The following is a 66,079-nucleotide window of genomic DNA, read 5'->3' as shown; positions in this document are numbered from 1 at the left end:
AGTATTCTCACACATGACTTACCACTGGCTGGTTGAACTGAGTAGTTTTACTAGCTAAACCAGGTTTCCTCGCACTTGGGATGCAAGAAAGATACCCCATGTGGATTCTCTTGTGTCTAATAAGAATGAAATTCTGCCAAAGTCTTTCCTTTAGTGGAGACATAAGCAAAGTGTTCCCTCCTCACCCAGCTACCTACTTTCACTGAAGTAGTAAGAAATTAATTGTTGCACTCCATTTCATCAAACTTGATTAATTGGAATATTTGTAAAAGGGGACTGCCTGAGCGCAGAGTGACCACAGAAGCTGGGAAAACAGGTAATTACTTCATGTGAAAAACCAGAATTGTTTACTATTTCATAGAATCATAGAATGGCATAGGCTGGAAGGGACCTTAGAGATCACCTAATCTAACCTCCCTGTCATGGGCAGGGACGCCTCTCAACTAGATCAGGCTGGTCCAGGCTCCGTCCAACTTGGCCTTGAACATCTCCAGGGAGGGGGCAGCTAGAACATCTCTGGGCAATTTATTCCAACGTCTTGCCATCCTTGTACTGAAGAAGTTCTTCCTAAGATCTAATTTAAAATAGAATCATAGAATCATAGAAATCATAGAATTTCTGGCCACTGCTTTTTAGAAAACATATTGCTACAAATAAACCTGAAGTTTACATAGCAGTGGCATCAAAGGCTGGAGTGTACCTGGTCTGCTTGGAGAATTTTTAACTTTTTCCTTTTCACCTCTGAACCACAAACAAAGCTCTAGACAGAAAATTCTGCCCAGTAGCTTTACATGTTAACCCAAGGCTCAGGACATGCATGTTCAAGTCTCCATTTTACCGAAAAGTCTCCTGATTGATGATAGCCAAGTCAGTTAGGGCACCTGGCTGAAATGAACAATAGCTCAGTTTACTATTTGTAGCTATTACTGTACTCCTCCTCCAATGTCTTGGGGCTGAACACATAGAAAAAAAATGCTGTGGCACTCACAGACATGAACTCGGCATATGTACAGGGGGAGTAGCTTGGACAGGTGCTGGAGCAGTGAGGTGCATGTTGTCCCATTGCAATGAGGTGAGGAGTCTTTTCTGGATGGGCAGTGAAAAGCAATAGTTCAGGACTTACTGCCAGCCCTGTGGGACGTTCTGCCCCTCTGAAGCTCCAAGTCCATCAGGATCTCTCCAGCATACTGTCGCATCACCTGAGGTTTAGACCTCCCATTCAGAGCTGAGAAGGTGGTCACTGAACAGAAAATATATCCTTTCTTCATCCGTCTTTCATCTATCATGCAGGTCTCACCAGTCTGTGTTGGAAAACAGAAGCACAGCACAAAACAGAAATAAAATGCAAAACTAATTGGGGGTTTGGTTTGTTTTTTTTTAAAGAAAAAATAATAGTAATAGTTTGTGTTTGTCGTACATAAAGCTAGGGAGGATGCAGCTACAGCACAGGTCTGCCCTCCTCATCTTTCCTCTGTGGAGTAGTTTTTAAGGAGTCAGAGAGAGAAATAGGTGCTTAACACCTACTTAGAGCCCTTCAGTTCCTCTTTTGAACTTGCCGGGGCACAAGGAGCCCCGTTGTCCCACGGCTGGCCAGGGTGACCGTGCTAGAGCTCAGCTGGGACCTGGGACAATGCAGCCCCTGTTCTGGGCCCGGCTGTCGCAGAGAGACTATAATTATCTCCCTTCTAATGACCAGCCAGGCAAGATAACAGTTTTTATGCTATGTTTAGAAAACAATGTCTTACTACAAATTGACGGTTCATTCGCCTGTAAAAGAGCCTCTCTAACAGCCCTGGAGCAGCTGCCATTCTTTCCCATCCTGATTCCTTTATTTGCTGCATATTTTACACTTGGAGAACTTGGGTGAATGCTGCACAGCCTCCCCCAGCTACAGCAGAGGCTCGGAGGGGTGCAGAAGTGCCCAGAAAATCTGTAGCCATTTAGATTGTATCTCCATTAGTAAACTAAACTCTGACTTTCTGGCTCACAACAGCCTGCATCGCCCTTGTGAACTCTTTACAAGCCTCCCAGCCGAAGGGGCTGCAGGCACTGCTGCGAGCACTGCAGTGGGCAGTAGTAAGGCTGCCTTTTACTGACTCCTGATAATGCCTTGCCTTGCAGAAGTCAATCTGCCAAAAAAAGTGGGATGCGAAGGGACTTGCTGCAGATGGAACAGGGGCACGTATTACTGGTGAGCTTTTTCTTCCAGTCCTGTGGCCCATGGACAAGTTGGGGCTTGACTGAGATTATGCAGGCTCCTACGGCGCCTGTGGGATAGCTATACTGGCCAGCTGGGATTGCAGTCTGTGTGGATATATCTGACACCTGTAAACACTGGGAGGTATCAGAAGTGGGCAGCCCTGACAGCACGGCACTCATGGTTTCACTACCCCAGTATTTGCACCGGGCTCTGCAAACATTTTGCACCAAACCTTGTGCTGGGGCAGCTGTACATTTAGGGGTGTCTGAGGGCTGCTCGCATATCCTCTGCGGGTGCCCTGCCAGCAGAGGAGCAGAGCCCACTCCCTCCTTATGGAGCCTGCTCACTCTCACCTTGCTTGCCATCTTCTCTGAGCTGGCATCTCTGCTCTCCCCGGCACCAGGATGTGGTTGGATCACCTTAGGCTACCTTTCCTATGCAGGCTCATTTTTCAGCAAATAAGCCCTGGGAAAAAAAAACAACAAAACACTACCCACTCCACACACACACAAAAAAAAAAAACCACCCTCAAAAAACCCAGAAAGTGTTGATCAGAAAGAAAATCTCCCAATGACTTGGAACCAGCAATATTTCTCATTATAAATCCCCAAAAAATAACCACATCATCTGCAGCTTTTGCTTTCCTTTTTGAAGCAGAATGCTCAAATCAATAGCTCATATCCCAAACTAAAAACACATTTATATTCAGAAAAGTGTATTAACCACTCCTAATTCATTCACATCATCTAGGTTTAAGCAGTTCTTAACCTAAGCCTTACTGTCATGACCGAACCGGCTTTCTAGCACCCATTAAGCCCATCCTACCTTTGCTTTATCTCCAGAGCTTCAGAGTGTATTAAGAGGTCAGTGGCACATTAAGAACAGGATTTGTGTCAGTTGTCCTCAATGTGTCTTATCCTACAGGACATCCCATAGACATAAAAAGTACTTTCAAGATCAACTTAACATTTGCAAACTGTTTTTCAGCCTGTCACCTTATAAAATAGCTTTGTAAATGCAACACATATAATACAGCAGCCAACAGTCTCAGCTGGCAGCTGGTTTCATATGAAAAAAGTACATAATTGCCAAGTGACAGGTTTACATGCGCCAAAATTTCTGGGAAAATTCTGAATGATTTTGTGTAGCTTCATGCAGTCATTTAATGTCCCTACCAGGATGAGCTGGGGATTTCAAGCACCTCCAGGCTTGTACATAAAACTGTGGAAATTTTTACCTCTCCGAAATAGCTTGTTTACACAGAAGTTTGGACTTGGTCACCTCTGTGCCTCTCAATCTCCCTGCCAGGTTCCTGTAGGGATTCAGAAGGCTCCATTATTTTTATTTTCCCCAGATATATAGTTTACCGTTGAATCTTTAGAACAAAGGTGAGACATAGAGGAAAGTTGGCAGCAGGGCTGTGTATCCTGGCCCTGGTCACCTCCAATGAGTCAGTTACGAAAGGGTAACAACTCCATGGCTCCAGGGGCTATTTTCACAGCTGCCAGCCTGCTGAGGGTGGTGGGAGCCCATCCTGCTCACTTTGTTAGTGACCTATCTTTCCCACCTTTCCTGCAATGCATCTACAGCATGCCAGCATTTTGTTCTCTTGGGCTTGATGGAAGAAGTCTTGGGATATGAAGCATATGAAGAAAGAGAGGCCATTTGGAAATGAGGCTAAATGGGCAGGAGATGAGTGTCTAGAAGAGGGAGAAATTTTAGAGCAGTTGCAATGGAACAACTTGGTATAAATGGGATTGCTTGCAAGGTCAAATACAGGCATCAAAGTCAGGCAGGTCTTCTTTCACCCTGCTTTGGGGACAGTCTTTTTACCAAATTGCATCTCAAAATATGTGGAAATTCAGGACATAAATTCTCAGGCTTCCATGGTCTACGTATAATATTCTCAATGGTGAAATCTGTGTGCAGAAAGAAATACGTAAGTTAGGCAATAATTAGATTTGAAGTACAAGCTCATATGGTAATCTCCTAAAGCCTAAATTCAAAACAAAACTCCTGACCATAGAAGTGGATTATGCAATATTGAGGACTGCAGGCTTAGTTTTGTTTTAAAAACAAAAGACCATAAATTACAAATTTCTGCTCCCAGTCCATGTGACAAGCACAGCTTTCCTTTTTGATCTTGGAGTCTCAGAAACAGAATCCTGTGATTCATCTCTGTGCTGAAACAGAAGGTTTCAAAAGCTTCTAATATGCAATTTTAGTAAATCAGTGTCGGCCTGGTCCTGAGACACATTTCTCAACAATTTTTGGCTGCACCTACACTGTCGCAATATCCAGGACTGGACTCTGGAGGCCACTTCCTCTGCCACCATGTTTTTCTAGCTTTCCAAGTCCCCTCCAGGGCACTTAGATATTGATGGATGCAGTTTTGGAAGCAGAGCCATCCCTCATGTTGTCTCCATGACCCATGTGCCAGAGAGCCCACTCCTGCCAGTTGCCAAGGGCTGCCAACACACATGCCATAAGGCTGCACAGCTTAGCCTGTACTGTGTCAGGCCTCTCAGCAGCACCTCCACCCACAGCATGACTTCAGAAACCCATCACTACCCATAATAGCATCATTTATAATACTGGCAGCCATGCAAACCCATAGCTTACTTCCATCCCAAAATCAGCATGGAGTCCCGACATGTCTTGGGTAGTTATTAAAAAACGGAAACAGTATTCACAGGTCCACAGTTTTCAAATGGTTCCCCACCACAGCCATGTCTAGTGAGAGATCTCAGCTTGAAGGTGTCTGTTGGGTTACAGGTGGGTTCAGACCAGCAGCCAGGCGGAAGGGGTACAGCTGAAAGTGTCTGCAGCAAAGCCAGAGCAGCAATGGCCTAGTGGCTGGGGTGGTGAACCTGATGCAGTAACAATGCCTGAGGCTCCATCCTTGTTGCAGCCTTTCACCCTGAGACCCTGAGAAGCAGGACTCACCTCTGACTCAGGAGGAGGAGACATTGAAGGCTTCCAGATCCAAGCACATCTCTGGAGATGACAGCAGTGAAGCATCCAGCTTATCCACAGGAGTGATGGTAGACTGCCTAGATGCTGGACTACACTAAAGAGTAGGCTTTGATGTTCTCTGTGAGCAGTATGAGAAAACACTGATCTAGGGAGTGGTCTTAGGGGCCCCTCGTAGCTCAGACCAGCAAGACGTGACTGCCACCTTTAGAAGGAGATCCAGAGGTGCCTTTTGCACCTGGCTACCACAACATAGCATGGGTATCCCCCAGCATGCAGGTGGCACTTCTATATCCCATGTGGAAGGGAGGGGAGAGCCTGAGCTCCACCTGCAGGGTATGGGGTAGGGTGGCCACTCACCGTGTCCTAGGATGTGGGGTCAGGCACCCTGCCCCTTGGCAGCTGAATCTGAAAGGAGGCAAAGGATTTGGAAGTCCCAGAAAAGCAGCACTAGAAGGTGACTGAGGGCCATAAGGCATTTTTGGGATTGTTTTCTGATTTGTCCTATGTAGTAACTTCCTTTGTAGCATGAGTTGCTCTTCTCTAAACTAAAGGTATCAGCGAGATATCTAAGAGAGTAAGGAAAGCTTCCCAAGCAGGAGTAATGCAGTTAGTCAGGAAGAAATAATATATTTTGAAAAGTAAAAAATGCATAAGGGAAAATATCAAGCAGTGGAAGGAGCATGAAACGATCATTTTTATAGACAACAATAATGCAAAATTGAAACTCCTTTCTTAACTTTGCTTCATACTTTTCCACCACGGAAGTGGATTTCAGCTTACCTTTTCAAAATGCTTTCTATAGTTTTTCCAGTGCTTTCTGATTTGTTGAAGTTATTTTGTATAAGATGCTTCCTTAGTCAAGTTGTCATTACTAGATGATGGTGAATTTTAATACTTACTTCCCTATTTCAAAGCAGTGTCACGTGTCAGGGTAGTTCCTTTTTAAATTACATATATTTTTTGAATCCTTATACAACCAGCCCATGGCTTTGACACGAGGCATCGGTAACTCTAATGACCACAGGAGATGCTGAATTGATCAAGTTTTTTCTGTGGGAAGTTCTGTAAATTTACTAGCTTTTACTGTCTTAAGGATCAGTTTTGATTTTGACTTAGAAATATAAGTCACTTCTGTAGTATAAGTATACATATAGCTTTAATAAGCACAGCATAAACATTCTAAAGTTTCTCTAAATTTCTGCTGCTAAGCTTCTACCAAAAAAAAAAAAAAGATGGTGTCAGGTTTTGTTTGAACATGCTACAGAAATTCCAGAAACCATCCCCAGGGTGACGTGCAGTTTCTCCAGTGTCTTTAACACAAATTCTTCACTTTTAGACCAGATATGTACCTTCAGGGGAATTCTGACTACCTACAATAATTCTTGGTTTGTGGGCAGTACAACAACATGGTTTGTCAGTGCTCTTGTCATTGTTCATCCAGCCTGAGAAACCACGTATCGCACTTTAAAAAATCACTTTGACTTGTTAAAACAGTTTGTTGGAAATAGAAAACAGTGCGCTATTAAAAAAGTGAGAGAAATCTGGCCACAAATCTCATACCACAAAGCTAGCACAGCCCTCGGGGACTGCCGAAGTGCAGGTTCTTCCCTGTGCCCTCAGTTTCTTGGGGACATGGCAGTGCCAGCGACTGATGGTACCCAGCGGGAGTCTGACTGATGTTAAGCAAAAGTAGTTAAAAAAAAAAAAAGGGAAATAAAAAGGGAAATAAATTCTCTGCAACAGTGAGCAAGCTCCACGTGAAGAGGGAGGGTGGGCTCGAGCTTGGGAGTGAGAGGGGGCAGATACAAGAGCAGAAAAGAGCTGTAGTGGGGAGGAGGGTGGAGACAGTCGTCTGGACAGGGATTCACAGGTTTGAGGTAACAGCCATATGCAATGACCCCCAAAGGCTGCACATCAAAATGGTAAAAATGAATGTATACTACATTAACAGAAACCAGGAAAGTACAGTGTAATGACCCTCATAGAAATCATCATCTGGATAGTCCAAATTATATTTTCTCTGTGAGTGGGTGACATATTCTAAATGTATCTCTTCTTTTGCTGGAACGGGCAGGTCAGACCAGCGTAATTAGTGGTTCTCTTGCTGAGACAGATGGAAAAGTATAATCATTGCAGTTTTATTTAGGCTCTGAAAAAAAGTCCTGGAAGTTAAATCACACTGTAGTTTTAAATAAATTACTTTCTTCTGAAGGAGCTCTGTGGAAAGCAGAGAAATCATTCCTCACTGTTAGTTCAACCTTATGTTGGTTTAATTTCAGAGCATTACATGTACACAAAATGAGTAGTGCAGGGCTGCTTGGGTGTTTTTCTTTGACTCTAAATTGCTGGGTATAGAATCTCTTCACTACACCTGCCTGAATGGACCTATTTTGGACTAAACTCTTCTTGCAAATCTGTATATGAATGTCTCTTAAGGCAGCTCTGAAAAAAAGGACTTGGGTGCCAAAGAGCAACTTAGGTAGAATTTAGACATCTGAATCTACCTATATCTCACTTCAGAGACTTGGGAGTGACTTTATAGGTACCCCCTGAGAGGTCCTGGCTGCCATCAGTCCCCCTAGACCTCTTCTGAGTCAGGGACCTCACAGAGCAGAGCAGATACCAAACATGATGTGGCAGCCACAACCATCAAAGCTTTTATAAAAAGAAGCAAGCAGTGAGAATACTTAATCGGGGATAACTGTATCAGGGCTGTCTGTGGCCTCAGAGAGTTCGAACCCACGTTTCCTTCATCACCAAAGAGGTCTGTCATCATCGAACTCCAAGGCAAAAAGATTGTGAAACCCCCATTCTTCCCAATGAAGTAGGACCCCTGTGCATTTTTTTTGCCAAATGTCAGAACGAAAGAAAGAAAAGGGGCCTAATTTACTGCTTGCCTGGGAGCACAGCAGAGCAAAGCCAGGGTCTCTGGCTTTGTTCCTGTACAGAGCAGGCATTTCACAGTAGCTCACTACTTCACAAAGGGTAGAGTGAGTCCAGGGAGAGGGGAGCTCCTGAGACACTATGACCTCTTCCTCATCCGATTCTCCAAACCACAGGACTGCAGCAAGTATTTGTGGGCACCTCCACAGCTTTTAGGAACCTGGACATGCAGTGGACTAGTTTCAGTAGAGAGAGGAGAAGATGCCCAGGCATAGGGGGCCAGTTAGCTCAGTTAGTAGAGCGTAGCACTAACACCACCAAGGTTGCGGGTTCGATTCCTGTTCAGTCCCCATGTGTTGCCTGATCTAGTCAACAGGTGGCATCCCTGGCGGCAGGGAGGCTGGATTAAAATGATCTCTAAGGTCCCTTCCAGCTTAGGCCATTCTGTGATTCTATGACACTCAGTACCTTTGGGGATTGCATCTTCCCTCAAAAAAACCCAAAAAACAAATTTCTTCAATCACTTTGTAGAGGACCTGCAACAGGTGATTGAAGAGAGGCTCTGTTCTCTGGGGTCATTTTGAACTCTTCAGGCTTCTACCATCAGAAGCTCTAACCTCTGACCACCTCTGAGCTAACACTGCTGTGCAAGGTTACCCTGAGTCTTTCAGGCCACACAGGGAAACTGCCCATATTCTGTTTGGTGAGGTCAATGGGCCTATATCTATTTTAGGCAGCTCACAGCCCACCCAGTAGGCTGAACAGCCCAACCTACCTGTAGTTACCACAGCCTGGCACCAGTAAGGCAAGTCAGTCAGCTAAACTTATTCGAGAAACAGGGCCAACAGCAACATATACAGCAGCAAAATGGTGTAAACCAGCATGTGTTAGAGAAACAGAGCAGTCCAAGCCCTCAACACCCATCTCTGAAGCAAAAGGCCATAAAAGGCAAAGAAAAGCTGCAGCAGCCATCCCCCTGCTCTTGAAGGGGTCACTGTTGTGGGGGTGGAGGACCATGGCTGTGGGATTCACCTGGCCAGAGAAAGCAGCTGGCAAACAGTCCGTGGCTACTGCTTGGCTGGTAAAGTAAATTACTCAAAATGAAAAGCCCTGACTGTAATCCTAATGATAGCTGTGTATGTTAGTACAAAGACTCTTTAAGGCAAAAGCACAAGCTGTCCACAGGCTCACCAACTCATTTAGCAGTGGTTTGTTTGCTTTTTTATTAGACGCACAATTGCCATATGTGCAACGTATGATATTCCTTACAGCTCCTCCACCACAAAAGAAAGACCTGCAGCCATAAAAGCCTGAGTTTACTTGTTGTGTCTTTCTGAGGCACTGAATAATTAATCAGAGTGCACCACAGTGCTCTGAAGCTCAGCATCGCCTCCAGGAAGCATCTTTGTTTCTCGGTGCTAGTTCCACCTGTCTCCAGCTGTCTGGCCAAGATGTGTGGTTTGCAACCACAGCAGAGGCTCCACTGAAAGAGGAAGAAGATTGAAGAACACACATGGTACAGGAAACCTTGTTATTGACACTTCTCACAAGCAGTGTGGGCAATTAATTCCTTCTCTTTGATATAATAAAGTGTATCATGTCCTATCTTTGCAGATGGTGCTAGTACAGATAGTATCTTTCTCTTGTTTTGATTATAGCAAACCCCTTGCAATTTCCTTTGTAGATGAAGGAAAACAGGTGAGCATTAACTCACTTTTTTTTTATAGCAGAGGGTAGTAAGGTCTGTGATATTTTTCAGTTTCTGGATACTTACAATCTATTTCAGACCACTCAAAGTGTAAAGGCCAGCATCCCATGCAAACAAGCTCACCCTTGCAAAACAGCACCTTGTATCTCACCTTTTGCAACCTGGCCTGGGATACCAACATGTCAATCTAAGCATCTGAAATGAAATATAGTTATCACTTGGGCTTTTCTGGCCTATCAGAACCCTTTACTTGCATTTTTAAAAGAAATATCCACTTGGATTTTTATTTTATTTTAAAGTACAGACTTTCAGAGCAACTCAGGGCATTGAGGCTGTATAATTCCTTCCCCTTGACAAGAAAAGGGATGAAACGAAATCACATGACAAGTGCCAGCATTATTACCTAGTGTACATCAAAATGAACAGCTATTGTACTGTCAAGCAATGTATAAAACCATAGTGACAGAGTATAAGCATGAAGCATAGGAAGGGTTAAACAATACTTTTAAAGAGGAAAAAGAAAATAAAAAGAAATCTAAAATGTTTTATTCTGGAAGATGATGATCTGCTCTTATTTATCCAAACCAGTTTACACACACCTACACCAAGCCCACTTGATTTCCCCATAAAGGGCACATATTTAATTCAACCCACAGTTCTTGGAGAACACGTTAACTCCACAGTACTTTCTCAGATAGCTTTCAAACAGAGTCCACTTCTGTTTTTTTATGGTGCAAGTGCTGCTGCAATATTGCAACCACTTGAGAAGAGGAACAATAACACACACTATTGTGGTACAAAGAGAGTACACAAATGAATTTCTGTGACACAGGAGATTACAGGAGATAAACTGCTTACTCCTGCAGAGACAAAACACGTGGCACCAGTAAAGAATTTCGGTTTGCACGTGGAATGGACAGCAGTGCCTGACACCAAAAATCAAGGACTTAAAACCTACATTTCAGTCAGAAAATGTTATACAGTGACAATTTACATACATTTAAACCATCTGTTTGTTTGCAGCATGTAGCAGCTCTCACAGATCTTTATAAAAGTCAGTCTGCTAATAAAAGGTCAGAATAAAAAAAATCTTACTTTATATGCAGAAAGACTAGTTTGCTAACTGTCTCTTCCCTAACATTCAAGCTTTTTCAAGTATTTGTGGTAGGGAAAAAATAATCAACATTCCTTCAAATGGAAATTTGATTTTAAAAGGTAAAACAGGATCTGCAGTAGGAAACACTGAAGGAGGTGCTTCTTACATATGTACCTGATTTAGCTGAGATTTTAGCACATGTTAATGCAATGCATATACTTAACTGCTTTCCTGGCATAAGGTTAACTTCTATTATGGCAGACTGACGGAAAATGTACTCTGATAAAAAAAGATCCAGCAGGATTTAATACTGAATGGTCACTAGTCACCAGCACTGGCTGGGACTGCAAATACTGCATTAATGGAAATCTGATAAGGAGAAATCTTAGCAAAACTCATACTCTAGACTAACCCAAAGTGGAAATTTTTTGTTTCATTTTAACACGATCTGTTCATTTGGTAAAGGAACAATAGCGTTATGTTCAATAACAAAGTGTCATTCTTGATCTACACATAGAACATGACCAAAACTCCCATTGGATCTACATGGACTAAAAAGCCTGTCATATACATGGATTGGATTGTTTTCCCTTTCTTTTCCAGTGAAACAAAAAATCCCACAGTTTTATTCCAGGCTGACGTTCCCTTCACCAGTTTGAAGTAGGGGTTGCCATGCTAGTGCACATTATAGGAGACCTCGTACGGCTTACATCAGGTGACTCCCTCAGCCTCAAATACAATGAATTCACACAGACTTCGCACAGTGGAAAGCCTGGAGCCTCTAAGCCAGACATTTAGTGGTCAGCAGTGTAAATCCTCCTGCACTTTCCCCCATGTGACAGCCCAAGGTCTGAAGGCCAGGACCACCCTTGAGAGCGTTGCCAACAGAGCTGTGTCACAGGATGCCTGTGCATTTCTCCCGGCATACCAGTGCCTAATGCAGAAATTAATATAGTGGTAAAACCCTGTTTCTTTATTATTATAATTTAATTCCATTAGAGTACTAGTATAAACTGCATCAGCAAAAGTATAGAGTCCACAGTAGGATGCTTTTGTGTGTAGCTATGACAACCAATCTGTTAAGTAAATCTACTAGCCTTGTCTAAATGCTTCTGTTATGATAAAATACCTGTTATTGCAGACTAAGGGGTCTGCTGAAATCATTTGGTCTTGACAGGCTTTACATATGAGATTCTTTTAGATTTCTTAGCCTCTTTCTGCAATAATTTCATAAGAATTTAGGGGAAAAAGTGCACACTTTCTGTTGCCTTGAAAAACCATGCCACTAGCAGACTAGGTAGAGATTGCAATTGCAGCCAAGTCTGGGGCAGTGTCACCCAAGAGTACTGAGATGGCTCTTGGAGCAGCTGCCTTGGCTGGGGGACAGCAGGGCTTGGGGATGGCAGAGCCTTCAGAGAGCAATGAGAAGTCTTGCACAGCACTGATGGTACAGCTAAGTTACACGTTTGGTGAGGCAGGAAAAGTTGCATTGGACTCTCTCCACAAAGCACAGAGCAACACATCCATGAAGCTAGTTTTCACATGGATCCCTTACCATTTTAGACCTTTTCTACTCTAATTAAACTGGAGATGAAAATACCTCACCACTAAGCCAAATTCTGTCAGGACAAATTCTCACAACCGACTTTAAATAAAGATACAGCTGCTGAATATATTTGCTGCAGGTTTTGAGAATACTCATATTAAGATGCCTTTTCCAAACCTAAGTCAGTGCCGTAGAGTCTTTAATGGTGCATGGTGGCTCTACAGTTCTGCTTCTTCTTTTTCTGGGATCGACCTGAAGTGAGAACTCATTGCAGGGAGGGCAATTTTTTTAATAGCTCTGATGTGGTGATGGGTTGAAGCATATAATAGAAGAGAAGAGCATCCGCACTAAGTTCCTGTGAACTCTTTTCTACAGCTTGTTGCTATTTCTTTTAGCAGCTTCAATGTATTTCAGTTGAAAGACACTGTAATAAATGCTTAAAATGTATTTTTCTTCCAGGAGATAAGCAAAGTTTCTTCGTGGAAACTAACAGTGACAGCAGAATAGAAGCATCTAACTGCTCTTGCTGCTATGGCTTGTACAGTCTGGAGTCATGTCAACTGCACTCTCCTTCTATTTGCAGAAAGACACAGTCACCATGTTGAGCCACTTTCCAGCAGACACAGGACTACTAGGAAGTGATACTGTTAGTATGCCCTGGCATACTAACATGTGTCTGACTGTAGCACAGAAGCTAAAAACAGAGGTTTAGTTGGTCCACGTAAAAAGGGCTATAAATTATATAGGCCTAGAACTAGCAAAACTCAGTTGAGCCTAGCATACCATTTTAGCTATCTTGTGGCCTGCTTGGGGGAAAAAAAAAAAGTGCAATTAAATTAAAAAATGTGGAAATTACGTATATGAAAACAGATTGCAATTTTTTTTTTTCTCTCTCTCACTCTCCTGTATCTGCCTTGTCAGTCTAAATTTCTTTCTGGGGTGGCCAAAGCCCTGGTTTGGGGTAACAAATTGCTATGTGAAATCTGCTACTGCCACTTTTCCAGTGCAGAGATATGTTGCTTTTCCTGGACATTTACATGCAACGTATTTTCTTCCTTGATAGCACGCTTATTGTTATTTTAGTACAAGTCTTTCCACTTGTAAATATGTAATCAATTTCTCTGAAGACCAAGTTTATTTTAATCCTTGAGCTTTTTCTGTACAACAAAAATATTTTCTCCCTCTCACACTTTTAACTCTGATATTTGTCAAACACCTTGTAGTATTTTAATGACTGAGATTAATTACGAGTGCCCAATCCAGGATTCCCTCAACTATCACCAAATAACTGTAAAAGCAGCATGGGAGGTGATGGTCAGGAGGAGCTGAGAGGCATTATCTTTAACAGATTTGTGTTCTTGTAGCCTGACCAAGAGCTTCAGGGATGCCAGAGGTCAGGAACCACATATGCAGACCGAGAAAAAATTTTGTCCAGATGTTCTGACAGACTCCTCTTAATCTCACATGCTCACATGCACACACGTACATGTCTTCAGAAAAGGAAAAGAAACAGTAATTTGGCTTGCAAATGTTGACAAGATTGCAAGGTACTTTATACAGCACCCTTCAAGAGTGAACAGACTTATGTTCCCTGTATCTTTATGAGATTACATGGTGTGGTTTGATGTGCAGATAGTACAATTCTGTGATTACGTCTTAGGAGAGTAGTGAATGATCTTGAACAGCTGTCAGAGTATGTCTGTACCCATCACGCCTTCTCCTGCCACTAACTTCAGAAATAACTATTGGAATGACAACTTGGTTCCCTAAGACAAAAGGAAAATCTTAGACAGAAGTAAAAAATAAAATAAAAAAATCTGCCTATGGGAGTCCCACAGCCCGAACACTATCTTCTCTGGTGAGATCAGTGGCTCTACGAAGTGTAAGATGCAGCACGTGAGGACTGTGAAAGGCTGAAGAAATGTGCACATTCCCCTCCTCCCCCACCATTCCAGTGTCATCTGTGACACCACCAATGTAGTCTTATTTTCTTTTTCAGTGCTCCTTAGTGACACATCCAGCTTTTGCTTTACTCACCATGAAGACCACAGTCATTGCAACCTTCTTTGGTAAGTACAGTTGATGTGTGCCATCAGTAGTTTGTGGGTTTACAATCTCGTGTCCTGACTAACCAGTGACTGCTATCCTCTTCCCTTTGGACTCCATGGCTGCTGAAGCCCTACATGGCAGGTAGAGTGCCTTGGCACAGCTTTTCAGCTTTTTCGACCACCCAAACCTCTGAATTTTAGTATAGAAACAATATTAACAATTTGCAGAGATCTCCAAGTATCTGACCAGCTGTATGCAGTCCATATCAGATGGTACAACTAGGCCTGAAAAATATCTGTAATGTAAAGATTCCCTCCAAAGCAAACCCAGCTTTTTCTTACATGGAAACACCCCTTCCCAATTTTGCTCTGTGCTCTTGCTCTTTCCGAGAACATGAAAGTGCCAAAGGAAAAGGGCCATAAACGTGTCTTACTGTCTTTCCCCTGGCAGACAGGCAGGATCTTGGTGGGTTTGGAACATGCAGAGACTCTAGAATTTGTAATTCATCTTACATGAACACTCTAGTTGATCAAGTACAATTTCTTAGTGTATTTGATGTACATGTCTCCCTTTGGTGGAGATTCATCAACCACATAGCCTAATGGTCCTGTATGACTTTAATTGTGATATTCCCTGAAATGTTCCCTCTAGCTGGGATTCTCAAGTCTGGCAGGACAGCCATTCTTAATTCAAATTCAGAGTTATTTATCTAGTTGTTCTGTCTTCAATAAGAGACCAAATTACTTTCTCCACATTAAATTATGCCCCAACATTGCATGTTATTTAGATTTTGCACTTTATTTTCCACTGGCTTTCTCCTTTTTTAACTACAGTTGTGCCTTGGTTACACAAATGCACCAGTGACAGAAGGCCCCAGTACAGCATCTATACATTGTCACTTCAGACACTGAGAGACTGATTTTTCTTTTGAGAAAGTTCTAGGAGTGATTAAGTCTGCAAACTCTCTGAAACCAGTCTAGGGGCAGAAGAGCATAAGAGAAAGAAGTAAGTCTGCTACTGCATATTCTAAAAAGATTAATTTAACAAATGATGAGAGGATCAGACAACACATCATAGAGTTTCAATTCCCTCTGAAAGCTCAGAGAAGGGAAGGGTGAGTAGGAAAGTCAAGATATTAATTAACTACAATATAGTGCTTATAAAATAACCACAGAAAATGAAGAGGTTTTGTGCATCATTGTTGAGGTTTAAGGCTGGGCCAGCCACTAAACTTGGACAGATGCTCTCTGTGATCCCCCACGACCCTGCCAGGGGAAGATAACAGGGGAACCAGGGAGAGAGACTTTAAGGTTTAATGAAAAAGAAGAATACTAACAGTAACAACAAAGATGTCAAACTACATATATATATATAAATATGCTCAAAGATACAAAAGTATATGTTAATATGGGACCCACACCTTCTGGATGACAACTAGGTCCCAACCACAAAAAAAAAAAAAATGTCTTAGACAGGAGTCAGCAGCAGATGAGAGCACCCAAGCACAGAGTCCCAGTGATAGTCCAGAAGAAACAGAAAGTTGGGAGGGCAGGGGAACACAACGTGCTCTGTCAAAGAGAGCTCCTCTGCAGTGCGGGAACGGTAGGCAGGAACACTGGGAGCACAAGAAGAGGTGACAATCAGCAACCCTCCCAGCACAGCAGCACCAAAAGCCCCAGGGCTCTTCTCAGGGGCCCTTTTATACTGAGAACCATGGGAAGGAACACTGTGATTGGTCCATTTTGGCCACCTGACCCATCTTGCACTCCCCACAGGCACAGCTGCCCCCTGACACACACACACACACTATGATTGCCACCAGTGCCAAGAGCCCCAGAGAACTTTTGTCCTGGTGCTCTCAAACCAGCACAGTCATGCACTTAGCAAGGCAGACTATATTCATATACTGTGATGCATGTTTTACCATAACAGTGTATGTCTATTTTACCATTAGACTTTTCAAAACATAATTCTACATGCTGAAGAAAATCAGTGCCCTTGCCAGGGCAGGATACTGGGACATGCCACGCTAGAACTTCATCCAGTCTGTAATGCTGCCTAGTATCCCATACCCTCTACCACCAGTGAGTGAAATGCCAAAATGCATGATTACAGGATAATCCTCTCACCAGGCTCTTAAGTAGGATATTTCACTCCCCAACTTCCCGGTTGCTTTATGCACAGAACATATTGTTTCACTGATGTCTCTATCACCAATTACAAAGAATTTCCACCACTTGTGAAAGTGCCAGGCCCTTTCATTGTTTTCTGGACCACATGGACTCAATGGTATCTTTTGAGTGAGTTCCACAGATGAATGCGTGAGCTGAACTCATCTTTAATCCCCTTCAAAAAACTGCCCCATAGTAGCTGCCATCTTGGCTGCAAATTTAACCATGTAGAGACCTATTGTGACTCAGAATATTCCCATTTCATTTTTTCAACCTGTCAGTTCAAATTTGGGAAATCTCAGGAGCTTGTGGTGACTGATGTTGTTAGTCCCCTTTTTTCCTGACACAGTGTTTTCTTTGTTTTAGGTGTGCTTCTTATATGTACATATGCAGCTAAGGAAGCCACAAAGAAGATGAAAAAGGCTAAGCTATGTAAGTGGTTCCAATGCTTTACAGCAGGCATGTCTGATGCACAAAAAACCTGCAAAGTGAGGTTATATTCTTCACAATTGTCTTCAGAGTCAATGGAGACATATGTTAGATTCTTTCACTGAAATAAAATCAAATCACAGCGTGTATTACTGAACATGTGTGTTATAGAAGAGTCTGTGAAGACTCTCCTGCTGCATTGTGAGGTTCAAACTGGACCCTCTTGCTTTCTAAACTTCCTCATGGAGACGAGTCTAGGTGCAGCTGGATCCAGCCTTAGCCTCCAGCTGTAAAGAAGTTTGGACTCTAGGTTCTGCCACAGAGTCGATTTACTTCAGCTCAAGCTGGGACTCTCTGAGAGGGACACTGAAGAAAGAAATCCCTCAACAGTTACACCCTTACAATCCAAGTTCACCTACCCTCACATGATGGTTCAGTCCAAGAATAATATTTGGGTCTGGGGTCTTCTTGCTCCTCACTGGATCCTCTCTCTCTCTCTCAAGGTGGGCATTCTTTTCTTTGTCTCAAGGATGCAGTTTCTGTTGTTCTTATCTTTCTCAATTAGCATTGGTTTCAGGGTCTTTCTTAACCCTAAATTAATCAGTACTTAGGTAAAAGTCCACAGTCGGGGCCTAATGCTTCTGTAAATCTGGCTACTCATGCTAACGTCACTCATAAGACAAAACAAATTGCAATTCATTGTAATATTAAGCAATCCCACAATTAATTCTAATATTCTACAAGTAAGCTATTTTAATCTCCAGCAATGTGTAAAGGGGAAACTGTGTACTTCATTACCAGAATATGTCTTCACAGGTCATTAGGTACCACACAAGGATCTAAGCAAGCCCTAGGATTTTCACAGAGAGGCTTAAATAGGGGAAATGGACCTGCTGTAACACAAAGCATACGTAGCTGATTAGCATGAGACATGGCACATGTCCTACGTACTAGGATGTATAACTTTCAGCTACACTGCTGTAAGAGCATTTCTGCCCGCAGATTATTTGGCTCATTTAGTCGACAAACAAGCCTTCTACAAGGTCACGAACTCATGCTTAAACCTCTTGTTCAAAGCAAATTGTACCCAGCAAATAGTTTTAAAAATTAAGGACAAGATAATAGGCTGTGGCTGTAGCCTGGCATTACAGATGGCACAAAGCTACATGAGCACAGCGGGAGGCTTGGGAAGCATCCTGCCTCATGTGTGCACTGTCCTTCCCAGTCCTGACCCACAGCCACCTCTTCTCTACCCTCTTCTTTCCACCTGTGAACCACAGCCTGGGTGACTATATTTCATCCTCCCTCCAGCAAAGTGGCATAATAGATATTTCCTTCAGAGAAGCAAACACCAAAGGACAGAAATATCTTCAGGCAGGCTTCTTTACTCCATCCTTAGTTACATCTCTTGGTATAGGGGTTATTATGTGTTGTACTGTAGATGCAGAAGACATAGACATGTCTTGTAAAACCAAAACCATAGATATGAAAGCATGAGGAGTGCATCCCTGTCACTCAGTTACTCATTGTTTCATGACAAGATCACTCAGCTATGAAAACATGCAATCTGACTTGACTAAGATTTTGCACTCACAGATATACCCCAGATCAATTGTGATGTCAAGGCGGGGAAGATAATCAACCCAGAATTCATTGCAAAATGCCCTCCCGGATGTCAAGATGTAAAATACCGTGTTTATGGCACAGACATTTACGCTTCCTTTTCCAGTGTGTGCAATGCTGCAATTCACAGGTGAGTGACTCTAAATGAGCAAAGTGCTCAGACAAAACTCTCATTTCAGTGTAGGGAGCTCTCAGCTTTTCAAACCCTTTAAAGTTCCCCCTGCCTTGTGGATTTTGTTGCAGGCTTCTATTCCCATAGAAAACCTGTGAAAAAGACCACGTGTGATGCAACGGAGCCAGTCTTACAAAGTTCTGTCAGTTTGGTATTCCTACTGAAATCAGTTGTGTTTGAAGACGTTCCTCTACCTTTGGAGAAGTGTCTTGAGATTTGCAGATCTCTCATTCATGCATAGCAAATTACTCCTATAATGTTGTTATTCAAGTGGAAGATAGAGATGAAGCTGCTGTGACTAATAAAGCTTCAGAAAAAAAAATAGGCATATTGCCAGAGATGAATGCATATAGCTCTTGTACTTCTGGGATTGGTTTTGGTTCTCCGGATTTGAATTTAACTGTCCTTGACATCAAAGGCTGAGTAATGTGTTTCCTGCCACAGAAAAGGACACGGGACAAGAAAACATATAATAGAAATTTTGTAGCACAAATTTGGCCAGGTTTTATTAGCCATGCAAAAATACACATAAAATTTTAATGGAGAATAACTTACCAAAAGACACTGTAACAGTAGGCAGGATGCAGAGGCAGGATGCCTTCAGCTGAAAATGCTGTAAGAACTTATATAGCCTGATTTACAAATTGACTCCACCGGGAGTTGCTCAAGCTATTGCAGTGTTTCCAGTTCTGCGAAACAGCTGAGATTGTGAATAAGTCGAACAGTTAAAGGCCTTGGGACTTTAGCCCTTACCTCTGCAGTGAGCAGGGGAAGGTGCTTGTCTGCATAGAGCTGCCACCTTCTGGCTGCAGCTCCCTCTCTCAGCCCCTCACTGGGGTGATGACTGCTGGCTGACTGGCCTTCGAACAACAAATTCTTCCTTCAGATACTAGTGCACAATAGAAATTACTTGTCTCTGCACAGAGCTTGTCCCAAAGGGAAGTTACAAAATACGGATAGCCACTGCCACTTCCCCCATAGTTCAAATGCTGGCTGCCTGTATTGTTGCAGCAAAGGTTTCAGTTTTCCTTGTTTGCCAGCTGCGTTTTGTTTGCTTTGCTTATATACTGCATTTCTATGAAAAGTGAATTTCCTTTCCCCACAGTCATTTTACCAGCAGCTTCTTGCAATCATCAGAGAAAGCTACAGCTCTGCAGTTTTCCTGCAGTGGCATTACTGCCAGTCCCGCCACCACCCTAGAGGTGCAGTCACTTCCCAGTTTGCCTGCTTTCCTCATGGTGCCACCACAGGTTGCATACACTGAAGGTTTTCTCTTTGTCTTGAGATACATGTCATACGCCAAACACCATTTAATGTGCACCACACATGGAGCCCGACAGGTTTTCTACAGCTTCCAGCAGTGTCATGTGCAGTTTATTCCAGGCTGAGGTCAGAACCAGGCTTAGTTTTTTGCAGATAACATGTACTAGAACTCAAAGAAAAATGATTTTTTTACAAAAGTCAAGCAAGTGGAAGGTTTGCCTCAAATTTGTATTTCTGTCACATGGTTGGCTCGAAAATTCCCATGGGTACCTCTCTCTGTATCTTCAGTCATTCAATCAAGCTTGCAGGAATTTTAACGAAGGCAGTGGCTTGTTCGGGTGTGCAACTAGGTCAGCCTTAAACACAGGACCAGTAGATCAGTGGGAAGAGCAAACTGATCCCAACAGCACTTTGTAACAAACTGCTCTTCTCTATACGGAAGAAGCAGGAATATTTCTCAGCAATAGATTTAGTAGTAGTGTCACAGGTTCATTACAGCCCCTGGTTTAAAGGTAAAACTGAACACTTCATACCTCTTGTATGCTGAACACGTTCTAAATTTGGGGGATGAGGGGGGGGAAGAGAATTCCGACCTTCATACACCATGTTTTCCCCTTGCAGTGGTATAATCGACAACGCAGGCGGGAAGATCCTCGTCCAGAAAGTCGCCGGTCACTCCGGTTACCGCGGAAGCTTCTCCAACGGGGTCCGGTCCCTGTCACTGCCGCGTTGGAGGGAGTCCTTCCTTGTGTCAGGTACCGTGGTAGAGCCCCAGAGCCTCCTGCCCTCCCCAGCTGCTCTCCACCATCAGACCAGCCCGGCAGCAGCAGGCAGAGGAGGAAGTAGTGTTCTCATTTAAGACCTGGTTAGTCACCACAGGGCAACCCCATCTAGCTCTAGCATGAAGAATGCACTTGAGGTGGTTTTTACTTTGGGATTCCTATACAGCCTGCAGAGAGACACACATTCCAACAGCAGTGTGCTTGGTTCAGCCCAGCCTGGGTCCGAGCCCACCACAGAAGGTGACGGGGGGTCTGGACTGACTCTCTGAGAGCACCTTGACTCCTGCTATTGGTGTGTAAAATCTGACCCTCAGTATTGATGGGGAGGTCTTCCTATCGCACTTGCCCTGCACCCTGGTAAGTAGTGCTTGTAACGTAAATGAAGGACCTTTTGGCCATTTGAAGCATCCTTGTCCTGCACCTGAATTTGTATCTTCTGAGGTGACTTCTGACTTCTGTCAATCCATCTCAGGACATATACAGTCATATTGTATTTATGCAAACCCCATATTAAGCAATTCGGTTCGTCTATCCCAAGCATGTTATGAATTTGCCCGACATCTGTTAGCCAGTTTTTATATCTACTCAATGCAGGTAAGTCCATCTTAATTTAATGCTCATTCTTTTTTTTTCTCCCTATAGTATATACAGCAGCTCACTGACAAAATTTACAGATACTTTTTTTGTAATTTAGATCCCCTTTACACCAGCTTCAGATTATTTTAAACTTACTTGCACTCATTCTACCTGTGTGAACAGAGGGTCCAATTTACATCGTTTTACATACAATTTCTAAATCTAAGTTCTTGCTGCATCTACACAGTCAGTTCTTGCTGATCTGCACTTTTGGAGCTTTAGGATAGGTACAAGCAATTGATATTAATTAACTACATCATTCTTGGAAAAATCAACAGCTCAGGCAACCGAACAGCCACTAAAAATAAATAAAAATAAAAACCAAGCTCTTTTCATGAGAAAATCTGTGGACAGCAAAGAGGTCCTAGAAACTGACCAAAACTAACTGTTGTCTGGAGTTTGCATTAATATATTTGGATGCACTTTTTACAGCATTCTGCCATGGGTACACCACATTATGAGCAGGATTTATTTTGGATGAGTAGGAATTTCCTGGAATAGCTGAATTGCTACTTGTACTTGTTGCTGTTTTTTCCCCAACAAACAGCACATTGTAATTCAGGTACATAAATGGGAAATAAGATTTTATTTTTTTTTTACCTCAGCAGCTGCTCAGTTTTTATCCCATAAAACTGTAGGAATTTTTGATTTAGAGTAACAAATCTTTATCCTTAAATAATGAGACACTATAAAAGAAGATACAAAAGAAAATTACAAGCATATGTAAGAGGACATGATGAGGTATGTGTAGGCATGATGAGATTTGTCCCTCATGCACTTAACTTTATGCATGCTGAGTGCTCTCACTGATGTCAGTGCAACTATTTAGTTTATACTCTAGTTCAAGTGTAAATCTAACATATCACATAACATATATTGTATCATACTTCCCATATAAATAGAAAACTCTTAGTGTATCTACTGAAAATTTCGGAATTTTACAGAGAAATGTAGAAGACTAAAACCCCAGGGAAGCTGTGCTATTCGTCTCATCAGGCTGAGGCTGAATGCAGACAGATCTCACCCTCAAGAAGAGATGAGTCGGTTTGGGGTGGTTTGTTTTTTTTTACAATTATCAGTCATAAAAAAACAGAGCTGCATAAAGGATTGCCCAATAAAAATGCAAAGTCACCTAAGGCATTAATTTCAGGACAGCCTTAGAGCTTGAACTGAGTTCTCTGACCAAATTTCCTTTCAGCAGACCAGACCTGCATGCGATGCTGTACCCTGGAAACGTGCCAACAGTTTATTCCTAGTTAGGATATCGTCACCAAGAGTTTGTGATGTTTAAATTGTGAATGAGCATCTGCACAAAAGACTACAGAAGAGGAAACCTCGGGGGACCCTGGCGATGAAGTGGCGTGATTTAGGGGCAGTGGGGAATCAGGTCTGTCCTCTGGGATTAAAGCAGCCAGCACACCAGGAGGTATGCAAATGCCCTGGTATTCACTTTCTAGCACTGAAATGCCTTGGCACTCAGCTGAATAACTCCATTCAGTTTAGTGGGAGTTTTGCAGCTAGTGGCTTAAGAAAATAAGAGTCCTAAACCTCTGGGTTTGCTGGTCACAAATAATCATGAGAGGGTGAGCAGCCATCACCCCATAGCTTGTACTTCAATGGCCAAAAATGGAGGTTTTCAGCCCACAGGTAAACCCATTACTAAGTATGTTAAGAAAGCTCCGGCTAGTTGGAACATTCTTCAGACAGTGAACAAGACATATTACCATTGCTCCAGAAAGCAGGGCCACATTCAGGTCAGGCCTCTGACCTACTTCTTAATCACATATGGGAGGCAAGTTGCTGTCGATCAAAAACCCTAGTTACGGAGCAGTCAGCCTCTCCACACTAGCTAGTTTATTTGCACAGCAATAGGCTTCAGGCTTGCATTAGAAATCAGATTAGCACAGAAACATATGACTGCACTATTGCTGCACCCATGTACCAGCCACTCATACATGACAACTCTGCCTCTAGTGGAGACAAAGAAATGCATTTAGAGATCTTCTACAATTCTGTAACTTCTCCATCTTTATACCTAATTAGCGGAAAAGCTTCCTAGTCCTGCCTGGCTCCTCATTCCAGGTTTAGCTTGGGCAGAAGTGGATGTGAAGAGTGGTTGACCCTTCACTTAGGCCAGCTTCTGTAAGAGACCTGAGAACAAGAAGGAAGATCTTTCCAGCTTGTCCTTGCATGCCAGCTTGCCAGCTCTGGTCTTCAGTGAATCTGTGTTGACTTCAGTGGAGCTGCTCTGAGTTTATACCACTGCAAATGAGAAATGGAATGGCTTCTTACATCACTGCCTCATTAGTAACTCAAACTAACTTCTTCATCTAGGTTTTTTTTTAAGACTGAAATTTCAGAGAGGAGTAAAACAAAGGAGACAGAGACATGAAAAGGGACAAAGGACAGTGCCTTTCCAGCTCCATGTCCATCCCTGCACATAGAAGACCAGTTCCTCTGTCATATATACACCTCTTTGTGTGCCATCATGGGGAAAACAGCTCCCAGCTCCCAGGAGAAGCTCAGTCTGCAACAGCTAATTCTGTTCCATGCTGTCAGTCTCTAGACTAATTGCCCAGGATGACAAGTGGCATGCTTGCAGTGCCATATGCACTTCTTACAGAATACACCAAGGGAATAAAGGAAAGTAAACCCAGCATCACCGTCATGACTCAGGTTCTGCAGAGGTGGAGGCTGGTCTCACCTGAGGTGGTCCAGGTATCTGACACAGCGCAGCATCTTGTAGGGACAGTCACCGGAGTCTGGAAGCCCTACATCCACCAACTCCTAGAGGCCACAGCAGCCTCCCCTACACTGGGCTTCTCTGCACTTTTCCTTCAGTGGTATATAGGAGTATAAACACTACGCCAAGAGATGGAATGGCACAGCCACATGTACCAATAGAGATGGCATCTTCCGCGGCACTGAGAAGATTGGTGGTTAAAAGCTTAACTAGGAAATGTACCTCATTGTTTTAAGACAGGACTCTCATTTTAGATCTAAATATAGGTACCCTATGTTCCCACACACAAGCACAGCCTTCTCTCACTGTTATTACTGCAAAAGGCTGTTGCCAGAAATGGCATCTTGCAAAAGTGAGGTCAGAAAAGAATGCTGTGTCTGTGACGAAATGAATCCCACATTAGACATGTTTTCTAAGTCAGCTGCATAGTTGGGCACTGGAAAAGGCTGCCTAGGGAAGCTGTGGGTTTAAACACAGGTTACACAGATATCCTTCAGGAACGGTCCCCTTGTGCTTAATAGCGCTTGAGCGCAAAGGAGTTAACTAACTGACCTCTTCAAATTCTTCCCAGGACTGTATTTTCATGTTTTCTAACTTTTTTTTTATGATGCTGGATTTAGGCACTGCTATTTTTACTGGCATGGTTTCAAGATTCCACCATCAGATGAAAGAAATCAAGAAAATTACTTGGGCAGTAAAGAAGTGGGGTCTGATTCTGAAAGCATATGTTAGATGAGATTTTTATGGCAAGAAAAATTAGAATATTTTGCAATGTTTTCCAGTGATTTTTATTTTTTTTGCAGAGGGCAAGCCAAGAAAAGGTGTGACATATCCATCAACTCTTGAATATTCTTCTTCAAAAAGCACAGCTGTTAAATCAGGTAAGTAACTGTGACTGACTTTCCCTTACCTCCATTCACAATTATTTGTTGTAGCTTCTCAGTTGTATAATATGAAGATATAATTATTCAGAATCAGAAGTTCATGTATCCCTTAGTATCTCATCCAAATCCCTCACAATATATTTTGTTAAGCATATGGAAATTATCCCAGATGATTTCTATTTTTTGGTCATACCATGTTTCACAGACTTCTGTTTCCAAGTAGTTCCCCTCTTGCTTTAAATCTGTTAGTGAGCATGATGTTGTACTGATTATATGAAAGTGTTTGAGGTTATACATGTTGACCTTCTCCTAATGTTATTCATGTTATCCTTTGGCATATTCAGTGTTGAGACTATAATATTAAATAGTAACATAATACTAATGACACAGACGGCAATGCACAGCAGCTTTAGCTGAGGATGATATGATAAGGACAAACTCTGTACAAGCGTTTTAATCAGCATCCTACTCTGTAAGACTCAGTTTAAAAAGTTTGTTTTCAGAAGTCTTTGATCAAGTCTCACAGCAGGTGGTAGTTGATACTCAAGTGCACGTGAAGTGCCTCCATCGCTGAACTGGCACTTTTTTGTGCCCCCTGTAACAACTGTGTAATGTTCAGACTCTTCCTTGGGGGAATGAACAAAAACAAAACCAATGTCTCATACTACTACATACTTCCGTAACACAGCTCTTTTGCTGGAGCCTGAGCTTTCCTGAGTTTATTCACTGTGAGCCACGGTATAACAAATTGTGCTGGATCTTCTCCATAAACTCAATTGCCTGTTCCTGTATGCATCCATCCAAGGCCACACAGAGGTTTACGTGGAGCCTCGCTCTTCTCCTCTACGTTATTGGCTGGTCCTTGGAAGCAAAGTACAGAGCTCTTTCCTCATCTTTAGGCTTTTACTTGCACAAAGGCAAACATAAATCTGAAAGCTGTAGCTGATCAGACAGAATATGCCTCACTCAAAGCTGTGCCTTTAGTTTGTAATATGTTTGCGTTTAGCATCAAATAGGTACAGATTTCTATATAACCTGACTAGATACACAGAAATTACTGAACCAAACATTATGCACTGCTGGAAGGGAGGCGATAGCTTAGAAATTTTGGCTTTTTCTAAGAAATGTTTACTACAATCACCTCTCATCGTTCCCAGATATACTCACTCTTGAAGTATCAGTCCAAACATCTCACACCAGATCAAGGACAATTGCAGTCAGGGTAAAGCTCAGCAGGCTGCAAGCAACCAGCACTTAAACCCACAATATGTGAGAATCAGTGTAGAAATGGGAAACATCATCAGTTCACGTCTCAGTCATGCAAACAAAATACCAGGCGCCTGTTTCTGCAGCAAACCAAAGATGCAAGCAGCTTCCTTCACTTTGTTCTTACATCAAGCAGGGTGAATGAAAATGTTAGGATCTCAGCAACAAAGAGTGTGCGTTCACGACGAGAAAATCCAAGATGATCAAAGGAGCAAATAATAACCGTTATATCAAACCCAGTGCTCAGGGATGCCACTGCCTTGCTTTGGCCCAGCCTTGTCACACAAGTAGCAAAGAGATCTGATGCTCACAATCCATCTTCCCTAAGCCCCACCTGGCCCCATCTGCCCTTCTTAGCCTCTTTAGGCCCAGCCTTCTCAGTTGTGCTCCACTAGAAACAGCTTGTTCTTAAGATAAATCTCTCTGTAACATGGCACTGGGGCCATCTTGTGATAGAGGATTTCCTACTTCTTTTTGAATTTTAAAAAATCTACCTTTGTCTTCTGGTGTAAGCTATAGAGACCACAGTGTTTACTTGAATATTTAAATCCATTATCTGTAGGAGATAACAGCAGTCCTTTGAGGATTACACTCACTTGCTGCCAGATTAGCAAAAAATCCTGCTTCATACCTGATGAGCTGTCAGAGATGCAATTTTGGTCCTCATCCCAGGTCTGCCAGATATTCATAGTGCCAGACATTTCTTTAAATGCTACTGGTAGTTACAGTGCTTCCCAAATGCTGGGCACAGCAAGAAAAACCTTTCCAAAATTGTAACTATTCACAGTAGTTACACAAAAACAATCAAAAGGCATTGTTTTAAAAAAATGATACAAGTCTTTAGGAAACCATTAACCCTGGAGTAATTTCTCAAATAGGTCAATGCTGCCAAAATAGCTAGAGAAGAGAAAAAAATGTAAGATGAAAAACCTCCACTACTCAGACAGACATAAAAGCAGAGGCAGATTCTTTTGCAGGGTAGCAGTTATTGAACTGTAATAAATGTTCCAAGTACTTTGATGAATTTGAGTCTTAGAAGGAAAAAAGGACCAAAAAAATCTCTCTTTTCTTTCTAAGCCAGTGTGTGACATTCAGGATTTGGTCCAATGATGATCTGACAAGGTCAGGCAAGAGGGAAGGACATCTGAATGCGAATTAGTGACCAAAATATTGCATGTTAGCTGCTGTACCCCAAATACCATACACACACTGCGACTCTGATCCTCAGGACATATTGCTTCTCAGAGGAAAATTCAACAAGATGATCCATTAATCATATGAGTATTGGTTTATTAGTGGTAAACGCCCATATTTATTACTCACTTCAGAAATTCCATTGACATTTGCAGGAGCTTTTGGGCAGTAAAAATGCCTAAATCTAGTACTAAAAATATGGGGTGACTGCTCTCTAGAGAAACCTAGCCATGGCTTTTTCTCATTTGGTGAGAAAGCTCTGACTGACCTACCTAATGCCACACGATGGGATGCCTTCCTTTAGGGACTGATAATCTCTAAATGGGAGACGACTTAGAGAAGACTGCCTTTCCTAATTTGCTTAATTTTTCTTCAGAGCCTAAAAAGCAAGTGCAAGACCTGAAAGCTCTGAAGAGTGCAGACCCTGCTAGTGCCTCAGAAAAAGCATCACAACAAGGTATGAGTTGGGGATCTCCGTGCTCTTTTACAGTATCCATCCCAGTCCAAACTGTCTGCAGATTCTTGTAGGAAGCAGTTTGACACTGGTAACACGTACAGCTTTACCTCCACTGTCCAACCTCCTCTCTGTAGACTCCTTCCCAGCAAACCAACCCCATTACGTGAGTGCCTGCAATGGTGCTTGAAGGGCATGTGCCAAGTCAGAGAAGAGAGGTCACCCACACCATGTTTATGAGTTCAGGTGCCCTGAACTTCAAAAGCCTGCAGTACAGCTCTCAGCAATTTCCTATGCAGGGCACATGCCCTGAGAACCCTTTGAAGATACTGCAAGGGAGATGGCACCCTGCCTGCAGGGGCACTGGGAATGGCAAGCCCTTGGGAGCCCTCCTCTAGTGTTGAAGGCTCTGCCAGAAACCCAGCCAGCAGGCACCAAGGCAACGTCTTTTCTCTGCTCTTACTATGCTGCTTCCTTGGGTTTTCTGCTAATACTGTTAGCTCCCATCTTCCCTGCTCCTTGCAGCCTGGCATATAAAGCCAGCCCATGTGCCTGCTCCCTCCTCCAGCAGCACTAGATTGCAGGCTAACCCTCGCCATGCCCTCTGTTTTCTTTCCTTTAGCTCAGCAGCATGGAGCGGGGCAGTGTTCAGCCCAAAGAGAGCCATTCATAATGATTTTTTTCAGCTGAGTTGTTTTGTTTTTCTTCTGAGCCCTCTTTCAGCATTATCCCATTAAAACTGCCTGAGATCTGAGTTTTTCACTGGCTAGCATTAGATGGTAATTAATCCACCAGACAGTTTCATGATGATGCTTTCCAAAAGGAGGACATCCAGCAATAAAGCACAAGCTTGTGCTCTGCAGCCATGAACAGACTGCACACCGTTCCCTCTCAGTGCACACAGCGTGTCAGGCCGTCCCCAGGGAGGAGAGGAATAAGACTGAGGTGAACACGGAATATATTTTAAGGCAGCTTTTCTGCAGATAGATGGATAAGATAACAGCAAAGGATCTTTTTTGAGACGGTAACTTGAAAGAACTGTAAGCACGTTAACAATTTCGCATGAGGATATTTAGCATGCAAATTTTGCAAGTAGAATTGTCTCTCTTCTCACACCAGATGATACATTTTAAAAGTAGTAGCAACTGTGAGATGAGTCAAAGTTAGATAAAATCAGCGATTCCAGGGTGACGCTCTCCCCGACTCCCCTCAGCCAAAACCCTAACGCTCCTTGCTCTGGCTCTGACCTGCTCCCCAGATCATCGTTACCTAAAAGCTGTCTTTCTCCTGAAAGCATTTCAGTGGTGGGCAACACATTTTATTATGGTCTATGACTCAGAATCACCATCTTTTATTACTGGATGTCAGCCTGTAAACATCCTAAGGACAACACCACTCTCTGGGTTGCCTTAAGCAGTGAGCGCTACCTAACGATCCTTCCACACGTGTCACACACGGAACTGCAGTGATCTTTTCCACGTTCCTACAGGGGATGCGGTTCGCAAAGAGTATCAGACATCTCCGGTGCCCACGCCAGCTACACAAATGGCCACCACGACCCCAACACCAACGACCACAACAACAGATCCTTCCACCACAACACTGAAGCCAACCACAATGGCTGCAACGACCAGAACCACAACAGTTGCAGCTGCAGCCAAGACTAGACCTGGAGTGCACAGGATCAGGGATATGGGTCAGTAGCATGGATTTTTGCATTGCTTGTCTCCTGACCCACAGCTTTTCTAATATTTAAAGGACAAGATATGCAGCTGAACATACCATGATTTAGTGGATCATGAATTCAGTAATTCAGTGTAGAACTGTTAGGAATACATAAAAAAGTTAATTCCAGCAGATGGGCTGGAGTTAAAAGTTGTGCCTTTGAGATACATACAAAATTAGTGTGTCTCACATAAGCACAAGTGTGTAGATTCTCTGAGATGAGTTGATCTGCAGTAAAATTATGACTAATCTTTATTTTTACATATAACATACTGGCATATAAACTGATTAATGTGGGAATAACCTCTTCATCCTCAAATGCTGTCATAATTTTCAGGTATAGAAGTCAACAAATAGTTCATTGATTCATGTTATCTGGACTGAGTTCAACAAATAGGTCAAGACTCATTTTGGAATTAATTTTGTCATAACTCCCAATACATGAATGTTGTAATATATTCTTTGTAACAGCTTTTGGATTTTAAAAATTAAAACACTATGAAGGAAGACTTATATGATTTTTGCACACCTGGTTTTCTTAATATTTCTTTCTCTTATTCATTAACTTTGGGGGTTTTGGTTGAATAGCTGAAAATTAAAATCTCTTATTTTTAGGTTCTAGCAATGTCCACCCAGCATACTCATCTGTGGTAGCTGCAGCATCAAGTAAGTGTGCCACAAGGTGTGCAGTACTGTATGTTTTAAGGCAGCAATGATTCAATAACCTTTCAAGCCTCAGCAAACTCGAAGACTGAATCCAAGTCTGGATTTAAACCGAAAAACAAATGCTTGGCCTGAATGTCAGAGGCGCCTGTCACCCACAGCTTTCTGGTAGAAGAAATCTTCCTAGTGAATCTCTGCACATTTCAGCCTTGACAAATGTTGGGTTTTACAACACCTGAGGACAGAGTTTGTGCTGTTTGAATCATGCTTTCCTGTTGCTTCCTTCTGTCTTTCTCAAAGGAAGACTTGATTTATTTGTAAGATACACAACGCAGAGGGCTGCACAGCCATCTAAACTTGGGGCTGAGAGCTCTGAAATGCCGACGTACATTAAACCAATGCTCTTTCAAAAACCTCAGGCTGTGGTTCTGAGCTTGGCACAAATGTGATCTTATTCCTGGCATGCCACTCGTGTTATTGACAGCAGAGTGGCAGCTCCTCAGAGTTCTGCATCCCTATTCAGAAGCCTGCTCCCATTCCAGCCCACAGCCTGCAATGCCCCGCGCTCTGTGCCCAGCTCAGCTCAATGGCTGCATCTCTTTTCAGGCAAGGACCCTGAGGTGGGTGCTGCCTACTGCTGTAGACTACACTGCTTTCATCCCCAGCTGCAACTTACTATGGCAGTAAAAAGAAAAATAGAAAAAAAAAACAGACCGGGGATACGTAGTTTAAGTGCTAGAGAAAGCACTTCCAGCAGCTCCAGACCACCAGGGCTTTAGGAAGCACTGGGTAAGGGCTCCATCCTGGCGCTAGGGAGAACAGCTGGCATTTATTTTCAGATACTGCCTTTCCCCTCAAGTTCACCCTGTCTGCTTAGCCCATCAAAGGAAAAGGCACTGACCAAGTTGCAGAAGGCTGGGCTTATTTTGTGCACTAAGTAGCTGCTTGCCTTCTCAAATTAGTTGCCATCATTTGCAAGGGCCACTCCAAACTGCATTTCTCTTTGCCATTCTCATCCTTTACTCCACCATGCCTTCCTGCTCACTATTACACTTGCTCCCAACCAAGGTTTCTCTACTCCACTGCCTTCATTTGTCGGGATTCCCCTGGTGACTATCTGTCCTCAGTTTGTTACAGACTTCTCCTAGTCCTGCCTCTGTCTCCAGCTTCCACAGAGCTCTGCTGTAATGAATGCACACTCACATGCGCAGGCTCCCTAGCATCTCAGATTTCAAGGGAGAACAAGCCTGGCAGACTATGGAAGTGAGATTCCACCCTTTCCCCACCTACCACCACCACATTTGCCGCAGTCAGCAAAAACATGGCAGAAACCAGCTTACCTCAGGGATGGTGGTAGCAGGTCTGAGAAGTATAGCAAGAGGGAACAGTCCCAAGTCCCAGCACAGTCAAAAGGAGGATAGAGAGAAATACACATTGCTAACATGGGTGTGAAGCATAGAGTTAATTAATTTTAAAAGTGGCATAGAATACTTCTGATGCTGAGCTAATCTCTTTCTTTCCCTCTTGTACTCTCTTTCTGGTGACCTTGTAAAGAGTTCTGTACACATTTGGGCTCAGCTGTGGCAAACTCAAAACAAGGCGAGTCCTCAGGCTCAGAGTTAATTTTCATCTATCTCTTCGGGACGTCCTCATTAATGTTTATAAATATGTCAAGGGGGAGTGGCAGGACGACGGAGCCAGGCTCTTTTCAGTGATAACCCATGACAGGAGAAGGGCCGACAGGTGCAAGCTGGAGCATAGGAGGTTCCACAAAAACATTAGGAAAAACTTTTTCACTGTGAGGGTGACAGAGCACTGGCACAGGCTGCCCAGGGAGGTTGTGAAGTCTCCTTCTCCGGAGACATGCATGAACCCATCTGGATGCGTTCCTGTGTGACCTACTCTGGGTGATCCTGCTCTGGCAGAGGGGTTGGACTAGATGATCTTTCAAGGTCCCTTCCAACCCCGAACATTCTGTGATTCTATGTACCAAACTCCCGTATGGAAAGCATGTCCTGCATAACCCCATAGAACACTGCTGCACAGACAGACTTTTCCCTCCACAGCCTGAGAACTCAGCCTGGGCTAGCTCTGGTCCATCTGGAGCCAGAACTACAAGCTTACAGAGTTTAAAACCCTTGCTGGTTCTGGCAGATGAGCGTGTTAATTGCTTAAACAGGATCTCTTTGCTGTCTGGATTTTACAAGGTCCCTCAGAACAGCTCCTAGAAATCCCATCGAAGGGCTTCCAGTGGACTGTAAAGGTTCCAGTCTGGATCAAAGACAAGCTATTTGCTGTCACCTAATTTTGCAATATCAAGTTCCTAAGGAGAAGCAGTTCCTGCCTTCTGAGACAACCATTCAAAATGGTTTCATTTATGATCTATGATTTACAGTCTAGTCGAGAGGTGGCATCCCTGCCTGAAACAGGGAGGTTGGACTAGATGATCTCTAAGGTCCCTTCCAGCCTATGCCATTCTATGAACTTCTATGATAGTTCGCTGATAAAAGTATCTCACAAGCCCCTGCCCAGTGTTCACAGGAGTCAGCTAGAACACTCCCACTGATTTCAGGAGGCTTCTGAATTAATATTTCTGGGAAAACTAATGAATAAAGGCTTGTTAAAGGATAAGTTTGCTAACAAGCTTCCCAAGAATAATTAATGAATTGAAAGGCATGATTAAAGACATGGGTTTCGTCTGCAAATGCTTTGAGCCTTTAGTATTTCTGAACAACGGGAATTTAATAACCCAGTCACCTTAAAAAAAGTCTTTTGTGTAGACAGTGGTGAAGACATTTCAGACACATGAATTCTCCCACATTATTTTTGTCATTGTCTCATTATTTACAGTCTGCCTGCTTGCTTGTATCCACTCACTCTGTGCAGAAAGGCTGGTATCTGGTCTGGAGGGTTGTTTTGGGATTGGGGTTTTCCTTAACCTTCCTCACACAACTAGCACAATTGGATGGTACTGAAACAGGAATAAACATAGATATCCAGTGTGAGTGATAGAAGGAAAGTTATAAGGGAAAGCAAATCACAGCAGTAACTACAAATCTTTTAAATGCAGAGCAGAGACCTGTAGAAGTAACATTCATAACTGAAGGGAAAGTTAACCAGGCTACCCTGTGTTTGCATTGAGTAGTTGCTTGCCTCAGAGCAAGGCAATCCTTTTTTAAGTGGGCTCGACACACGTAGTTAACATCTGAGAAATCATATTAATGAAATCTCTCTGTATATGAATTATTAACTCTACAGCTACAGAATAAGACTCTATGAAAAAGCCAGGCAGCAGTAGTTCTGAACCAAATATGGTATAAATCACACTTTTCCATTTTGATGTCTGCTTAGGGCAAGTTCAGGCTGCACAAGGAAGAGGACAGAACAGAGGTATGTCTCAAATTAATAATAACTAGTAGATTTGTATTGCTAGAATGCTAGAAAACTTTGTATTTAAATTCCATGTACTAACTAATATAGTATTTTCAAAGCATTCAGGGGCACTTCCATCTCTACAAGTATCAGGAATATTTTACAACCCAACACAGGTAAAGGCATTACAATCTCTTCTCTAATTCCTCCCAGTAGCAAGTTCCACCACTCACATCTACTGAGTCATGTAGTAATGCACTATTTTTCATTCCTAATCACATTCACAGCAGGATGCAGTAAGAGCAGATATCACACTGGTTATTTCATGACAATAGTGTAACTTGTAGGAAAAATATGAAACAGGAATAATTAAAATAAACTTCTCAAAACAGTATTCTAAAACCATATATAAAGGTGGTTTACAAAACTTGCTGTTGCAAAATGAGAGGGGAATTTTGTTTCTGTCTAAGTTTGGGGGTGAAGACATGTGGAGGACACGTGGAGGTGACACGTGTTTTCAGTTTCCAGGCCCTGAGCATGATCAGTATTTTCACCAGTTGCTCCACAGTTGCACCAGTGAATAGCTGCACTGTGCAGCACCTACTAACATTTAAACTCTTCTGCTTTTGCCAACCTCTTTCAGCTTTTAAATTCTTTTTTCTTTTCTTTTTTTTTTTAATACATAGTTTCCATTTTCCCTTTCCATTTGGTTTGTAAATATGCAGAAAGACAGTTTGAGGCCACCTCATCCCTTGCAATCCTGCTTTTCTCTCCTTCCCTGCCAGCATCTAACCTCTTGCCTCTTTTTCCCATCACACAGGTATTCAGCGCCAAGAGCCTGTTGCCACCTTCCAGAGGGCTGCCAGCTCTCCAGCCCACCTGGGTAAGCAAGACTGCTAGCAGCAGATTTTCTGCTCTCTTTCATAGTTCTAGCATCCGCAAGCTAGCCCTCAGGAGTTACTGCAGACTGTTGCCACGTGTCCTGGAGGAGGACCAGGGGAAGCCTCGTGCACTGAGTACTAACCGGCAGCTTCCTGAATGCAAAAGGCAGAGAGGAGAGCTCAGTCAGTGGGAAGAGCCACTCGGATGGTCAGAGGGCTGGAGCACCTCTACTATGAAGACAGACTTGGGAGAGCTGGGGCTGTTCAGTCTGCAGAAAAGAAGGCTCCGAGGAGACCTTACTGTGGCCTCCCAGTATCTCAAGGGGTCCTACAAGAAAGCTGGTGAGGGGTTTTTTAGGATGTTGGGCAGTGATAGGACTAGGGGAATGGATTAAAACTAGAGATGGATTGGTTCAGATTGGATGTTAGGAAGAAGTTCTTCACCATGAGGGTGGTGAGACACTGGCACAGGTTGCCCAGAGAGGTGGTGGAAGCCCCATCCCTGGAAGTTTTTAAGGCAAGGCTGGATGGGGCTCTGAGCAACCTGATCTAGTGGGAGATGTCCCTTCCCATGGCAGGGGAGTTGGAACTAGATGATCTTTAAGGTCCCTTCCAACACTGACAATTCTAAGAATCTATGAACCATCATTTACTACAGTGTTTGCAACTTTCCTTATTTGTTAGTCAGAACGAGGGACAAAAAAAAATCAGTTCTGTGCAGCCTCTCACATCTGCGATCAAACTAAATCTTCTGCTCCTGTAGCTCCCAGGATCACTGATTGCCACCACAGAGGTTACCTTTAATACCAAGGGTATAAACATCACCAGTACTTTCCTCCCTCCCTGGCAGTGCAAGTCACCATCCTTCACTCACAAGCAATGGTGAGACAGGTCTGACCACCTGAGACAGGACACTAGACTGGCAAGGCAAGGTCAGGATCAGAACCAGGATAGCAAGGGACAAGAATAGGCACAGGTACAAGGAGAAAAGGTGAGGGTGTGCTTATGTGCTGCCCCTGAGCAGCATGGGCGGAGGACCCCAAAGATGCTTCCCACAGCCCTGTCTCACACACAGCCCTCACTCACAGCTCCACCGCTGCACCCAAGCCTGGGCCAAGGCAACAGGGCTGGGCTGTGGCAGGGCTGAGACCTGGCAGAGGCAACCAAATTCCCTCAGGAGGGAGAGGCTACAGCACAGATGATGGTGTCCCTGGGGCTCTGAGGGCTTTGGTGAGAGCTGAGAAGCACAGGAAAAGCGTTGCAACAGGGGAGAGAAAAGTGGGTTTTGACAATGATGTTAGAGGACATTATGCATTAGGACTTACTGTCTAACATTGGCCAAGTAAGTTCACCCAGCACCAATGCTCCTTGGCACTGCTCTTGTCCTAGCCAGCTGCTGTCCTAGTTTATCTGACTGTAACCCAGAGCAAAACATCACATTTTGGGAAAATTCTTGAGCAGGCTCCAAAAGCAAAGACACTTTGGGGTTTATTTATGAAAGCAGCAATTCTGATGAAGTTTTCCATGCCTGATAGGCTGCATGCAAAATTTAGACAACGTCTTTGGATGGGCTGAGGTAGTAGAGAAATCTGTGCCTGAGAGGTACTTGCAGATTTTCAGTAGAAATAATCTAAACCAAGTAAAAGTATACTGAAGTCAGTGTATTTGCCTCAGTACCAATGCAGTTTAGAGGAACAATACCAAAATGGATCTAAAGAGGCATATGTAAAATCATAAAAAAGATTAGTGCTCTGGAGGCAGTGATATGAGCCTCCTAAATATAGTTTGAAATGTGCACATAAAAGTTTCCAAGTTTACTGATTTCCTTAGCTCTTATTTGTTAATGATAATTTACTGTATGATTTGACCCTTCTAAATTGAGTCAGGATTTTGTAATCTCTAGTAATTCCATTATTTTCAGTAATAATTTTTCTTCTCTTTCATGTGTGAAAGCAATGGAAACAGACTCGTGGAAACTTGGATTGAGCCTTTTTGACACAGGTAAATACTTAAAGCCTCCTGTAACCAGTCTGGGATTAATTGGTTTCCATCACACATGGAAAAAGCTGAATCTACTCCTCAGGCTCATGACACTGCTGATAACAATTTCATTTTAAGGAGTAATTACTGTATTTAAAATGATAAATGAGGTATGTCATTTACATAGTAGTAGTTAAAATCATTCTGTGCTCACATCAGTCTCAAGTTCCTGCCTGAAGCAGGACCAGAACAGATGAGGTCTGGAAAGAGTTGCCAGCTACGCTGCAGGAAAGGAGTTCTAGCTACTGAAATCCATTTGTAAATAAGAGGGTATTTTTGGAATGCCACATTTGGGATTGCAATGTAGAGCTGCAATTGGTGAAGAAGTTGACAGATTATTCTGATGTCACTGTACTTAGGAAAGACATTCAGATAACAAAAGGAGGGTTCAAACTGGGCATGAAGAATAATGACCATCACTGAAATTTTCTGATATTTTAGCCTTAAAACCTGACAATATGGAGATGACAACATTTTTGTAATTTCTGGTGAGTGAGGGGCAAAACCCTCTGTATTTATATATGTATTTGTATACATGTAGTAGTCTCAGGCAGCAGCAAGACCAAGACTTGTTTCTTCATCAGGAGCAGTTACCAACAGTAGATTCTACATGTTCAATATTTAAGGCATCTCTTTCTTTGGGAACACTTAAAGCAGACTGCACAAACTACAGGCCAGTTTGTGACAGGGTACTGCTCTCTCTCTTACGAGGGGCTGGACTTTTCAATATGTCTTTTCCACCAGCAGCTTTGTTGCTGGAGAGGGCTGTGGTGGTGGCCCTTGTAAAGACCATTATCTTGAACACTCTGCTTCAAAGCTGAGGCATGACTAATCCTTGTACTGGCTGTGACTGAGCTGCAGAGCCCATAGGCATTAACTTGCAAATCCAGTGTCAGCAGCAGTGGCTGTTGAGTCAAAATTTACATCATCCCAAACGTGAACTGCTGCTTCCCCAGCAGCAGCCACCTCAACCAGAGAAAGAAAGTGTTTGTACCCTCTGTAGCTTAAGCCATCAGTGTGCTTATTTAGAAAAAGCTATGGCACTAGAGCCAGGCGTGCAGAGGGGTATTTTGAGGCAGAAAATGCCAGATTGCATTAAATGCAATGAGAAGTTGGGCATGGAGGAAGGGATGTTGTTATTAATAGTTTCTCAGCAACTGAAGCGCCTGCATAGACTAGTGTGATAAAGTTTGATGAATTCAGATTGTCACTTCAAAGGAAGGGTTTCTGACGTAGATATAGTCACTGCTGTGTTACTTAAATGAATGGGAATTTTAATCAGCATGGACAGCTGTGACAATCAGTGAAAGGAACTTTAATTAGCATGGAGTAGAGTGCCCATGCAGTGAGTTGAGATTCCCATGGCAATAACAACATTAAATTGGACTGGCAGAAGGGGGAGGCCCATAGAGACTGACCACCTCCCCAATTAGTTGGGGATGATTATTTGGTGGGTGACCTTATTGTTACACTAAGCACAAATCAGCCAGCTGACCCACAACCTTCAAGAACTGGCAATTGCACTGCCAAATAAAAATGAAAAGCACCATATTGCCTACACTTGGGTTTTCTATACCAACAAAGCTAATGCTAGCTGTATGTCTGGGTAGGGAACACGGATTTTATCAGAGGCAGAAAAATGCATGAGGCAGATAACTATGAATTATCTTCCCTATAAAATTTGGTTGCTAAAATGAATGGCACGTGTTAATATCTAATTTCACTATAGCATTAAATCCACGTACCTTCTGTCCTGCAAATAAGGCAAGCGGGGGAAATTGCACATACAGGATACCAAGCTGGCACATGCGAGGTATGTGGTGCGCATGCTGCAGGATGTACTGTGGCTTTGGTTTACTGTTCATGAACTGTTATGTGCCCATGTAATTAAAGCCTGTACCAGAACATACATAGTCAGGAGGTGAAGCTGCTATTTCATGTTTTAAAGAAAAAACCTGCAATCATTCCCATCCACTGCTTGACAAAAAGAGGCGATGTACAGGTCTTAGTCACTGCTTCCTTTCTCTCTCTCTCGTGCTACCCATAACTTCTGTGTTAGATTCACCCATTAAAAGCCAGCCTTGCCAGCAAAAACAGCCAGAGAGTGAGCTGCATCAGGGAGCTGGTCCAGCCCATCATTAACTTTTCCTTTCTTCCCAGTTTAACTCTGCTCTTGCCCTCTTCTCCTTGTGTCCCACCAACACCAGGCAGGCACAGACTCCACAGGTGGTGGGGCAGGAGCAGGCAGGAAGGTGTCTGGTGAGAGGCTCTGCCTTTGGGCAGTGGGGCTGGTTTGCACCACCTGAAGGTCTCTGTGGAACTGTGCCTCTAGGCATTTACAAACAGGCAAAGCAAGGGCGGAGAGAGGCCATTGCCAAATCACACTGTGGAGCTTTTTCTCTCCTGTGTTTGGGAGGTTATGGCTGCTCATGTAGCAGCAAGTTGCACAGCACAGCCTCAGCCTGCAAGAAACATTTGGCCCTGTGGTCACTTCCTTTAAAGTGCTCTCCTGTGGCTCCTGAGGCTTTGCTTTACTTTGCCGGGCTGCTGACCCGCCCCGCTTTGCATTTATCCAAGGAGCAGCCACGGACACACACCACCCCAAAATGCACTCTCCTCCTCTAGTGCTCCGTTTCCCCTCCCCAGCCACTGCTGCTATGGCAGAGGCTACAGGCACGGCCTGGGCAGCGGCAAAAAAGCCACAGCAGCCCTGGAGCTGCCCTAACCCAGCCAGTCACAGGCAGGGAAATTCTGAAGCGAAACAAAAGATATCACTAGGTCTGCCATAAACAAAGCAGGGTTAATCTTTGTGCCCTTTACCTGTTACACCTGACTACCCGTGCTCCCGAACAAGGCTGAGCCCAGTGTTTCAGTTAGCTTAGTGTCCTGTCTCTGGTGACAGGCAACAGCAGATGCCTGGGAACAAGCAAAGCAGAGGGAAATCAGACAGCGCTGCATGTAGCAGGTCTGTTTAGTCCCCGCAGTAGAAGCTTTCTTCACTGGCAGCTGAATTTAAAAATGAGAAGCCAAAGTAACCTTTCTGTCCGATAAAGACGCTGGAGTGTGCTATAGCCTCCCGGCAGGGGATCAGGCATCAGGTCAGCTTTACATTAGGCACTACATACTCAGACTTAATACAAACTTGGCCCCTGAACCAAGCTTTCAGCATGCAGGTGGAAGGACTCAAACTAGCTGCATTTGCCCCTTATGAAGAATGGAATGGAAATAGGAGGGGTGATGGAGGGAGCTGGAGCTGGTGTTTTCCCCCATTTTCTTGGCTGCTTTTTGCATAATGATGGCTTAGTCATTAATATCTTCAGCAACCAGTTTAGGCTGTGCAGGTACTCAGAGCTGTCACACCTCCCATCATATTTAGGTGGTGACCTTCACTTATGTCCCTTTGCCACCTGCTTTCTTTACATACACTGATGCTGTCATGCTTGGTTTACTCGTGGTTGGCTGATGTGAAGAGACAAACTCTGTGGCACCTAGTAATTTATCATATTTTTCCTATATTAAGCTCACACTCTCTAAAAGCTACCTTTTTACTGTCTCTCTGAAGTCTGGAGTCTTTCCCTGACTTATCCGGCGATGAAGATTCAAAGAAGTCTTCCTCCTCCCTTTTTTTGTATAAGAATTATTATGCAGTTTTCAAAAATAATAAGCCATTCTTTTCTTTTGACCAACGGCTTCCTTAGTGAGTTTTCAGTTTGGGGGTTTTCTGATCATTGCTTTCTCTTCTGAGGATTATCCCAGCTAAATCCCCTTAATCTTGTCATGTTGTAGTGAAAAGAACAGCTCCTTGCCCTTGCTTGGGAGGGAGATGCTGAATTGTAAGAGACTCTCACCAGACATTCAAGTCATGAGCATTCATTTCAGCATTCATTTCCCACATTTTCAAACCTTCTGACACCAGCCTGATGATGCCCTGTGAGTCAGTGCATCTCACAAGGGCATAAACTCATGTTCTCAAGGCTACTACCATCAAAATATCTCAGCCAGAGCCTCAGATAAAATCCGCTAGTGACCCATGAGACTGTTTCCAATGGCTTGATCGCAGTTCTCTGCCATTATTTCCCCTGTTTCTTTCACACTTTCCAAAATAACCCCATCCTCTAGGACCACCTGAGGAGCTGTGGCTCGCATTGCTTCCCCAGGTGTAACACGGCGAGGTGAGTTTCTGCCTGTGCCTTCCTCTCCAGATAGAAAAGCAAAGTGCTAAACCTGTTGCTCGAGTGCTGTGCAGCTTGTCATAAAGCACAGGAGAAGCATGGCGAGCCACTAGGGTGGCAGCACCAGTTCTTCCAGGGGCAAAGTGCTGGGAGGTCACCACTCTGCACCACGGCCACCAGTCTCTGCACCTGAGGAACCTTGTACTAGGGCATGTTGCTCTAAGCCCTTGCAGCACGGCGACTGACTCACAAAGGGGAGTCAAAGCTGATGCCTGGAGAGATTTTGGTGGCACTTCTAGAAATGCCTCCGCTCTTGTTTTATCCTAGAAGCGACACATCCAAGGATGTGCTCCCCCATCCTGGTTTCCCTCCCCCATCAATCTTCAGGCCCCAGGGGACACTGCAGCCACCTCGCTGCCTGCTTCCTTCCAGAGCAAGGGCAGCCACCCAACACACACCAACGGAGCCTTTCCTCCCTCTCTCTAGGCTTCAATTCAAAGGAAGAATTGAATCCAAAGCCGCTGGAGTCCATCTCCCAGGGGAACCCAAGTATGTACTTCAGAATTAATTTTATAATTAAGCAATGCCATTTTAACAGTCACGTGTTTCTAGAAGACATTCAAATTAAATAGCAAAAGGTAAGTTTGCAAGAAAGCCTAAGGGGAGAAATGCTTTTTTCCCTTGCAGAGAAACAGTGGGCGCTCTCCTCCAACCCCTTTCATCCACTTGTTTCTTGTTTCTACAGGAAAGGAAATGAGAGCAAAGATTTAGCTTACCTGAGCAGGGAGATGGTGGCTGCTCACTGCTACCTCTTCCCGGGCAGTGTCAGCTTCACGTTCCTGCAGTGCAGAGCTTCACGCGGGGACTTCGATGGTGGAGGGCAGCAAACCAATGCGTTGCAGCCAGGGTTAGATGAGCAAGCCCTGCTGACCAGAGCAGGCTCCTGTGGCTTGGCTGAGTGTGAGCACCCTTCCCACAGCAGTGGGTGGGAGGGAAGGAGACCACCTAAGAAAGGGAGATGACGCCTGCCACAACAAGGAGAAACAGGATGCAGAGGGAGCATCAAGGAGCACTCAAGTCCAGGGATGGGGAGGTGTAGAAAAGGAAATCTTCTACAGCCCTTCACAATTGGCCCATTAACTCATCTTAAGATGGGGCCCAGAGCTGAAGGAGGAAAAGAAAGAAAGCTCTGAGTGGAGAGGTGGGGTCATCTGCTGCCTCCTCAGGGAAAACCGCCCTGGAGAGGGGGCTTCACCCTCCCACCAGCGCCTGGGTCCTTTCTTGCCCATCCTCCAGCAGCTGAATGCCACTTCTCGCAGAAGTAGCATTTCAAGGACTCTTTACATTAACTACTGAACTAAGTGTCGATATACTCCCAGGAGATCCACCTAATACTTAAAAGTATTTTTCTCCCTAGCAGAGATGTCAAATACACCTAAAGGTGATACAGAAATGAGGGAAAGAAGAAGAAAAGGGATCGATCTGCCCTACAGTCGCACTGCAGAAAAACAAAGCTCAGTCTAGCAGAGATGCAGGCAAGCACAGCTGCATTTCCAGCAGTTGAATCGAGATAAGGCACACCGGAATCAAAACTCTGAACTCAATAACACTTCCAGGACCATAAAACCTATGAATTCAGATCTTGCCTCCCAGAAAATCAGAAAGTGCTTAGCTCCCTATAAAGCACCTTTAGCTCTTGCAGAATCCCACTAATGTCTCAGTACCAAAATACTGCTGCTGTCTGAATCCTTCCCAGAAATTAAGTCCGTATATAAGCATATGTAAATCACTGCATGCCTGGACCCTGTTGGCTAACAAACTCTCCACTTTCCACATATAGACCACATGGTGTGGCTCCCTTTGAAGGACAGGAAATTCAGGAAAACTTGGCCGTTAATTGAGGTACTATTTGTTGTGGGTTTCTGGCCTTGCCTCATGATCTGTTGTGAATGAACGCGGTTCTCAGTCACGCTTCTATAATCCAGCATTATTAAAACTAGAAAAACAGACAGCTACAGGAGAAAAAAATTGAAGGTAATGAGATGGGAGGCAGTTGCATAAGCCAGTAAGAACAATTGGCGCTTTGTAGCCTTTGGGCTACCTAATGATTAAAATACACTATTTTGGACGGTCTTATTGAGGCATCATCAGAGAAAAATCAAGAGATGGGGATGACCCGGACACCGGAGGGGTAAAATGTTAATTAGCGCTCTAGTTAAGCCAAATTCTGCTCCTGCTCCTGATTGCAGTCCAACTGATGAATGTTTTACCACTGACTCACAGAGATGTAAAAGCAGGCTGGCAGCAATGTAGAGAGCATTCGCAGAAGCAAAAAGACAAGGTTAATCTGTGTGATTAGAGGGAAGAATTTGTGTGCCAACGTAGCTTTTCTAAAGCATCGCTTTCAGCCCAAAGAGGCAACACACTGCTGCTGCTGCACACACAGGTACAAGCCTACAGCTACATGCAAAAAGAGCCCCTGCTCAGTCTGAGCATACCAAGCAAAATCATCACCCCTGATGGTAGCTCCAGTTGACAATGAACCTGCCAAACGATTTTCATTTGGAAGTGCACAGTTGCCAAGACTGCAGTCACCTGCTCCTTGAGGAGACCCCACGATGCCCTTTGTCCCAAGGCACATCCTGAGCATCATACATTTAGGGAACTGGGTCTTCCCTCCCGTCTAAGCAGCATCAATATAGTATATGAAGAACTGTTTCTATTACATCTTTTATACCACTTCAGCCCACAAACGTGTAAACAAGGAAATCCCTGTAGTCTCTGCTCTGCAGGTGGCCAGACCACAAAATCCAAGGGTCATATCTGACTTTACAAACTCTCATCACCTCAGGACTGTGAATAAAATGGGCTGAACCCAAGCCATGGTTCTGAGGGCATAGGACACGAGCCAGCTTGTTTCTGCGTGACTGACCTCTCCTCTTTCGCCCCCAAACACAACACTCCCAGAAGGACCCATGGGGACACCTTCTTGCCCTTTCGTCACCCAGACAGGCTTGGATATAGTATGGCAGAAAATCATGCCCATGGGTTTACCAATGAACAGGACAGACTTGAGCCCCCAGCTGTGATTTATCCTTGACAGAAGTGTTTTGGTAGAGCTTGCACAGCAGGACAAGCCACTGGATGCAGAATTTTCAGGCCTTTGCTCCTCTCTGATAGCTGTGCTTCGGGTAAGGACTAAAAATATTTTCCACGTTTTCATATATCTCCTCAGATTGCAAGGTTGATTTGTCCTTCTTGATGGATGGGAGCTGGAGCATCGGTAAACGCCGCTTTCAGCTCCAGAAGCAGTTCCTCAGTAACATGGCTCAAGCCCTTGGCATCAGCAGCACTGGTCCTCTGATGGGCGTTGTTCAGTACGGGTAAGAACTTCTTGTGCAGCTGCTCCCATTGCCATGGGGCACAACCACACATTCTGGCAGCTGTAGCTCTGCGGCTGATATATGCTAAAGGTCTCACTCCAGCTCACACTCAGGAGCCAGATAGCACAGACGGGTTCCTACAGCTTTTGTATTGTTGCATGTGAAACAAAAAAAATGACAGTTGCTCTCATTTCTTCTTTCAGTGATGATCCTTCCACAGAATTTAACTTAAAAACTTATGCCAACTCCAAGGACCTAAGAAGTGCCATTGAGAAAATCCCACAGAAAGGTGGACTTTCCAATGTTGGTAGGTGATGGGGCTGCTTGCACATCCCTCAGCTTTGAGGAGGGCTCCAGAGATCTCACAGCTCCTCCCTGGGTACAGAGGCTGTGACCAAAATGTGCTCAACGCTAGGGCAGGGCTGGCAAGGGGGTATTGCTCCCACCATGACTTGCCTGTGTTGGTCCAGGGCACTGCGAGTCCATCACAAGTGGACAGGATTTGCCTTTCTCCTTGTGCACAGGTCCCACCAACACGTTGGGGACCCTTGCTAACACAGCTTGTCACCTCCAGCCCCTCTGGGGCACAAGGAGGGAGTAGACGGGGTTCAGTGCAGAAGGGCTCAGAAGGCACTTGCACTGACAGCAGTGACCTCCCCTCCTGCTCACACAGCCTCAGAAATTGCTTTTCCGAGCTCTTGGCAAGGCTCCAATCCTTGAATCAGCCCTTTGCCTACCTTTTAATGAGATATTATCAAGCAGGTGCTTCCAGACCTGCGATTCATCCTCATCTCCTCTTTTATTCCAGGGAAGGCACTTTCATTTGTTAACAAAAACTTCTTTTTGGATGCAAATGGAAACCGAGGTGGAGCACCAAACGTGGTTGTAGTGATGGTGGATGGGTGGCCAACCGACCGAGTGGAGGAAGCCTCCAGGCTGGCCAGAGAATCAGGGATCAATATTTTCTTTGTCACTATTGAAGCAGCTGCTGAAAACGAGAAGCAGAACATTGTCGAACCAAACTTTGTGGATAAGGTACTTAACTGGGTTGGGATCTTGACTCGACTGCATTTTCCATGCTGTTTCATTCAGGACATTTTCTTTTCCTTCATACTGCTTATGGTTGTCCTTCTTATGCTGCCTTGAGGTCTCCTGTACAAAGAGCCAGGCAGCTATGCTGAAGTCAGAAAGGGGATGAAGTCAGTAAAGTTTTGGGTTGAGCTGCACCATGGATCAAATGGGTTTTTACAGTCCACATATTGGCACAAACCTGCAGTCATACAGAGACAAAAGGATTTCCAAATATACAGTAGTACGACAAAGCAAAATTGCAACCTGAGCCTCCTGCTGTGCATCACCCACTTGGGAAAGGCTGAGGAGCCCTGTCAAACTAATGTCAGGATTGCATTTGCAACCAGGTCCCATACATGCAAATGTTAGGACATTCCTAACACAGGCATGTCCCAGTTGTTAAGCTGGACTAGATAACTCAGTTTGCGTCCACTGTTTGTCTGATGTGGGTTATTTTTCTGTTGTTTCTGCTGATCTGTTGTGGGTTATTTTTCTGTTACTTGTTTCTGCTGTTCTGGACTTCATGGTTGCTTTTGGGAAAAAGACTGAATCCCTGCCACATGCAGCAAAAAAACAAAAAACAAAGAGAGAAGAGAATCCTTGAAAAACTTGTATTTAGCACCAATGGTAGCTGCCTGCTCAACAGTGCTTCAGGGCAAGCAGGCACCACTTAGGTAGAAGGTATCTACCAAGTTAGGTAGAAAGTATCTACCAAGTTAGGTAGAAAGTATGTACCAAGTGCCAGACCAGGCACCAGGGCTCAGGAAGCAGGGCTGAGTTATCTAGTATTTTCAGAAAACAGATTCCCATCTGAGCCGTGTTGTTCTGCCATGAAATAACCTTCCATGAGTTTCAGAGCTGCTCCAGAGAGCTGCGCTGTCTCCGGTCAGCGCTTAGTTGGGTTGGAGTCTCATTTACATTTACTGTTTTTAAAAGGGCAAAGCTACCATGCGTCTCTGTAAACCTGCCAGGGACACGGCAGAAGTGGGAGTGGGCTCAGGATAGGAAGGTAAAGAGGGAACAGTGACTTGATACTGCTGCACAGTAGCACTAAAATAACAGCAAGACAGTATAAGCAAACGAGAGCGGGACATGGTGAGGAGGCTGGGCTGGTGGCAACTGTAACTCCCTTGGAGCTGTTGGACTTTATGCATGTCAAAACCAGGCACCAAGAAAACAATTTCAGTCTTTTAAAACCCAGACACACATAAGCTTCACAGATAAAGCCTGGCTTAACAAGATACTACCCTAAGACCTGAAACGTTAGCATTTGAAAGGTGCGACAGCCAAGGACGACTTGATCCAGCCTGCTCCCCTCCACACACTCCTCCCTCCTGCTTGATTTCTCCCACTCCCTCCTCTGTGACATCCTTTATAAAAATTAATGACTTTTTTTACTTTTTGGCAGAGGCAGCACAACAAGGAATCTGTATGGGCTTCTTGCATTTTCACCAACACTGCCCGTTGGGGTTTTTTTTTCTGCTTAGAAGGGTATGAGCCAAGGATAATTCAACTCCAGTCCCAGATTTCAGTTGAAGGTGGCAGGGTCTATCAGGAGGCAAAACTTTCCCTGTTGCCCTGAACGATGGGAGCTGAAGTCACCACCTGGCCAGCACACAGGCTCCCATAGTGCCCACCGGAGCCAGGCTAACAGCAGCTTTGTGATTTGGATGCTTTTTCTGCAAACAATGTAACATCTAAAAAACCTTAACAGGTGCCAAATTTGCTTATTACATTTTTTTCACTACTATAATACCAGCTCCAACCCACAGCTTTTTTGCTTTCTTTTTTTTTTAAAAAAAAGGACAGGAAAAACTGTCTCGTTACGCACATATCTGTGATGTTACATTGACATCATTTCCCAGGGAAGCAGATGGTGACTGGGGAAGAGGCCACTTCAGATTCCAGCACTGCTCTTTCTGGGAGCCTATATTTACCATTCAGCTACATACCCCAGCTGAAACAGGTGGACTGAATTTCCATCGCTGTCATCCTTCTGTTGCCTTGCAGGCAGTCTGCAGGACAAATGGTTACTATTCCATCAATGTGCCCAGCTGGTTCAGCCTACACAAGGTGGTCCAGCCCCTGGTGAAGCGTGTCTGCGACACCGATCAGCTCGCTTGCAGCAAGACGTGCCTCAACTCAGCTGACATCGGTTTCGTCATCGACGGCTCCAGCAGCGTAGGCACCAGCAACTTCCGCACGGTCCTCCAGTTTGTAGCCAACATCAGCAAGGAGTTCGAGATTTCGGACACCGACACCCGCATCGGAGCCGTTCAATACACCTATGAGCAAAGGCTCGAGTTCAGCTTTGACAAGTACAGCACGAAGCAGGACGTGCTTAACGCTATCAAAAGGATCAGCTACTGGAGTGGTGGGACCAGCACGGGAGCAGCCATCAGCTACGCCTCGGAGCAGCTGTTCAGCAAATCCAAACCCAACAAAAGAAAGATCATGATCCTCATTACAGATGGCAGGTCTTACGATGATGTCAGCGTGCCAGCCATGGCAGCTCACCAAAACGGTAAGCTCTCCTATCGGTACCTGCTCTCCCTACGTGCTTCAGCATTTGTCTAGGCCAGAGAAAAGCAGTTTGCTGTGATTTGAAGGCACTGGATGAAACTTTATGAAGGAAGAGTAGCCCCTCACCCTGGGGTCTCATTGTGCACTAACTAAAGACCGGCATCTGTTTAGTATCTGAATGATAGACTTAAAAAAAAATAAATTAAAAAAATCCCATAAATCTATAAAAATGCTGCTATGCCTAGGAGATCTCAGGGGATTTCTACTGTCCTAGTAACAAATGAAGCCTGCTTTGGCTTTCCAGTCCAGACAGTCATACATTTTCCAACACAGTTCTAAGACATCTGCATTGGAACAAGAACCTGCTGTTCAGACCCAAAGCAGAAGTTTTACTATCATTTAACCCTTTTTGCTGTTGGCAAAAGGTATTTCAAAGCAAAAACTAGATCTTTCCTCCAACTTGAAAATACCCTTTTTACAGAGAGAGAGAGCGAGAGCGAGAGAGAGAGAGAGCACTGCAAGTCACTACCCACATTTTTGTGGCCTGGCAACTATGTTTGCAGCATTGGTCTTAAATTTAATGCAATGACAGCTTTTATGCTCATTCTAAACTCTGGGTTTCTTTCCAGGGGTTATAGCTTACTCTGTCGGAGTTGCTTGGGCAGCCCAAGATGAACTGGAAGCCATCGCAACTGATCCTGATCAGGAGCATTCCTTCTTTGTGGATGAATTTGACAACCTCTACCGCTTTGTTAATCAGCTCATCCAAAACATTTGCACAGAATTTAATTCCCAACCACGGAACTGATGGACTCGAGCAAGGCGGGACCCTCGTGTGCCATGCTGAAGGCACACCAAGTGCCACAGGAGTAATCCCAGCCCTCAGTTCAAGAACTACTGGAGGTGTTTTTCTATAGCACTCTCCAGTCAACGAGGTTGATTGCAGTTCTGTTCCTATGCATGATAACGCTCTGTGTAGACTGCTGATTTTTTTTTTTTTTTTTCCTTGCAGGCTTCAGAAACTCTGATTTGGATGGATAACAAAAGAGGCAGTTAGCATGGAGGAAGTAACTGGAGCTGCCTGAAAAACTGCTTCCAGTATAGAGCCCCAGCTTGCCTGATTCCTACCTTTGGGCATGCAAGAGCTCCTTAAAATGTGCCACCTGCTCTCTGAAGAGGCCAGGGCCCTTCATGGAGCAGTCACCCTGCACAGCTGCTGTGGCAGAGGCACCTCCTGTGGCACTGCTCACCAGATGACACCCAGATCAGGGCTGAAACACCAGACACTTTTGGGGGTGGGACACAACTCAAGTTCAAGTACTTTGCTAAAAGAGGCACTCTCTCCATTCAGCTGCCTTGCCAGCAAGTTAGGCTTCAGCTAGTTTAAACTCAAGCATTGAGATTTATCCTAACCCAGAGACTGGAAAGCAAGTGAGAGGAAAGAGTCAAGCCGTGGAACCCTACAACTGTTTGTCAAGCCCAATAAAGCCCCAACAAAAAGCCTCTCAGAGCAGCCAACATGCAGGAATTGGAATCAGGGTCTAGTCCCCTACAGCACCGCATTAATATTTGTTTTTGAGAAGTGTCTTGTCCCCTCAGCTCTCTTGCTCCACTCTTGTGCAGCTCAAGGCCTGCAGGACCATAGGAGAGCTGCTAGGACAGAGGAGACTCTCAGAAAAATCATGGGCTCAACTTGCCTGCAATTGGAAGAGCATTTGAGATGCACCAGTCTATCATTAAACCACAGCTCAGAACAGCCTACAACAGCCTCTAGTGTGAGGAGAGCTATTCAAGAGCCATTAACAGGATTTAAGAGGGAATTACCTGAAGTTCTGTATTACACACTAGGAAAAGCAGTATTCCGAGCATTTACAGACACCCCCTCCCAAATCTGGGATTTTATGGATTGATTTCAACATGAACCTACTACAGCCCTGAATTATTCAAAACACATGGCTGTTTCTTAAGTGAAGAACTAGTCCTATCACTAAGTCAGCAGGGGAGGAATAATACATTAAGAGGACAAAAAGAACTGCAATTTAATTAGGAAGCAGCAGTTGCTGGCTGTGTTTCCATCCAGTATAATTTAAGAAAACGTGTTCAATAAGCAAAGCTGTCAGAGGAAAGGGCTGGAGTTACAGAGCCAATAAAAATGTACATGTTCATGCACATTATGGCAACTAGGCTTATGGAACTAATAGGAAATGGGAAGAAATTAAAACTCTAATTTCACATCTTACAAACCATGCTTTTAATAGCATTTATAGTTCTAATAACTATGACCCAGGACGTTTATTATTCACATAGAAATATTACTTGAAGCAAATTGCCATAAAGGAGACTCCTTTTTGCCACCAAAAGTAGCACAATCTTTTAAATTGATATGTTTGGAAATATGACTGAAGTAGCTCTAAAATTACCAATTAAGTAAGCGTAATGCAAACTAATGAGAACGGCAGATTCTGCATAATTTCCCTTGTGTGGTAACATAAGCCAGGCTGAGGTCCTCTCAACAGGTTAACAGAATCAGTCCTGGATAAAACAGCAGTTTTACACAGGGAAGGTTCAGATCTTCCTCTTGGGAGAAAAATTCTGTTCCAGCTTCAACTGAACATCAGTCCAATAATGCTACCCAGTCAGAAGACCCTAGGTACTGCCAGCTTCTAAAAAAACCCAGCAAAACAAAGACATAAAATATATTTGTATGCAGAGTTTTAAGCACTAACCTGTGCTGCTGCACTTCTGCAGCAATAACCTCGTGGCTTGAAAAAGGTAAAGACTGAGGATAGGGAGTTAGAAGAGCAACCCCAGATATCCCCCATCTCCTGACTGACCTTCCTCCCTACCACTCTGCTGAAAGCATTCTTCTCTGTTAACAAAGGACATTACATGGGCTGGACAAAACTCAAAGGTATAAACTGAATTTTCTGGGGACTTCAGTTCAGACACCAGTTTCATTGACTGAAAACCTGTTTGCTTGAGGTTTAATTTGGCGCTAGCTGAGAAAAAGGTCTAAATCTTAACTTTTTGCTACTCATAATATTGTGATTTATTTTTTAATGCAACAGCTTACCACCGCATATTGTTTTCTATACTGGCTGTACTCTTCCAGCATGGAAGACTTGTACTCTGCAGAGACTCCCCAATGTTTCGCTGAAAGCACAGCACAGACAGCCGAGACATTAGGGATAGTTCGAGCCACACATGCTCTTCAGCATGCGCATTTTAATTTCTTCTGAAAGCTTAAATTCAAGCAATGACAGCAAGCTTCCAAATGCTCTTGCACAGCGATCTTCTATTTCAAGCATTTATACAGGGCCCTTCAGAGTTTGTTGCTGTTTAAAAGGTTTATCTTAAAGTTCATAGAACTACTATGGCACTCTGTTGCCAATGTGCGTTTTTATTAACTTTTCTGGATTACCTTAAAATTGTTTTCTGGATTACCTTAAAATCTCAAAGTGTGAAAGTGGTTTAATGTTTAACCCAAGTGTCATCTAAACTTAGGTGTCCTATTCGTAAACACTGCAATCTTAAATGCAAGCCTCAGAACTACTAAGAATACACCATTCCATTAACAAAAGTGGATCAGCAGGGAATACACTTCTCTTAACCTTTACCTTTCATAGCAATCAAAATACTTGCCATCTACTAAAGTCTTTAAATACTGTTTTATTAAAAAACAAGATAACATATGTATAAATCTTCATAAATGTTCAAGGGGGTATATTTGTTTAAAGAAAGCAGCAGAACTCCTTCTGTAACATATACAAGCTATTTTGAGCTTATCAATTCAAGTTGCTTTATCTTTTGCAATAAAATTGTCCCAAAGGCATATGCAGTACGTATTGTCTTTTATGTGGTTAAAAAACAAGCACCAAATATGGTCCATGCCATTTTAGCTTTTGAAAAGTAGATGAGGTTCTTGCTAGATTATAGAAGACCTAGCAAGGTCGGTAAAAGCCTCAGCTGTTTCAATGTCATCATTTCACACGCACAGCTGGAAAAAAGCCCAAGAGTGAGCTTGTAGAGGAAGGATCACCAAATTACCTATCAGAGGAATTAGACATTGAAACAGAGTCTAATGGCTGAAAGGCATTAAAATTGTGTGTACTTTCTCAAGTCTACAAAATCACGTCTTATTTGGAAGCAGACTTCTCTTGGAAGATGGAAAAATCAACAGTCTCTACACACTTGCTGAATGCAGGGCTGAATCAAAAGAGGGCCTAGATGTCCAGATGCTTGATGCTTGGCCACTTAGCTTCAGATGCGTGACTGGTTTGGTGGAACCTGCTATCTGGATGAGGTATCCAAAAGAGAAAGGCACCAGAGGGTTGGACGTGGAGGCAGGCAGGCAGCCATGGCTGGGAACTGCCTGAACTAGTTGCTGGATACACAGCCAAAAGGAAGTCATCTGACCTCCCTCTCCCTCATGGAAATGAGCATCCTTGCACTTAGCAACTGAGCTGGTGGCTTATCAGTGCTCAGCAACCACAGTGCAGAACACACACCAGGAAAAAAATGCTGATATCCCCCAACAAATAAATAAATTCTGATGTCCCTCAAGCCTTGGAGGAGCTCAGTACCACCTCTTGCTTCTAACTCCAGTATTACTGTCCTGGTTTGAGGACAATCAGCAGCTACTCACAGTCTGAGTGAAAAGCAAATTCAGTTCAAAGTTCAACCACCTCTTCTGAGAGAGGTAACTTAAACTCCCGTTTCCCAGCAGTATCTTACCTTGCTGGTCCAGAGGTGGGACACTCAGCAGCCCTGCATCACCGTGTCACCCTGCACAGAAGGCGTCGCCTGCCATCTGCTCCCTTCAGCTCCTCAGCTGTGGCCACTTTGCTGGTTTAGCAAGAGGAGGTTTCCCCCATGGCAGCTGCTGAATTTTGTATTTCTGACTAGCGGACAGACAAGTTGCCCCTTCTTCCTCACATTCCTCCTCCCACAGGTCTCCAGCACATGAGGTGAATCATTCCAGCAACCAGGAAAAGTTCTGGGGTTAGAGCATCCAGACACAACCGAGTCTAAATGTCCAGAGTGGATTTAACACCCTACCTGTAAACTTCACATAAAATTATCCATGTTACCCAGGGTAAGTCAAAGCAAGCAGTAAATATCAGAAATATCACCTAGACACCAAACATGAAGTCTTCTGTGGTATACATACCTTAAATAACTTCAGGGTTGAACAAAGTCTCTCTCTCATTCTTCTAGTTATTTTTCTCTGTCTATGAGCAACATTATGGAAACAACTTAATCTCTTTTCTTTTCCATTCCCATCTGAGTGTGAGGCATCTTAGACAGTGCCAGGTCATCTACATTTGCTAAATCACCTACATATTGAAAACATTGCAAGTGGACATCTATATAGCCAAGTGCCTCAGATTTCTCAAAGCAGTCTTTGTTTTCCTTGCTGGAAACTTAAACCAGGAGGTATTACAGGTTTTATTAACACCTGCTTCAGCTACATCACTCACAGCTGTCATACTGAATAGCAAGACACACAGTTGTTGTTTTTCTTAATGCCAGTTTAGCCCTTTCTGATTTTTAATAAAAACTCTGATAAGACAGTCCAAGAACTCCAACACTCACTCACAGAAATGACTAGTTAAAAATTTCACCATATGGCCAAAGAGAATATGCTTGCTTTTCTCACACCCAAGTCATTATGGGGGCATGTCCTGTTCACAGGCAAACCCCATTAGGATGTTAGGAAGGCCTCCCATGTGGGAGGGTCACTCCTATGTTGTTTGTGAAATCTTCTTTCTCCCTACCTCAGGAATCTTCTACTGACCCTCTCTCTGGAGGCTGAACACTGGGGTGAATGTAACTGCGTTGTCATTTCATATAGCAATTCCTCCCTATGAGGATGGAAAGATGAATAGGGCTAAACCCAGAAGCGTTATTTTACCTACCAATAAGAGGAGACAAGAACTTTGCTTATCCCACCTACAAGCTTAGAAAAAACAGGATGGACCCACTAACAAGTTGTTCTGCTCAGTTCTGTGTAGGTTCCCATGCCACCCCCTCAACAGCGCTGTTCCGACTATCTTCCCGTAGCAACATGACAACCATCTGTGATGTGTGGTTCACTCTCCTTCATCCTCTCCCCAAGGGCAGAAAAATGCATGTATTTTTAAGTTAAATCAATATTCTCCCCAGGAATCCTATCAGGCCTTGCTGCAACAAACACATCGCTGACCAAGGGGCTCCTGCACAGCGGCACCGTGCTGCTCCGCGTGTCTGCTCACCCCAGGAAGATCCCAGGGACTGCGCATGCCAAGAAACATGTAGGTTGGCAACAGCGTCAAGATGGCAGATACATGGAGAACAGAAAAACGGAGACACCGCTGAGAATGGTAACACCACTGAAAATGGCAGCACACGTCAAAAGGAAGTTCATCTGAAGTTACCTCGTGCCCCTCCAAAAGCAAGTCTACTCACCCCAGCCCAAGTGCACCCCCCCAACACACTCCAAGACCCCACAGAACTTGAGATAAAGTGCAGAACACAATGCAAAATGTTGAAAAATAGTATTTATTAGCACCCAATTTACATAATTACATGGTACAAATGACACTTACTTGCTGCTGTAACATTAAATAAAGCTGCTCTTAAAAACCATTGCTTATTTCTGGAAGTCCATGTGATTTTGCTGAGCACAGAATGCGGGTACAGTATACAGCTACCCCACTTCACTACTGTTATACCAATATAAATACCTGCATGGTTACTTAGATGTGGGCTCATTTTAAACGGCACACTAACATAAGCAGATCTATATAATTTTAATGACAAAATATTTACTTGGCTTACTCAGGCAAGTGAACCTAGCTTTAAATATAACCTATCCAAGAAGCTTCACAAAATATGAATTGCAGTGAAAAAGAGAAAATTCAGGGCTGCAACTGAGAAGCTCAAAAATATATTGGCATATTTCAAAATAATCCCTCTGAATTTTCTATCTTTGCCATTTTATACATTTATCCAGGATTTTGAGCTACTGAATTTTAGTAAGAAGTTTAAGTGTTTGAAGAAGCATTTAAAGAAAAAATCATACCTTTTATAAAAAATGCTTCTCAAATCTTTGGAGAACAAATCACTTCTTCACTTTTCACGTCTCATGATTAAGAGCCTTTCTGAAATCATGAAACACATTAAATTTATGGATGCTTACTCCCAAGAGAACTATTTCCTTCACAAGTTAGAATACAGAATTTCTCACCTCAAGTAACATTCGCTTTTGTACAACAGTAGCGTTTAAACAGGTTAAGTTGGTGGTACTGAAATTCTGACACAGCCTTGTTCTGAGCCACACACAAAAACGGACAAGACGACCATTACTCAGTGAGTAAGTATTTCTCTTTTGGATCCACCACTTTGCAAGACACTTTAAGTCCAAGATTGCTTCAAAGTAGTCATTCAAACTGCAAAATCATAGCTTCGGCATGATTCTGAAGGGGAGTCTTAATTTCCTTTTGCTGTTTATACATTACTCATAGTAGCCTTTTCATATCACCTATTTGTCATGAAAGTGACCCAAACCAGAAGAGGAGCAACTGTATTTACTAACATTTAAGTGGTTATCACCTGTGGTATTTTCCCCAAAAGAGATGTGTCAGGGAACTCTAAGTTCAATAGTTATTCTTGTAGAGAGGGAAAAAAAAAGAAATTTATTAGTATAAGCAACAACAACAAAAAATCCAAACTACAGTTCATAAGGCAAAAAAAAAAATAAATCTTTTTAACCCGACAGTTTCTTTTAAAAGAAACTGATTGAAGATACAGACACAAAATACAGTGCAGGTAGTCAATATGCTGACAAATGTCAACAGAAAAGATCTTACAGCAACAATAGTCTTCTCATCACGGATTTTCTTCTACAAACTTTTTCAGATATATGATTCAAGGAAAACATAGCACAAGACTGCTTTCCAGTCTGTTTGTGCTATAAAGTACAGGAAATTATTAGCTGACATGTTCGGTTTGCATTTCTAGAAAAAGGGCTAACACATGTCAGACAGTTTTCAAAACCTATGCATGTTTGTAAATGTCTGACTGCAAGGAAACAACTCTAGGAGCCACATATCTGAAAACAAGCTATATTCAACAAGCACTTTACCTTGATGACAGGAAGAATAAAAAAATAAATTCTTAATGGAAAAATATTAGCTTGAAGTTCATAATTTATCCCTTATACAATGTTTTTGGCTGCTTTTAGTAAGTAATCCAAAAATAATGGAAATATTTGGCTTGGCAACAAGTTATACCTTCCCTTTCACAATAGCACAAATCCAGCTGCATAAATCTTTTCTCGGTGTCCCAGTCTAATACTCTGGTGTGAGCACCAAGGGTTTCTTGAAGGAACAAGAAAGTAATTTTGGGAGCCTGCAGTTCAAACTGAGGGAATGCAAGTAGACTGGGCTCAAAGACCGTTTCCACACAAGGCTTGGAGCAGCTTAAAAAAACATGTGCAGGTGTGGTGTAAACATGGTGTGATCTCTCAGGACCACGGCATGTCTCGGCAGCACGAGCAGGGCACACAATACCACAGCCCAGATGTAATCAGGAAGAAAGCTGGTCTAAAAAGCACGTATTATTATTAACTGCCTTTTCAGCTCAGCCACAGCTTGGATTTTGTCATCTAGTGACAAATCTCTCCTGACAATGAACCAGTTGAGACTCATAAATTGTTCTATTCAACTGGGTGTACGCTTTCTGTAGTGGAATTCAGATTCTCAAAAACAAATGATAACAGCACTTCCTAAGTTTTCACAACAGACCACAGAGCAGCAAAATTAAGTCAGCAGGTAGGGTTAGAGACAACCCAGTAGAATTAAATGAACAGGGAATAAGGAGGTACGAATCAGCCTTTTTTGGTGGTGGAAAGGACAGGGCTAAAGCTGAAACACCACCACCTTTTAAAACCACATTAAGAGAAAAGCAATAGTCCTTTACGAAATTTACCCTGCAGCGAAACTCCACTGCAGATGAGATTTAAAGTTTCTCAGAAAATATAGCCTAAGGGAAGATTCAAGTGGGAATACAAAAAGCAGATATCAAAAGGACAGATAACCTCTACAACACGTATGTTTATTAGCACAGGCAGTGAAACAATTTTAAAGGTCTTATTTCCCACCATCCTCCCTCCTGGGATTAGTCCCACCAGCTGAACAAGATCGCTTGCCTGAGCAAGGACAACTTGCACAAAGGTCACCCGAGTCCATCCGTGTCATCCCTTCCCCCTTGGCCCTAGGTGTCTGTCTATTTGCTTTGTTGTATGCAATACCACCTTTTACAATAGGGGTTACTTCCTGTAAAACATCTCCTATGTAAAACTGGATGGAGTAACACCGTGTTTTTCACCAGTTTCTCTGCTGCGCAGTAGGAACATTGCGCAGGTTCTGACTAGCGGTGCACAGGTCACTCGTTTCAGTAAGGGTCTGCATCTCTGAGCTTAGGGAGATACTGATGAGCCCAGACTGCTCACCTATTGTAACCCTCTTTAACTAAAGGCATTATCAGATTTAGATAAGATATTCTCAACGCCTTCACTTCTTTATAGGAAAAGGGAGCTTCCTGACACACCTGAGAAGTTTTTTCAGGGAAATTTTTGCTTCTTCTCTTGTCAGTCAATACTAAACAGCTATGCTGAGCATTCCTACAATGCTCAGCAACAGCAGATACCCAAGAAAATTCAAATCACCACATCCAAGATTGTAGCTTCTTATACTAAAAAATTTACTCTAAGTGGCTTACTATCATATTCTGATATCATCATTCATAACAGTGTAGTCCAAAACAATTTCCGTGAAACAGCCACAAAATTCAGAAAGTTTTAAAAAGCTCTATTACAAGCAGCATCATGTCTTCACAGTTATTTCCGTGAATCTGAGCTAATAGCTCACCTATTAGAAAATTGAAAGAAAGACATTCTAAGTGAGTCACAAATTACCTGGAAACACTAGTCCTATTCACACTTCATTTGTATGAGAAAGTACTGAAGGTGTATTTTTTTACAGAATGGACTATTTAATGTGAAGTGAGTCATATAGGTGACACTGTATGCAATATATATTTAATACATAGATTATGACTGAAATAAAAATAAATTAAAAAAAAAAAGAAACAAGCCTAAAATTCTACTCTGCTTTCCAAATTTTGTGGCTTTGGTTCAGTACTAACAGACATCATGAGACAAAGTCTTAGCCCTGTAGTTTTGTTTCTAAATAAATGTTTATTCAGAAGCAAAGGAGTAGTCCCACTCCAGTGTCTGAAGAACTTATCTCTGCATAACTGGGTCCCCAGCATGAAGACTATGCTAGCAGAAAAGTTCTGTTCTTGGAATTTAAGTAATAAGCTATTACAAATACCTTGCCATCTCCTCATCTAAAGTGACGCTGTTTTGAAATCTGAACAATCTCCAGCTTTTAATTTGACATGGGAGCGTCTAATTTGGAAATCGGATATATACTAGACTTTATCCTTCACACAACCTGCAACCGAAGGACAAATGAATAAAACTGAGGAAACATTACGGGACAGCCTTGCTAAACTTGTTACTCTGATCTTTTAATGTTCTCCTTTGCGATACTGTCGGGCTAAACTCTGCACTGCTCCCCAGCTGATTTCTCCCGTGATGACACCGCTTGAGTGGAAGGCACATCGGTTCTGGCCATTTCACCTGCCCATCTAGCCCCTAGAACGTTCAGCAGATGGTCTCCGTGCTTCCCTTGCTCTTCATCGCACTGCTGCCTACAGATCTTCAAAGTAAAACCACGAATAATCTCATTTGCAGATACTTCCACTCGGGTTAGATTACAAACCCGATGCTGCCGCAAAGAGGACTCCTCTCTAGCAGGAGAACCCTGCTAGAGTCTCCCGTGCAGGCACAGGAACACCAACAGCGGCTGCATTTGCTTCTTTAACCCACGTTACCAGGTTGTACCGGGTATCTCTCACAGGTGTCACGTAGGCTCCCTACAGCAGTCTGCAAAGACACGGCCAAACCCAGCCTGCAACCCAAACACTGATCTTGAAAAGCATCTGATGGTTACGCCTGCTTCTGAACTTTTTAATAAAAAGCTTAAAAAGTTCATCCTTTGGGATGGCACTAACACTTCTACCAGTCAAACGCTGCTCAAATGACACATCGGTTTATGGAAATTGCTGCTCCCCAAAATTACATTGTTAAAACACGAGGAAGGAGATGGGGAAAGGGGACATACCTGTGATCAAACAGGCGTACGGACAAAAGTGGTGTAACTACTTCCTTTCTCTCTTTCACGTTTATTCTAAAGGACGCGTTTCTGGCTATGCTAAATTCACAACTGCAAAATGGTGTTGTATGACCTAATTACAAAGCTGTAAGGTGAGTATCACATACTTTCTCAAACACATTACATATCAGACTGCTTTGAAAACTTATGGTCTAAAACAATAACCTATGACATGTGGCACATGGTATGTCAAAAGTTTTCTCTTTCAGGCACAAAAATAAACACAGACTCTAGGATTTTGTAAGAGTGAAGACAGTGTTTTCCACTATATAATTTTATCTAGAGCTTCTTCCAGGCTACTTCAAAACATTCTGTGCATGCATTTTGATAAATGAATCAAATATGTGAAAGCAAACAGCATAGTCAAGTAAATAAAAAATAAAAATGAGAGTATTTAAATCTAGCAGGCCAATTTTCAACAGATGGAAAGACTGAAAATTCTCTCATTAGTTAGTAAACCCCAAATCAGTAGCACAGGTTAACATACACACACACAAAAAAATCATACGAGTTAACCATTAAAAAATTGGACCATGTAAATTAGATACGGGAAAAACAGCAAAGGTAAAACGTCACATACTGATGTTGCACAAAAATGCTTTTGTGCAAAAATAAGCCTTAGGTCCAGTTTTGTTAACATCTTCAATAGCTATATGTCTCACATCCATGAAAATTAACAATTACATTGAACCAGGAAGAACTGCACATAAAAGGAAAAAAAATAAAATCTAGTGCCCTCAGAGATTCAAATCTTATAAAACCCAGGATAATCACGAAACAGGAATTAAGTATCTAGCGGCAAAAGAACAATAACAACATACTGAAAGTGAAGAAGAAACTGGAGAAGTCACAATGCTCAAAGTTATTTAAAACAGCTCTCAGAAATAAAGCAATACAATTTGGGTTTGTGAGACACTAGGACAAAAGACCAGAAATTTGGTCTTCCTATAGAAAAGTGTTGTGTTACAGAAGAAAAACAAACAAACAAACAAAAAGTACGCTTAAGAGATTACCTTTAGATCAAGTTCAACAAATCATGCATGTGGAATGGGGTTGTGGGCACTAAGATATGGACAACTAAGCCAAAATGTTGAAAACAAGAAAAAGTTGCATAAAAAGAGCAGACTGAAAAACAGCTGGAAGAAAGTGCAAAGGAATGGAAATATACAGCTAGAACAGGTGCACGCATGCAGGTTCCAAATTATAAAGACAGTGAGGAATATATAAACATGGCACAAAATATGGCTTGGAACACTGGCATGAACTTCCAAAAAAGAACTACTAAACATCACATAAATCCTCCTGTCAGTGAGACGTAATCATTGAAATAATCTTTGAAAAGAAGCCTAATTGTTTAGAACATACATAAAACCTCACTGGCCAAGACAATATTAAAATGTGCATGTCTACAACTCTGCTTTAGCAAGCAGATGGACTAGATAACCTAAATAGCTTTTTCACCCCTAACTCCTATGATGATGTTCAGAAGATCTGACAGGCTCATGCACAATACCCTGCAGTCCTACAAGTATGTGAGCAAGTACAGTAAAAAGACATTGACATCAATTATGAAGACCAGCACAAAAATATATATACTCCACAACCTCTTTGTAAGGCTACATTTGTTTTGTTTTTTTTAAAGGCACCTCATCCTCTAGCTATTGCCAGCTTTTTTTTTAAAAAAAAAAATCACTTTTCAGTTTGAGCAAGAGCTCAACAGTGAGAAGGAAACATCTTTCAATTCACATTTGAACAGCCACTTCGTACATTCCAATTGTAATCAGAATGACAGTCTTTAAAAACAAGCATGCCAGCCTATTAGTTTTATGTACAGCAATTTAAACAACTGTAACTACATATTGTATTGTTTAAGCAAAAGCACAACATTCATTTCATACGCACACCATTATCCTTTGTATGCACAAACTCAAGAGAACTCTTAATACTCAAACATTAAAATGCACCCATGGAGTCTTCCCTTACTAGACACATTTAATACATGTTTACAACATATATACACATATATAATATACATAACTTTTAGAATTTTTCAAATAAATCTTTGTAATTTCCTCTTCAAAAAGAAATATGACACTGAAATAATGAGTCAAGTACACAGAACTCTCACAAAGCTGAACGCTCAGTTTTGCAGCCAAGTTTCCCCCCTTTCCATCATAACCAAAACACTTTATAAAAACTAAATCTGACATTATTGTAGTCATCTGTTTCGTGGTAAAGGTTCTAAACTTATCTATGGAAATATATTGCATATCTATATCATGAAGTGACATATCTCAATATTCTGAGCAATAAAAGGTAGTCCAAGATATTTTAGCAGTAAATATAACATGTTGCAGGCTCAAACAGCACAGGTCAACCTTTAATTCTAAATAATATAGTGGATTTAAATTGAGTTCAGCTTCAAATGTGGTCCCATCCCCAAACGCCACTCTAAAAATAACACAGCCAAACCCTATATCGATATCTCTCAATGATTCCTTTTTCAAAAGTGTCAGTTTAAGGGTAAAGATTTATTTATCAGTTTCCAGTCTCAACCTCAGGCTGGCATGTGGAAGAGTTACACTGGGTTCTTTCCTACTCACATCAGCACCAGAAATCGTCTCCAGCAGAAATTCTGCCTTCCATTCCCATTAGAGGAAAACACTGACTTCAGGCTTATAAGCAGTAATTCCTCTGATGATGATACATAATAGAAAAGAACCCACTCACCTTCCTTTTAGAAGGAATAAAGAAACTAAAATATTGGATTAAAACTTGTCATTCAAAACAACAGAGAAGCTCTGAATATAAAAACAGAGCATATCTGTTGAGTAACTACAGGCCGTAGGTAACCTAATCAATGGCACAACGCATCCAGTGAAGCGGACACATTTAAAAGTTCCACAAATGGTGCAGCTGGGAAACACCTCTAGAAGTAGCAGAACATACTTTGTATAGTTCCCACCTATTGCACTAGAAGGACTCATACAAAGCATCAGGTGGAGGTTTAATCTTCAAAAGAAGTATTTCACTGTTACCCTTAATGCCCAGAATGATACCCTTTTTAGCAGAAACAGAAAGAAGAGATGAATGTTTGATAGTTCAGTTGTAGGGCAGCTTCTCTGGAAAGCTTTGTGATACTTTCTTGTGCCAGGTCTCCAAGTATAAACAGCATTAGAAATCTGAATAAGTTAAATTTGCTACTACAGTATATACAGACTGCTTCAGTCTGTTGTTAACTGGAACTAGACTAAAGGCTCAGCTTCTAGCCACACACTAATACAGTCTTAAAAAAATTATATAAATTTTTTGGCAAACTAAATATTTACTGTGTAACACAGATATAACAAAAACTTCACTGCATTTTAATTTATGTTAGTAATCTGCTTTCTTTTAATTGCATTTACCTTAGACTAGCAGCCAGGTGACTGAGATTAACTATCGGCTACTGTTCCCTGAACAAGATCTAATTTATTAATACACAAGGGATGACAAAGTGCCTCTCACATGACACAGTGATGAGCATGTGAAGTGACGCTTTTTCCAGGTGATTTAAGTACATTACGATTGCTCAATGAGAAGCATCCTACAAAGTTTCCCTCTTTTCCTACTCCCTGATGCAATTAGACCCCTTCTTTCCAGTACTCCATTTTATTAATAGAGAATACATAGACCTAGTTTCACCCAAGGCCTGCCTGGACGAAAATTCAGACCCTCTGAAATAAAAGCATTTATTTTGTTTTTTAGCTATTTGAAACTGAGAGTTTCCAAGCTCTCAGCACCAGCTGAGCTCACAGAAACCAGAACAAACGTCAATTTAGAAAACAGCACCCTGCAAAACTAAACGCTTACAAACATTCTCTGAATTATAGGGCAGGGTAAGAAGATTCATGCCCTCCTGTTCTCTTTTGTGCAGCTGGTTAAATATATACAAAGTTAGAGTTGAAGGGAAGCACTCTGTCATACAAACACTTTAGCCAGGGCATCTGCTCCTGCACTGGCAATGTAACATTTGGAGGGGTGGAATGCCACATCATGAATGGACTCATCAAATTTTTTGCGATGAGCAGTAAATTCTTGGATGCAGGTCTTGCTTTCAAGATTCCACAAGCGAATTGAACAGTCATGACCTAAAGAAAGGGGAAACAGTTTTCCTTAGAGTTCTCATGTCTGCCACCATTACAAGAAAAATAAAATGAAATTGGAATGTACTTACTGCCAGACATCAAATATAGGCCATTAGGATCAACAGCTAAACTTGTAACCGCATCTAAGTGAGCTACCATGGAGTGGATAAGTTTTCCTTTGAAAGAAAAGATTTATTTAGGTCATTTTCTGCAATTCACTTTGTTATCTGTATTCACTGCTTAAACCCTACCACAGCTCATACTATAAATACAAGACTTTATCCCATGACTGAATCATTAAAATTATGCAAGAAGTCATTCTTTTAATGTTTACCTTCTCCAAAGAGCCAGAACACCAGTATCACCAACTTTTTTAGACCTTTGTTTTATGTCTGCAAAACCATTGCAAAGCTAAAAATCACTGTGGATTTTAAATATCCACCTCTTAATTCACTTAAGTGAGTTCAGGAGTAAGATCTTGACTGGGAAGAAGGGTAGGGGCTGAGTACACTAATAGGCAGTGAATATAAACTACATAAGAATATGGGGTAATTTTAGTCAACTAAGAGAGAATTAATGTTCTGTTACAGCCTATTATAATCACAGTAATGATTTAATGTTAAAAATAATAAATCATTACTCAAATGTTGGGAGTTTTTTTTGCAGCAGAAAATAAGACAGAAAAAAAGTGGCCATTTCCTCTACTACTTATTACCAAACTACATCATCAAACAAATCAGCTATTTTCAGCTTTTGCCTCATCTTCCATTGGGTCCTTTCACTTCTTCTTATTTAACATACCCCAATGAGGAGCAGTAAACTAAAAATCAACAAGAATACTGAAAGGTCTTAATTTAACTTTTAAGACAGTGTGACCTGGAAGCAGAGAAGTCACAAACTTAAAATTATCAAGATTCACAGTCAGAATACCATTACTATCAAAAAGTCCTTTAAAACCTAAGAATTTTATTATTACACATCTCAGTGTGACTCTTGCTACAAATGAGAAAAAAATATTATAAGCTTTCCAACTGATTCTGCAGAAGTGAGAGATTTGGAGAAATACAGCAGATCAAGTTGAGAAGAATGCCCAGTGGGGAACTTCTACCTGCAAGTCATCAGGCAGAGGTCTCGGAAGCATGGAAGGAGTGCCAGAGCTTTCTGCTCTCGCATCAAAATAACACAGGCAACGCGATGGAAGAAACATGAACACCAGCCCATTAAGATTTTGAAAAAGCTTCCTTTTATGTTAAATATTGATAAGCCCCATACATAAAGCATTTTACAAGAATGGACAGAGAATGATCATGGAATGGTTTGGGTTGGAAGGGACCTTAAAGATCACCTAGTTCTAATCCCCCCTGCCATGGGCAGAGGCACCTCCCACTCGCCCAGGCTGCTCAGAGCCCCATCCAGCCTGGCCTTGAACACTGCCAGGGAGGGGGCTTCCACAGCTTCTCTGGGCAACCTGTTCCTGTGTTGGACCACCCTCACAGCAAAAAGTTTCTTCTCACATTTGATCTAAATCTACTTCAGTATAAAACCATTATCTCTCATCCTATCACTGACAGGCACTGATAAAGAGTCCCTCCTCATCTTTCCTGCGGGCCCCTTTTCAGTACTGGAAGATGCAGGTTCCTTATCACTGTGCCAATAAAGCTTTAAGTGGGCTGGCAATCTTTGGGCTCTACTGGGTGATGAGCAATTTCTGTTGCAGAAGGTAGCCAGTTCTTGACATTTCGCAGCATTAATGTGAATAATACTGAACATAATGAAATACTGTTTATGTCTTATGTTATACAACCGGTATGACCAGAACCTGCTGAAAAGATGCACACCTGTATTGTTGTCGTAGAATTTGATGTGTCTGTCTTCATGAGCAGTGATACTAATTGGAAGAGTTGGGTGGCTGATGACTCTGTTTATCTGACAGGAGGAACTGACTGCTAAGAAAAAAAACACACGTATCAATACATATAACTTGCAAAGTTCTGTGAAGGACTGCTATTAGGATATAAATATGTAATCAATCTTATTTGCAAAACAATCCTTACCTTTATATAAGGGAAACTCTAAGCTAGCACCTTATGTAATGTGGTTTACTCTAAAATACCTTCCAAATTACACACACACACGCACACACACAAAGGCATACATAAACCATACGTCTGAGTGTAAATACAAACAAGTAAGTTCCAGCTTTTGGCCACAGTTTTAGATGGGCGTATCAGGCAAGAATGTGAAGCCAAAAACTGAGTGAAAAAAATCCTTTTTTTGCACTTCCTCACCTTGACATTCCTCATCTTGTAAAGACAAACTTCCTTCATAATATACAGACATTACAAGAAAATTAACACTGCAGGAAGGATGTTTCCAAGCAAATCAGATCCCAAGTCCTCACCCTCAGAGAAAAACTCACCTACTATTATTCAATATACATGAATTAAAATTCTTATTGAAGAAAGGGATGTTAATCTATTAATGGGAGAGCCATTTTCCCAGCCTTCAAGAACCGTGAAATATCATATGTATACATATGTATGTATATGCACACAAAAACCATAAAGGAGTGTCATGATGAGGAAGAGGATTGTCTCCTCTAAGGTGGAGACAATGCAGCATGGAGGAGAGACAGTGAGGAGCCCTCTTTCTCAGGGAGGAGCTGTCACAGACACTGAATAGTGGCCAGATGGACAGAACACCCCAACCCCTGCCCCCCTTGCACCAATGAGGGGGAGAAGGTAGCCGGGAAGATGAGAAGGGTT

The 66,079-nt window shown here is 42.8% G+C and overlaps 2 protein-coding genes across 2 annotated transcripts in view; one reads left to right on the top strand and one right to left on the bottom strand.

The window, feature by feature from the left end:
* The first annotated feature begins 14,447 nt into the window (after positions 1-14,447).
* On the top strand, positions 14,448-48,791 carry VIT (vitrin). Its single transcript, XM_009870891.1, has 18 exons — positions 14,448-14,478; positions 16,996-17,061; positions 18,655-18,811; positions 20,738-20,871; positions 25,081-25,158; positions 27,998-28,078; positions 29,565-29,771; positions 30,416-30,466; positions 33,815-33,853; positions 33,955-34,011; positions 34,656-34,718; positions 36,670-36,717; positions 41,415-41,477; positions 44,164-44,311; positions 44,515-44,618; positions 45,120-45,346; positions 47,393-47,906; positions 48,535-48,791. Exons 1-18 carry the CDS (start codon positions 14,448-14,450, stop codon positions 48,711-48,713), a joined length of 2,247 nt encoding a protein of 748 aa, XP_009869193.1. The 3' UTR covers positions 48,714-48,791.
* A 14,126-nt stretch (positions 48,792-62,917) lies between these two features.
* STRN (striatin, calmodulin binding protein) overlaps positions 62,918-66,079 on the bottom strand; it is a 49,568-nt gene continuing 46,406 nt past the window's right edge. The window contains exons 15-17 of the mRNA XM_009870890.1: positions 65,153-65,260; positions 63,404-63,490; positions 62,918-63,317 (exon numbers count right to left, since the gene is read on the bottom strand). Of these exons, the coding sequence (XP_009869192.1) occupies positions 63,148-63,317; positions 63,404-63,490; positions 65,153-65,260 (365 nt within the window). The 3' untranslated portion in view covers positions 62,918-63,147. The remainder of the gene's footprint in view (positions 63,318-63,403; positions 63,491-65,152; positions 65,261-66,079) is intronic.

This window comes from Apaloderma vittatum, unplaced genomic scaffold (assembly GCF_000703405.1).
Source record: "Apaloderma vittatum isolate BGI_N311 unplaced genomic scaffold, ASM70340v1 scaffold9916, whole genome shotgun sequence".
NCBI lineage: Eukaryota > Metazoa > Chordata > Aves > Trogoniformes > Trogonidae > Apaloderma > Apaloderma vittatum.
The sequence above is the reverse complement of the archived record's forward strand: the minus strand, read 5'-3'. Positions and strand labels throughout refer to the sequence as shown.

Coding starts and splice junctions, on each gene's coding strand:
- VIT (XM_009870891.1), top strand. CDS start 14,448: ATGAAGACCACAGTCATTGCAACCTTCTTTG. Junction 17,062..18,654: donor GATGAAAAAGGCTAAGCTAT/GTAAGTGGTTCC, acceptor TTGCACTCACAG/ATATACCCCAGATCAATTGT. Junction 33,854..33,954: donor AGGAAGAGGACAGAACAGAG/GTATGTCTCAAA, acceptor GTATTTTCAAAG/CATTCAGGGGCACTTCCATC.